This window comes from Impatiens glandulifera, chromosome 4, assembly GCF_907164915.1.
Source record: "Impatiens glandulifera chromosome 4, dImpGla2.1, whole genome shotgun sequence".
Lineage (NCBI taxonomy): Eukaryota > Viridiplantae > Streptophyta > Magnoliopsida > Ericales > Balsaminaceae > Impatiens > Impatiens glandulifera.
The window spans coordinates 28,361,386-28,433,474 of NC_061865.1; the positions used below are offsets into that span (position 1 = coordinate 28,361,386).

Consider the following 72,089-nt stretch of genomic DNA (forward strand, 5'->3'; position numbering starts at 1 on the left):
GCCTTTCACACTTTATGCCTCTAATCTGAATAGACGTCTATTAGACGCATGAGTCTATTAGACGTAGGCATCTAATTACGATTGTCTTATAGATGGCCAAATGTCTATTAGACTTCGGACGTCTAATTACGCATAAACACCACGTGCTAGACGTGTGTCTGGTTAGACGTGAGCGTCCAATTGCTCTTGTCTTTTAGACGTTTAAACGTCTAATAGACTTGAACGTCTAATCACACAGGTTATCAACCAAGACATTTATCCAAACGGAAGTATAGACTGCTTGAGCAAGCATGCATCTATATAGATATGCTTCTTACACTTTTGATCCATTGGACATATTGAGACCTATGTCTGCTCGTCTGTCCAGTTATATTTGAACAACATGTTCCCCTCAATATGTGCATACTCAATTTAGATGAAAAATCAATCAAGATCAAAAAGCCCTAAAATATTTCTAAAGTAAGAAAACTTAATCTCGGGTAGTGGCTTCGTGAGGATGTCTTCCGTTTGTTGATCTGTTGGAACATATTCAAGGCGAATATGCTTCTAACTAACATGCTCTCGGATGAAATGATGTCTGATTTCGATGTGCTTTGTCCAAGAATACAGATCTGGATTATAGGTGATGGTAATTATACTTGTGTTGTCGTAGAAAATAGGAGATTCTTCTGCTTCTAGCCCATAGTCCCTCAGTTGTTGTTGGATCCATAAGAGTTGAGAGCAAGAACTTCCTTCTGCAAGATATTCGACTTCAGTTGTAGACGTGGCGACTGACGTCTACTTCTTGCTGAACCAAGAGATCAAACGATCACCAAGAAACTGGAAAGTTCCACTGGTGTTTTTTCGATCAATCTTGCAACCTGTATAATCTGCATCTAAGTAACTCGTTAGATTGAAACTGGAATCCTTTGGATACCACAGTCCCACATTTTGAGTTCCCTTAAGATATTTCAAGATACGCTTAACAGCAGTGAGATGAGAGAGTTTAAGATTAACCTGAAATCTTCCACAGAATCCGACAACAAACTGAATGTTAGGTCGGCTAGCAGTAAGATAGAGTAGAGAGCCGATGAGCCCTCTATAGGCAGTGATGTCAACGCTTTTTCCACCTTCATCTTTATTTAGCTTGCTAGAGGAACTCATTGGAGTGGCAGCAGCCGAGTAACTCTCCACTCCAAACTTCTTTATCAGTTCCTTGGTATATTTAGCTTGGTTGATGAGGGTCTCTGTTTCAAGTTGACAAACTTGAAGACCAAGGAAGAAGGTTAATTCTCCCATCATGCTCATCTCAAATTTGTCCTGCATCATCTTGGCAAAGTTCTCACACAATTTGGGGTTAGTTGATCCAAATATGATATCATCAACATATACTTGAACAAGCAGAATATGAGAATCTTTAATAAATCTAAACAATGTTTTGTCTACTGATCCAATAACAAAGTCATGATCAAATAAAAACTTAGTCAAAGTATCATACCAAGCTCTTGGAGTTGTTTCAAACCGTATAAAGCTTTGTCAAGTTTAAAAACATGATCTGGTAGAGTATGATCTAGAAAACCAGGAGGTTGTTCAACATAAACATCTTCATTTAGTTTACCATTTAAAAATGCACTTTTCACATCCATTAGAAAAACTTTGAAGTTCTTAAAAGATGCATAAGCTAGGAAGATTCTGATTGCTTCAAGTCTGGCTACAGGTGCAAATGACTCATCAAATTCAATGCCTTCCTCCTGTCTATACCATTGAGCAACCAACTAGACTTTGTTTCTTACAACTAGGCATTCTTCACTAAGCTTATTTCGAAAGACCCATCTAGTTCCAATAACCGATTGATCAGTCGATCTTGGAGTCAAATGCCACACTTTATTTCTCACAAATTGGTTTAACTCCTCTTGCATGGCATTGATCCAATCTGGATCAAGCACAACTTCACCAATTTTCTTAGGCTCAATTTGACAAATAAAGGAAGAATTAGCCATCCCATCCAGTAATTGACGTCTTGTCCTACGAAGAGAATTAGGATTACCAATTATCAATTCAGGTGGATGATTTTTGTTCCATATGTAGTTTGATCCAAAAGGATTAGACGTCAGATTAGTTGGCTTCACGACGTCCGAACTTTCAACAACCTGTTGAACAGAAGTTTGGACGTCTGGTTGATTCTCAACCGGATCAGCCACTTGATCAGACGGATAATCCCTTTGAACAAGAGTTTCATCCTTACTATCAGAATCAAGACATGCCTCTTCTAATCTCTTAGTAGGGTCGATGGGATCAACAGAATTTTTTTCAACAGATTCATCACAAACAACATCAAAGGATTCCTCAACAGTTTGTGTACGTTTGTTGTATACTCTGAAAGCTTTACTAACTAATGAGTAACCAAACATGATTCCAGCATCTACTTTAGTAACAAAAGCGGTCAAATATTCTTTCTCATTGTTATGAATAATACACTTACATCCAAATACTTTAAAGTAATACACTGTAGGAATTCTTTCAAAAAATAGTTCAAAAGGTGTCTTGTCAAAGCGTTTGTTAATTATTGACCGATTTTGTGTATATCATGCTGTGTTTATGCCTTCTCCCCAAAACTTTTGAGGAACACCTGAGTCGGCAAGTATCGATCTCACTGCTTCCTTCAGTGTCCTAACTCTTCTCTCAGTAATACCATTTTGCTGTGGAGTTCTAGCACTATACAACTCGTGCCTAATACCAGATTCCTCGAAGTAAGAAGTTAGGCGTTTGTTGGTGAATTCGGTTCCCCGATCACTTCTAATCTGAACAATGCTTAAAGATTTTTGGTTTTGAATTTTTCTTAGGAGTTTAATCATATTCTCAACAGTCTAATCCTTAGAAGGAAAAAATACAATCCATGTAAAGTGTGAAAAATCATCAATTACGATTAGGGTAAATCTCATTCCTCCCAATCTCTTTACAGGAATTGGACCAAACAGATCCATATGTAAAAGTTCTAAGCACCGATTGGATTGAGATTTCTCTTTTCTTTTGAACGATGATTTGTTTAGAACAGACCTTGTACTTTACAAACTTCAAATTTGGTAAGCCAAGAACTAAGTTCTGCGAACAAATGTTGTTAATAGTTTTAAAATTGAGATGATTCAATCTCTTATGCCACATCCAATTTTGATCAGTTTTAGAGATCATGCATATGGGGTTTGATATTTCAGTTTTCCAGTTCATTTTGTAAGAGTTTCCTACCCTACTTCCAGTTAACAAAACATTGTCTTTCTGTCCTTAACTATGCATGCATGAGTTTGAAAATCGACAGAAAATTCATTATCACATAACTGACTGATACTTATCAGATTATAACACAAGTTTTCAACAAGTAGCACGTTGTTGATGGTTAGATTATTATGGATAATCATACCCTTACCCATGGTCTTACCCTTGCGGTTATATCCGAAAGTGATCTTAGGACCTGAACATTCTGTTGTATCAGTTAGAAGCCGTCTTTCTCCACTCATGTGTCTAGAACATCCACTGTCCAGATACCAAACTGAATCCTCTAGGCAGTCAACCAACACGAAAACATATTTACAAAATTTTGGTACCCACATTCACTTGGGTCCTCGATCAATTAGTCTCTTAGGAATCCATATTTGAGTTATTCTGATGGACTTCCCTTTTTGTGTAGTAATAAGTGCGTATGATTTTGGCTTAGCAGACGTCTTCCTACTAGCAGTTGTTCCCTTAACTTTAGAGGATGGTTTTTGTTTAAAAACCCTTGACTTCTTGTTAGGTTTTAATTTTCCAGATTTATTAGTTGCCTTCTTCTTAGGTTTTAGTCAGATAACAGTTGGTGGAATATGAATAATTTCATCTTTTAAAATTATCTCATCACAGCTTGGATAAGTTCTAGTATCAGTTAAACTCCCTCTGACAAAGTTTATAGGCTTAAACTTGTATGTTGTTGAGTTTAGCTTTTTACAGAACTTGTCTAAGTCATTACTGTCATATCCTAAACCGGATTTGCATCCGACAGGCCTCAACATAATGATTTTCTATTTGACAGCCTCTCCAGACTTAGTCCAGAAACTTACCACATACATCAAACGTTGGTTTTCAAAAGAAAGAGTTTGAATTTTTTCTTTGAGCATCTCATTTTCATATGAGAGCTCTTCTACCTTGTTTTCAAAAAGTTTTGGTTCAAAAACTTGAGATGAAGAGAAGTTATTAGATTCATATTTCAATTTCATTTCGTTAAATGAGTCTGATAACTTCTTGTACACACTGACCATGTCATTAAGTGCAGTAGTTAATTCATCTCTTGTAAAACCTTCTGAGGAAGAGTTTAGTACTTTTGATTTGTCGTCTGCCATCAAGCATGTGACATCTTCATTATCGTTTTCACCAGATGAATCCTCTGAATCGTTATCAGCCCATTTGGACTTATTTTCAGTACTTATAAGAACCTTCTTCTCAGTTAGATTATTCTTTGTTTGAACACCACATCCATAAAGTTGGATTAGCTTCTCCTAGATTTCGTTATCAGAGGAGCATGACTTAATCTTGCTGAAAACATCCATGTTGAACGACTTGTATAAGATGTCTTTGGCAATATAATCTAAGTTGTTCATCTTTTTTTCTTCAGTCGTCCATTCACATCATGTCTTTTCAATCTTTATAGGACCATCAAAGATGACATACAACATGTCATAATCGTTAGCAGGCAAATGCGGTTGCATCCTTATCTTCCAGCATTCAAAGTTTTCTTTTGAGAACATGGGAATTTGTTTACCTCCATACATGATTCGGGTTCTTGATTGCTTGAGAATAGAAAACAAAGCTCTGATACCAATAATAGGATCAGTGTAATCAATAGAGACCGGGGTTTGACTATTGATAACAACTTTGGAAAAACGGTTTGATAGAAATCTTGTTAGGGATTAATATCTCTTTCTATTCTTCACAAACATTCACAAACACTTGAAACGATTCAAGTGCGGAATTGTTTGTTTGGGTTTGAGGCCTTGAACCAATGAATAATGAAAGACAGAAGGAAAGAACACATCAATATGTTTATGGATGTTCGGAGCTAACTCTTTTACAATATGAATCAAATATAGTTCACTGAATAACTATCACCATTTTGATCAGAACATACTCTGTTCAACTTACAATATGATTAAGAATATCTCTTAGCTAAAATAGTGTTTTTGATTCTCTCTCATGAACTTGAGTATGATGTACAATCAGTAAGTGCAAGAGTGATTCGGTAATTCGTGAGTAATGTGAGCAGAGTAACTTGTAATTCTTCTGGAGTATTTGTCCGTTGTCCTTGAGCAGCTAAATATAGTGGAAGGACACCAACGGTCAAATCTTCTATATGGACACGTGGCACCGCCCATAGGATGGTCGCCTAAAGGACAAAGTACAGCAGGCTCCGTGCTTCTGGAATGTGGTCGTACTAAACAGTAGTGCACGGGATATCATTCTACAACTGTCATGTACTCAACAAGTAGTGGGAGGAATATTTGCGTACGTGGAATTCATTCATTTGATGCAAGTAGTTGACGTACTAAACTGTAGGCGAAAGTGGAGTAGGAGTAGCATACAACTAGTTGATCGTGGGTAGACGTATGTTAACTTCAGACTGCTATTGAAGCAAGGCATTAGAAGAGCTCCATTAGAACACCAAGTCTAATATAGTTAGATGCCAACGTCTATCAGAGAGATCCATTAGACTGCCACGTCTAATGGAGTTAGACTACAACGTCTAACCTTACATCACTTCAGACTAATCTAAAGGATTTAGACTTACACGTCTAACTACGTATCTATTAGACTTGCACGTCTAACTACGTATTTGTTAGACTAGCACATCTAACTGCGTATCTGTTAGACTAGCACGTCTACCTACGTATCTGTTAGACTGACACGTCTAACTACGTATCTGTTAGACTAGCACGTTTAACTACGTATCTGTTAAACTAGTACGTCTAACTACGTAACTATTAGACTGACACATCTAACTACGCATTTGTTAGACTGGCACGTCTAACTACGTATCTGTTAGATTGGCACGTCTAACTACGTATATTTTAGACTATCACGTATAACTATGTATCTATTAGACTAGCACGTCTAACTACGTATTTGTTAGACTAGCACGTCTAACTACGTATCTGTTAGACTGTCACCTCTAACCACGTATCTGATAGACTAGCACGTCTAACTACGTATTTGTTAGACTAACACGTCTAACTACGTATCTGTTAGACTAGCACGTCTAACTACGTGTCTGTTAGACTAGCACGTCTAACTACGTGTCTATTAGACTAGCACGTCTAACTACGTATCTGTTATACTAGCACGTCTAACTACGTATCTATTAGACTGACATGTCTAACTACGTATTTGTTAGACTAGCACGTCTAACTACGTATTTGTTAGACTGACACGTCTAACTATGTATCTGTTAGACTGTCACCTCTAACTACGTATTGGTTAGACTAGTACGTCTAACTACGTATCTCTAATACTGACATGTCTAACTACGTATCTGTTAGACTAGCACGTCTAACTACGTGTCTATTAAACTAGCACGTCTAACTACGTATCTGTTAGACTAACATGTCTAACTACATATCTATTAGACTGGCACGTCTAACTATGTATCTGTTAGACTAGCACATCTAACTACGTATCACGTATAATTAGCCATCTTAGACAACGTCTAACTTAGCCAAATCTGACGCACCTGCATAGAAACAATTAGACGGCTTTGCTTCATTGATTCATAATTAAGTTTTACTCATACATCATCAAAATAACAATGATCAAGATAAATTTGACCCAACAACCTTGTTAACAGATAGTAGAATAGGAAATTCATATAGGTGAGGCGTCTGCCCTAGCCGCTAGTCATACGAATGCTCTAACCACTAATCAGATGGATGCCTCTCCTAGTGTTCAGGCGTCTAAAAAATTAAATTCCGACCCTATTTTGGTCGAAGAGCCCATTGCTATTATCGTGGTGGAATCTATTGTTGAGCCAACTACTAAGTTAATCGGCATTCTTGTTGAGAAGAGATAGGGGGAGAAAATGTTATCTCCCTTGTCGAACTAGTGGCCTTTGAAGCCGCTGGTCAAGATAAAATTATTACTCCTGTAGCAGAGCAGGAGGCTGTGCTTGCATTTGCTGCAGTGAATATTGAAGAAACAGTTGGTCCGACTACTTGACAAACCAACAAATTAGTACCCGTTTAGACGGATGCGGGCCCTACTATAGCTTTTCTGGAAAATGTGTTCTAGAAAAATGTTTCTCCTTTTGCCTTGCTTAGGGAAGCCCGAGGGACTCCGGGCATCACATTTAGAGAGTCGGTTCCTAATTTCAAACATGCCGAAGTCGTAGGGAAGGGAAAAGACGTAGCATACTACATTCCTGAACTTTCGTAATCAGACACTCACCTCATCCTGGAGGACGTTGAGTCCACAACGTCTGTGAAGATCAATCTATTTGATAAGTAGATTTGCTTCAGGCTCCACACAAAATTCACTCAGGTTCTAAAGTAGCGAAAAGGTGGAAGGAACTGTTGCAAATGGAGAAATTAGTCATCTCCTAGGCCAAGACCCAAGATGTCAATGAGGCTCTCAAGAGAAGAGAGTTCATCGCAGCAAATGCAAGAGGGCGCACTTTCTTTCCCATCGTCCACCAAATGAGAGAAAACTTTAATCCTTCGAACAAAACCGCTCAAACAGATGGGAAGGTTCTTGAATGCCTCTAATTACTCATGGAATCCTACCGTTCCACGGTTCTCTAGTACGTCCATGGGACTAAATCGTCTTATTCCGATGCTCTTCGGAGTAAAGTGCCTCGAGTAGATCTGAACTGTTCAGAGGGTCTGAACAGATGCTCTTCATCGATGAGATTTCATTCGTTCAAGGTGAGCCAATTCCAATTTCTACTACTGAGCGAACGCCCCTCCCATCTGAAAAGCAGCAGATAATTCCTCAAGTTGAGAAGGAAATTGCTCTAACGTTTGAGCAATAACCCCCGTCTACTCAGAAGGAACCGTCTGAAGTTTCTCCTCTCACGTCCGAACAAAAGTAGACCCCATCTACTAAGGGGGAACTTTCCAAGATATCTGAACAGATGCAGACCACGTCTACTGAAGGGGAACACGTTTATCCTAAGAGGGCGTCTGAATCTGAAGATGAAGACATTAAATCCTCTTCTTCCTTGTCTAAGCAGACATCCAAAGGAGCCAAGCAAACTTCAAACCCTGTCTCCAAGAGGTCGTCTGAAGCAAATGTTGCGGAGATCTTATTAGACGGGGAGGCATCTAAAGAAAAGGCATCTGAAGAAAGACCGTCTACTCCCTATAAGTCTCATTTTGGTGTATCCCTCCACACCAATGAGATTTCGGGCCTTGTCAAGGAGTTATACGACGAAATCCAAGGGGTAAGAGATGAGTCTCGTGCATTGATCAATGTGCCTCGAGTCTCCTCTCGAGACAAGGAACCTGTGTGATCTATCCAAGTAATTCTTCATCCCAATCATATTCTCTCTATTCCACAGGCTCCCATATCGTCTCGTCTGCCCTCTCTTCTTAAAAGGAGGCCTCTCCAGGTGCTTCGAATTTTCTCAAGTTCATCTTGGACTCTCTGGCTCCGATGTAGTAGAGCATCAATTCCATTTCTTAGAGGCTGAAGAACCTTGAGAAGCAATCTGCAACGAACTCCAAAGCTAATGCCGACTTAGTCGCTGCTCAAGTAAGTACCAATAAAGAGTTGTTGAAGACTACGCATGACGTAACGATACTCCACACTCAGATGAGAATGATGCAACAATATCTGATTACACAGAGCAATGAGATTCATGACAAGACCAAGTATTTCAGTCTTGAGCTTCATAATGAGACAAAGTCTTCGATTGAATTCCTAACTCTCTAGATGGTCGAAATTGCCAAATCCCCCAAGACTGTTGAAGTTGAGCACATAGAGGATGCAGACGCGGTCGCTCGACGCTTCCATGATGAAGAAGACGCAGTTGCTGAAGCTACTAATGCTAGTGCCCTCGTTATTGCCGACCCTGATAATGTTAAAAGGAGGAAGGTAGCAATCAAGGGGGAACAAGTGTTTGTGGCACTCGTTCTCGTTTCAAAAAGAAGTCATTCCAAGGTAGCCGAGGTAGCTGTCAAGCAGATTGCGGTGGATATCGAGGAGGTGGTCATGGAGGTGGCCGCGGTGGAGGTGGTCGAAGAGGAGGTCGACTACTAGATCTTGTACTCGACGATAGAGATCCCCAAGAATGATTATTCAAGAATTAAAAGGGAGGGATCTTAAACTTCGTTCATCTTATGTATTTTATTTTTATTTTTATAAATATAATGGTAAATCTTTTAAATCTCCTATTATTAACTTGATTTTTACCTTAGTTTTAACATCATCAAAAAGGAGGGAATTGTTAGATTAAATTAAATAAGGGAAAAGTAATTAAAAGAGAAACAATTAGTTAAGGAAAAACATCTTAATAAACTTAGATAAATAATTTTAATTCATTATGACATAGTTTTAATGATGTGGTCTGAATAAAACTAAGTTGTAGTATGAACAAAACTTAGTTATGGTATGAACAAGAACTAAGTTATGTAATTTACCTTTGTACAAGTACAATCTGAACTTCATTAGACGGGTTGTCTAAAGAAGTGCGCGAGCAGACGGAGACTGAACTTTATTAGACGAGTTGTCTAAAGAATTGTGCGAGCAAATGGAGTCTGAACTTCATTATACGGGTTCTCTAAAGAAATGCGCGAGCAGACGGAGTCTAAACTTCATTAGATGGGTTGTCTAAAGAAGTGCACGAGCAGACAGAGTCTGAACTTTATTAGACAGATGTCTAAAGAAGTGCGCAAGCAGATGGAGTCTGAACTTCATTAGACGGATTGTCTAAAGAAGTGTGCAAGGAAACGGAGTCTGAACTTTATTAGACGATTTGTCTAAAGAAGTGCGTGAGCAGACGTAGTCTAAAGCAAGCGCGAGCAGACATAGTTTGAAACAAGCGCAATTAGACGTAATCTAAAGCAAGCACGAGCAGACGTAGTCTGAAGTAGAGCGCGAGCAGATAGAATCTAAACTTCATCAGACGGGTTGTCTGATATGAAGAAGCGCTAGCAGATGTGTAGGCTTTAATAGAAGACTGTAGCAGCGCCCGTTCATTTTCCTTACTCACCGTCCGATAAGCAGAAGACTTCCACATCAGTACGCACAATAATCAACGGAATAATGCCACATGTCAATATTCAGATTCGACTGTTGTATTAACTGTTGTGTATCACTTTACAAATCTTCTAAGAAGCTCAATTGTCACATGCCATTCAAGAAGGGCTACGATACTCAAGTGTGGCTACAACACTTAAGTAGAGCTACGCTACATCAGCACGCGAAGCTCTACAACACGCCATCATTGAATGCAAAGCGGTTGTGACTCATATATATAAGTGGATCTTAATATAGAAGAATATTGTCGTTATTACTACTTTCACGGGAATATTACTCTCTCACTATCCAAGTTGTAATTCATATACTCTGTATTATTTATTAGGATAAGCTGATAGAGAAGTGATTGTAATATATATGTTAAAGATATTAAGCATTATAAGTTGAACAAAGGGTGTATGTTCAACAGAGTGAGAGCTAAGAGTTCAGAACAGGCATTGTTAAGCCATGGGTTTCTGAACGAACTTTTGTAGAGGCTATACAAGTTAAAGTCTTCTAGTATATCCTTTTGGTAACAGAAGAAAGGGTGATGTATGAGTTTTTATCTCCGAACATCTATAAACAACTCTGTATCCATTTCTTACTGTCTTATTCAAACTACATAAATACGCTACAAATCTAGCGAGTCATTCCGCACTTGAATTTAATTCAAGAGCTCGCGAAAATTTATCACAAGAATAAAAACAGGTCTTAACCTCGAACAGGGTTAAAACCGAATTGGAAGTCGGTAGTCGTTCAACAATATTCAAACCCCACCGGTGTTGTTGACGTCGATCCCAACAGAAACCTTAAGGAGGGAGTTTTATGTATGAACCCCCTTAATTTTGATCATTATGATTATCCTAACTATGTGTGTAAATTTCACAAAGCTCTATTTGGTCTCAAATACGACCTCTTTGAATGTCATACAACTTTAAAAACTACTTTCTCTCCCTTTATTTTCATTAATCCAAAAATGATACATCTTTATTCATTTATCACTACTCCCATATGACATAATATTTTCTTGTTTATGTGGATGATATCATCTTTACTAATAACTCTTCATCTCACATCTCCTCCATCATCTCTCAACTCAACCACCTTTTTCTCATCAAAGATTTGGGATCACTACACTAATTTCTTGGTTTGTAAGTTCATCGTGCTACCTCAAATATTTTTTTCTCTCGACCTACGAATATCAAGGACATTTGTCTTCGAGCCAACATTAGTGACTCAAAACATCTCCATACCCTAGTCTCCTTTTGTTCATTCTTATCTCGACATGATTGTGACATTCTCCCCGAGTCATTCTTCTATCGTAACATTGTTGGAGTTTTACAATATTTAACTAATAATCAACTAGACATTTCATTTGTTGTAAATCGTTTGTTGTACATACTTATTTTTCACTCCCCAATTTTATAGTATATCTTTTTAATAAATCCTGAGCCTATATTGTCATTCTAAATTTATATATGAGGTCATTGCACGGATTATTAAACGAGCAATTATTTTTTTTGGAGAAATTGAGATTTCAGAATGATTGTTTTTGAATTTTTAATATATTAAATTGATAATAGGCTAAATTAAAATAGTTTGGGCTATTATTTTATTTAGTATATTTAAGATATTTTTAATTATTATTAATTATAAATTATCTTAAGCATAATAATAAGAAAAAAAATGTTTTGTTATTCTTTATTTTTAATTAGTTTTAACAAATTAGATTAAATAATTAATTAAGATTCTTTAAAAAAACATTATTAATTATTAAGGGATATATGCATCGGTCTTTTATCTTTAGTTTAATAATTTATTTTATATGTTAGTTAGTTAATTAGTTGGTTTAGAAAGTTAGTTAGTTTAGAAATTAATTAATTAGTTTAATTAACTTTGCAAATTAATGTTAGTTTGTTAGTTAGGATTGATTTAATATTAATTAATTTATTAATTAACAAATTCAATTTTTTAGGTTTGAAGAGTGGTTAGAGGATCGACCGAGGATGACCGAAAGTCCAACCGAGGATGACCGAGGGTCCAACCGAGGATGACCGAGGGTCCAACCGAGCAGCCGACCAGGTCCGATTGAGGATCGAATCGTGAATTAAAGAAGGGCTCTCTAATTCAAGTGCAAATCAGTTCCAAATCAATTCTAATTCAGGGTCAAAGGCAAACGGATCCAACCAATGATCCAACTGAAGGACCCGACCGAGCAATCGGCCGAGTTTGACTGAGGGTTCGACCGGGAGATGCAATGAAGCCTCCAATTCAAGTTCAACTACAATCCAAAGGGTCAAGTATATCCAAAACCGTGACTCATGTGAAGGAAGGAGAGAAAGACTTAGACATTTTGAATTCAAAACTCAAATTGCCTAAGTTTTTTTTTAGAAAACGACTTATTGTTATTTTATTAAAAATCCCAAAAAGAGAAAAAACGGACAAGGTTTCGTCTATCTTTCTAACAAATCTTAAAAATAGAATCAAAGTTCAAAGAAAACAAACAAACCAAACAATCCAAACAACAAGTCTTATGTCTTTTACACTTGAATTACAAACAATAATGCATAAACTTTTATCTCGCTTTAAAATATTCCAAAGAAGTGACTTCCTCGTATGATATTTTCCAATCTCGGCATAGAATCCATTCACGCTCACCTTTGGGAATCCTTCTCCACATCCTCGTAAGAGCTTTGTAATCAAAGACGGCATTGCTCCATACTTGATCAATGCTTTAGCGAATTCTTCCAAACACCCTAACATTTCTTTCAGCCCAAACGAGATAAACAATAGCCGCAAATCTGCATTTGAAGACGTTGGATGGAAAATTATTATCTTTGGCATTGATTTGGGAAGCGACTTTGACGTCTTCCCATGATCCCGGTAAGTGCACAATTCTCATGGCTGACTTGAACTTACTCCAAAGAGACTTAACAAACAGACAGCCCCGAGTAAGTGTTCAATAAGTAAGTGTTCAATAGACTCTGCATTTCTATCACAAAGTACACAATTGGCATCTGAAATTTCCATATGAGCTTGAATTCGATCACGGGTGCTAAGTCTTCCACGAAAGATCAACCAAAGGATGAAACGATGCCTCAGAATTACCTTTGATGACCAAACAAGAGCAGCCCAATTAATGACTTGACCTCTCTATCTCTAATAGCATTCCAAATCTTGCTCGACTTTAATTTTCGTCTTCCTCGACACTCCTCAAATGAACATCATCCCTATCGCTAAGATGGATTCCACTCAAATGATCTAACACTCTTTTTCCCTCCGAAGCCCGTCTAATAATGGAATTCCAAAGCCCACCATGTATATCATAAATCGTGGCAACCGCGCAATCTCTTCTTATTCTCATGCTTCGGAACTTCTCTCTATTAATCAATGGACGGTTGTCAAACCACGGGTCATGCCAGAAAAGAGTGTCATGTTCGTCCCCAAGCAGAATGTCAAATATCGAAGCAAGGCTGTCTTTTAATTTCAAAATCTACTTGAGGGACCACGTCATATCATACTTCACTTTACTTGACCAAACACTTAGTTCTCGCTTCATGAATCTCGAGTGAACCCACTTGACCCACAACGAATCATGTTTTCCTTGTATCGCCCAAAGATGTTGGTAAGTGACTGAAAAGGGTCTTCTTCACATCTAGGTCATTTGATTTATATTTGATTCAATCTTGTTATTTTCTTGCACACCTTATAAATATTTATTTTATTTAACTTTGAGCCCAATAATATTGGGTTTATGAGCCTTCCTGGCTACCTCTTTCATTAAAAATAGGATTCTCGGTCGTTCGACTGAGAAATATAGCCAAAGTGATCGAAAATATAGTAGTAGTGACGCTTCCAACCAAGAAAATCTACAACCGGCCTAGGAAAAGACCCTAGTATGGTGTTGCTAACGTATCTAATCGAGAAATTTAGTACAGCAACCGAGATTTTCCATCAATAGATGATCGAGAGGATCCCCAACAATTTTCCTAACGTTTGTTCTACTTCCCCTAGTCACACATGCGACTGACTAAGATAACGAACCGAACAACCGACAAAAAGTATGCGAGTGACCTAGGAATATGATGCAATGACCGATTTTTTCCACTGTAGTGCACGCGAGAGTTAGTCGACCCCTTTCCAAAGCTTGTTTCGCTTCCTTGTTGCTTCTCACCACCCGACCAAGGGCTGCTTCACATCCGATTGTAATTTCTAGCAGCGACCGACAACATGACCGTGTTTTCCAGCCTCTTTAGTCAGCAACCGATGTTTCCTCATATTCTCGACGATTCGATCGAACTTGCTACTGCTATTCACCATCTGAAGGAGAAATTCTTCACATGCGACCACGCTTTCTAGTTAGCGACGGAGAGTTGTGAACATGCGGCCGAATTTTCTCGGTCGCGACACTATTTTTCTAGATTTTATTTTTTTCTCGGTCATGTCTAGGTCATTTAGGGTTTATTTTCTGTTTTCTTGGTTTGTGTTAGTTTGATTGTTGTAATTTTAGGTTTTATTTTATCCTTGGTTAGCCTCTAAATTAAAACACAACATAAAACTCTAAATAAAAAAAATATAAATCTAAAAAAATAGAAAACTAAAAAGTAAAAGACTATGTTTTAAAAGGCCAAAATTGAATTAGTAGAGACCTAAGGAGAGTTGTGGGATATAGCGCGTAAGCTCTTTCTCACATGTAACTAAGCGACGAAATTGTGGCGTGCATACGCCTAAATTATTTCCTAGTCTTTAAAAATTAAGTGGTGACTTTGTAGTCGTGAGGTTGTAAATCAAAAAACTCTAAATAGACCTATGCTAACTTTCCATTAAGATTTCAATCTCTCCCAGATTCGAAGGAAAGGTAAGTTATAGAATTGCCTATAAAATCTCGCTTTTAACGCTTAAATTTTCGATAACACTTAAATTTAATTTCCTCACAAAATATAAACAAGAAGCATATATAAATGGTAGAAGCTTCTAGAACCCCACACTAGGCAGTTTTTATCGCATACATTTGCCAATTTATGCAGTCACCTATTAGCACTCATTAGACTACTGTAAAAAGAATGTTTCGTTATTTTCGTCACATGTCTCACCATACACTTCTCATTCGTCCATCCTCATCCATCATACTTTCTTCCTTTCCGACTAGAAACTCTAATTGGGTTGTTTTTTTTTTACTATTGTCATTCTACAACGGGCTATTGCATAAATTTTGGTGATAACATTATCTTGTGGAATTCTAAGAAACAATGGTTGGTTCACAATCTAGCACGGAATATAGATCATGCCACTATTGAACTCATTTAGCTTCAATCTCTACAACGTGGACTTCGCGTCTCTCTCCCTCAATTTCCCACTCTCTAGTGTGACAACATTGGCGTTGTCTTTCAAACCGTGAATCATGTCTTTCATGCTCATACAAACATATAGAGATTGATTTCCACTTCGTTCCTGAACGTGTTGCTCAAAAATATATCACCATCCGATACATACCTACTAATGATCAAATTGTCAACATATTCACCAATAGAATTGCGTCAAATTATTTTTCTCTACTACGTGACAAACTCATGATGTGTCCCACTCTGTTTCATTTGCGGGATGATATTAAACAAAAACAATTAAAATATACAAGTGGATAAATTTTCATTTTATATTTTATGTCTTTTTATATTCTTAATTTTTTCATATTTAGAAGACTTTTCATATTCTTAAAATTTTATTATTTCATATATATATATATATATATATATATATATATATATATATATATATATATATATATATATATATATATATATATATATATATATATGCTTATTGTCTATCAATGAAAACACACCAATATTTTTATTCTAATATTCTCTTTTATCTATTTCCTCTCTAACATAAAACATGTGTTTAATCAAAGTTGTGCTTAAGAAATCAATTGCGAATTCTATTATGAAATGAATATTTTATAAGAGATCAAAACTTTTAAGTTTGATTTTTATTAAAATTAGTTTTGTTAATCTAAAAAAATATTATAACTTTAAGAATTAGGATTCATGCTAACTACCTCTAAAATTTCAAAATAAAATAAAAAACAATTTAAATATAACTATATGTATAGGATAATTTTATTTCAATTATCTTAAGTATTTTTGAAAGGATAAAAGTCATTTTATTGATTCATTTAAATCGAAAAAATTACAATTTAACGATAAATGTATTTATAAAACATTTAAGTTTAAATTATTATATGATTGATAACAAATTAGTTAAACATTATATAATTATTTAAATGATCACTATTTGTGATTATGAAATAAAAAATAATCTAGTCATCTCAACTGTTATATATATATATTTTTTCAGCTAGAGTCATCTTATAAGATCTTTATAATTGAAAAACTCATTTTCAAATGGTGTAAATGTCAAATCAAATATCAAACAATAATTTTTTTCAACCAAAAAACTCATTCTAAACCAAAAAGAATATTTTTTATAATATTCTTTCTTATATCAACTTTTATAACTTTTTAATACCATCATATATATTTTACAATGTTATAAATTATCACACAATATTTTAATATCACCCAATTATTTTAAATTTGATGGTAAATTAATTATAAAATTTTATTAAAAAATCAAAAATTAGAATACATAAACTAAAATTATACATCTGTGATTAAAATAAAAAATTCTTCGTCCAAATATAAAGGATGTAAATACAAAATTAAATATATAAAAAATTATGTATATATATATATATATAATTAATGCATAATAACAATTTTTTATTCATTATACTTCATATTAAAAAACAATACAAACTAACCCCCAAAAAATATATAAATTACTAATATGTCAATACTAAAAGGACTCATTTATAATTTGATAAGAGAGAAAATAGTGAGATTCATTTTGAATATGAGTTTGAGTTTCGGTTGGAATGAGAAATTCATTTTGTATTTGCATTTGAGTGTCCATTCGAGATGTTCTAAGTTGATTATATTTTTGAAAGTGTTTTTTATTAAAATAAAAAATATTTATTTTAACGCAAAATAATCGGGAATTATTTAGTGAAGAAAAGTGTTGGATAATAGGTATTATATCTAACTATTGTCAATCATTATTTATTTAAAATTCAATAAAAAAAAAACTATAAATTGACTTTATCATATGATTAGGAATGACCTAGTTTAATATTTTAGGAAGGATACAATTTTAGACCAGAAAAAAAAAATCAAATTATGTCATATATAAAATGTTAAGAATATATACCAGTGTTTAGCTAGATTTTCTTCTTGCATGGTTGATTGTTTAAATTTAACTAGTATTTAAGTAATTTTTTATATTAATTTAAAATTTATTGAAATAATGGTAATTTATCACTTTGCTTAAGCTTTTTGACATTTTATTTTGTTTATTTAATTTATTTTGATTTATTTTAAGTTTAGTTTTCAATGTGACCCTTTTCTAATAAAAGGAAATTGAGAAGAAAAAGAAAAGCTTTTAGAGAAGGCTATATGAAATGGGTGATCTTTGATGGACTTGGGAAAATGTATACTGGAAATTTTGTTAACAAGTGGCAAAAGAAAAGTTGAAGTTTTCGCCGGCTACATTTGACCTACAAAACAATACAATATTCAATTATGGGATTTATTAAATCACTATCTCAATTATGTTTTGTTGAAACAATATTCAATTGACTAAAATCTAATATAACTCAAATAAATAAATATATATATATATATATAATATATAATATATAATATATAATATATAATATGCCTTGTGGTCAATTTAAATAAGTATACACAAGAAATTGAATATTTGAATCGAATTATGGTTTGACCGCAAAACTATAAATTTATAAAATTAAAAATATGTTACTCTTTGAACTTACAATCTCATCACCTAAGTTTAACATTTAAACAAAATAAACTAATAATTCTTTATATTTTATATTTAACTTCAAAATCCATAAACTTATGACATTTTTAATCATATAAATTTAACATTTTAAACAACTAAACTAATAATATTTTAAATTCATTTATATAATTTAATTTATATATATATATATATATTCCTATGTTATATATTTATATATAACATTCTTTATATATAATTATTAGTCATATCAATTATATATTTATACACAAAATTATAAAAATAAAAATTAAAATTAACAATCTTAAATTGTGTAATGGTTAAGTGTTCATTATGTATAACAAAGATCTAGGGTTCGAATAAATAATATGTTGGTTAACCGAAGTGAGTTGATAAAAGTCGGTAAAAAGTAGATTGTTAGGTAATAAGGATATGTTGGTTTACGAAAGTGAGTTAATATGAGTAGTATTATCAGGGACAGAGCCACACATGGGCTAGGGTGGGCTCCAGCCCTACCTAAATTAAAATAATGCTTGATTAGGGTGGGCTCCAGCCCCAATTAAATTTAAAAAAAAAATAGGGCAAATTAAGTGAATAAACAAATAATGCTTGGATTAGGATGGGCTCTAGCCCCAATTAAATTAAAAAAAAATAGGGCAAATTAAGTGAACAAATAGGGCAAATTTTATCAATTGAAAATTGAAAAGGGGGAAAGGCCGAAAGCTCACAAAACCTCAATTTTTTGCTCGTGCAGTGCGATTGACGCTACCATAACCCTCCATCTTGTTGGTTCGATTCCAGATTTCCAGTGGTCTTCTTCGCTCCGGCCTCCGGTCATCTTCTTCCATCAACTTGCTCTCGGTTTGGTTTGTTCTTCACCCCTTTCTCTGCATTTTATTTTTTAACCAGTTTATCGTATGAATCAAGAACATTTTATGTGCAAGTTGTGACAGTGTGAGTGTGAGTGTGTGACTATGTCTGAAATTCATTAACATTCCTCAAAGAACAATAAAATAACCATTATATTATGTGTGTTTTATTTAAATTTTGTTAGGGTTATAATGGAACTATCAACTATGGAAGATAAAAGAAAAACTATTAATTCATTTTTTAAACCAAAAGATCAGTCATGTCCAAGTTAAGGGGATAATCAATCAACTATCGATATCTCAAATATCCCTGCTCAAGAACCTAACAAATCTCCTAGAATTGATGTTGATGTAAGTTCTCTTGAACCTGATCCAGCATTACGTATTCCGATGTGGAAATATCCTTTTAATCAAAGGGATGAAATTAGACGAGATTATGTCAAGATGGGGCCATATCAACCTATTAAGTATGAGTACCCGCCGACCAAATTTGGAAATCAAAATCGGTGGTGCTTTGGAACCTAAAGACAATTTTAAACTTCTTAATGTTGATCACATCTATCAACTTGCTGAGAAATTCTATCATCTAGATTTTGATGCACAAGATTTGCACCACTTGAGAACACAATTGGCTCACTATGAGCTTGACATGCCCGTCAACGAAAAATTTCAGAATTTAACAACTATTTCTGAATTATGTCGAAGATTAGTTGAGACAAATAAGTCAAAAACCTACAATTTGATTGATAGGTAATTTTATCATTTGTTATAATTTATGAAATATAACTATATTATTTACTTATACTAATATATTTATTTAACTGGTAGGTTGATTCGTCTTGTTTTAACTCTTCTCGTTTTTACAGCAACAACGGAACGGGCATTTTCATCTATGAAGCTTGTGAAAACAACTCTTCGTAACAAGATGGAAGAAGAGTTTTTAACAGATTCTATGATCGTCTATATTGAACGAGAGCTGTCTGAAAACATTGATAATTATACAATAATTAAAGAATTTTATTCTAAGAAGAATTAAAAGGCACAATTTCAATAATGTGTATGCTAAATGTTTTGAATGTACTGTTTTGTTTTATAATTTCATAAAATAAATGTTCATACATATTATATTTTATATGTTTGAATTAATTAATTTATTATATCAATTACAGGGAAAAAAAAGCGGAGCATAAAAAGTTAAATCTGAGGTGCAAGTTGGAGTCAGCCTCAAGTAATTTTTCATCCTGGCTCCGCCCCTGAGTATTATATAGTTGATTGCATATGATTATTTTATTTTTAACCGTATGAAAATCTCGCTAATATCTCTTAATATTTATAGACCATATCTTTGATAATATAATCTTTTCTTAGTGTCAACTATTACTCCAAAAATCATTTGGTATACAATATAAGTGATTGAAACTTTATCAAGAGTTTTATTTGAAGTTAATGTTTATATAAACCTCAAATGTGATTTGAAAAATATAAATAAAAGTAACCGAATAAAAATAAAAGAAGTAATCGTTACAAAACTTTAAAGCTAACACCAAATATGTACATATAATGTCCATCGTAAAAATAATACTAAAAACATACATGTAGCATCTTTACCCACAATATTGAATAACTCATTCTTTCTCTTTAATAGACATCAAAATTTTGAAAATTTCTTTCAAATACAAATGATCAATAATACTCCATAAAACGTTACATTTTCCAAACATATAAACAAAGCCAACTTACAGTTTCAATTGTAAGTTAAAACTTCGTTTGTAACTTTCTAATGGGTATTAGGGTTGCAAATGAGTTAAGTCATTTATGAGTCTGCGAGCAACTCGGTCAATCGAACTCCTATAATACTTGTTTAATGACTTGTCGAGTTTTTTCAATTATGATAATATATAATATATTTTATTTATTTATTTTAATATTAAATCTAAAATAAATTATATTTTCACAAATATTTGAATAATTAATTTTAGTACAAGTTTTTCAAGTTGGGCCGAACTTGTAGATAAATAATTGATTCGAATTCGTGCTCAAATTTATAAACTCGTTCGAACTCAAGTTCGAGCCGAACTAATAAATACTAAATTGAGTCGAGTTCGAGTTCAAAGCTAAGCTCGATTTGAGTTGTTTGTGGACCTAATATATATCATCAAAGACATTTTCTTACCAATGAGTGGCATGAACTCAAATTTCAAATATTTGAAAATCAAAGTTTGAAGAGATGTTAATAAATATTTTAAAAGTAAGATATTTGAAAGAATATAAAGATCGCGCACCTCAAAATTCAAATTATGAAAGAAAATTCAAGCATTCGTACTCTGTTCTAATGGCAGCTTGGACTCTCCTCGTGACCCATCATCCCCTTCCTCTCTCTAGAAAACCTCTCTCCTTCTTCACACTTTTTCTGCAACGTCACAACCGGCCAAAAGACCTAAACCTGCTCAATTTGTTTGCGTACTGAATAATTCTCATCAACTTGTCGCTTTCTGGTTGAGCAAACTATGCTTTTTCTGCATTCTCGATAGCGAAGTTCCATTGATTCCATCTTCTCTCTCTCTCTCTCTCTCTCTGATGTCCCTTTGGAGCTTGGAGTTAGTTATCGTTTCAGTGGTGGGGAGAATATGAAGTGTTTCCACTTTACTAACGGCGAGAAGAAAGAGGATGGCGGCGAAGACGGTCTTGTGTCCAGATCCTCGAAAGTCTCTTGGGCCCGATCCTTCAGCGTCGCCTCCAGCAGTCTAGACACAAGACGTTCTGAATTCGATTCAGAGTCTAGGGATTTCTCCGACTCGGTCAATTTCTACGAGTTTCTGAGTCAGCGAAGAGCCAACGATCTGCGTGTTTTCTCGTTCGCCGAATTGAAATTGGCGACTCGAGGGTTCAGCCGCGCACTCATGATTGGTGAGGGAGGGTTTGGCTGTGTTTATCAAGGCGTAATTAGGGTTTCTGAAGATGACATTTCTGAGTCGAATATAGATGTGGCTATTAAGCAGCTGAATCGCAATGGATTCCAGGCATGTTTATTATTATCTTCTTAATTTGATCTCCATTTCTCCATGCCTGATGTGTATGGTTTCATTTATGCATTGATCTAGTACTCAGGGGCATAAGGAATGGATTAATGAAGTGAACTTTCTTGGAGTAGTTAGCCATCCAAATTTGGTGAAGTTAGTTGGTTATTGTGCAGAAGATGATGAAAGAGGGACGCAAAGGCTTTTGGTTTATGAACTAATGCGTAATAAAAGCTTGGATGACCATTTATTGAGTCGGGTCCCAGCCACTTTGCCATGGATAACCAGACTTAAAATTGCTCAAGATGCAGCTCGTGGCTTGGCTTATCTTCATGAAGAAATGGATTTTCAGGTCATTTTGCTTTTGCTTCAAGTTAACAGCCATATTTGGTATATCTTTCATTGACAATCTCAACGAAATCATTTTTTCCATTTCAAGATTTAACTTCATTATTGATAAACAAGATTATTCTCCAAGACCTTGTTTGATCTCCATTTATTTGAATAATCATATGATTATTTTCAACTAACCCTTTTTGATGTGGGTTTTATGTAATCTGGGGTTACTTGGAGGGTGGGTATATGGTTTGAATCTATTAGAAGCACTTGAATTGTGGGTTACAAGGCTAGCCTCCTCTCAAATTCAAATGTGATATCTAAATGAGAGATCTAACATAATCGATTTGTCCAAATGACAACGACGATATAAGAAATTTTAGATATCATAATGGTTCATGCTCATGGAAAAATGAAACTTACAAATTCTTAATACATTTGTTTCCCAATCCATACAGCTTATATTTCGAGATTTCAAGACTTCAAATATTCTTTTGGATGACGAGTTCAATGCTAAACTCTCAGACTTTGGCCTTGCTAGACAAGGTCCAGCTGCTGGACTAAGTCATATTTTAACATCAGTAAGATTTCAAATCACTGTTTCTGTTTTTTTTTCGGTTCAAGTTTGTAAACATGTGTTCTCCCCTTCAGGTTGTTGGTACAGTTGGTTATGCAGCGCCAGAATACGTACAGACAGGTAGATTAACAGCTAAAAGCGATGTCTGGAGCTTCGGGGTGGTTCTGTACGAGCTAATAACAGGAAGAAGAGCAGTAGAAAGAAATTTACCTAGAAATGAGCAAAAGCTATTGGAGTGGGTGAGACCATTTGTATCGGACTCAAAGAAATTTTACCAAATAATAGATTCCAGACTTGAATCTATCAACAACAGCTGTCGGATTAAATCAGCAATGAGAGTTGCGTGTTTGGCCAACAAGTGTCTAATGAAACATCCTAAATCACGACCAAAGATGAGTGAGGTTGTTGAGATTTTGTCTGACATAATTAATAATCAGATGGCAGAAGAAGAAGGGATCGGGACTGAAACTGCTGATTCGATCGCAGTGATCGAAGAGGAAAGGGCGAAACGGGAGAGGAGTGTAAGAAAGAAGATGGTTTTTGATTTTAGAGAGATCATTAGTTTGAGGAATAAACCTATAGGGAAATTTGATTGGAGAAACTGGGCAGCAGGGTCTGTGAGAATATGATTGTCTAGATTCTATAATACAGTTGTATATATTAGCTGTTTTTCTTCTTAATTTTGGAAATTGGTATTTTTTATGGAAGTTTAATTATAATATGATCATAAGTTGGACCGAATTTGTTTGATAAAACTTGACATGCATATTTATCAGATCAAATGTGAGAAAAAGTTTGCTATTTTACTTTTATAGTAATATTATTATGAGTCAAGTTTTCTATATATTTCTGAATTAAGTAAGATTTCTTAGCTTTGATATTTATATTTGTAATAAACTTTCAAGGAATGCAATCAATCTTGTTTAATTAAAACAATAGCACATCAAATCATTCCTCCTCAATAAATAGATAGATTTTCTATGTTAAATTTTTTTATTTTTGTAAATTATGTATACAATTTGACATATAGATCATCAAACAAAAACAATTCATTCTTATCTAAAGCAAATTATACAAATGATTAAATAAAAACAATAAATTCTTCTCCAATAAATTCATTACATTAGTGGCAAACAAACAAACACACAATGGTATTTCACAACAACATTTGCATGTAATAGAAAAAACTGTACAACCAGCCGCTAATTTACCATACAACTTACTGGGAGGAGGGCTTCTTCACCATATAATTCAGTTAATCTAAACTCTCTCTTTCCTATAGAATTGAGAAGCAGATGGCCTCGGATAAGAAGAAGAAGAAGACATGTTTGATCTCTTCATAACTTCATCTACACTGTGCCTGCGAGGTCTAGTCACATTGCCCGTTTGGTTTTGTGGGCTTCTTACCATATTCTTCGATTCACAAAGCAGCTCTAGTTCTCGTACAACCTGTTCCATGTTTGGCCTGAACCTTGGCTCCATGGATATGCATCTAAGTGCAAGATTAGCCGCCCTCTGGGCTATATCCAGTTGGTATTGTCCTTCCAATCGGTTGTCTATCACTCTGTATACTCTTCGTTTGTTGCCAAGGTTTGGTTTTGCCCATTCCACCAGGTTGTGTTCTCCTGATGGCCTGTTCTTGTCCACTGCTCGTCTGCCTGACAACATTTCTAGAAGCACTACTCCAAAACTGTAAACATCGCTCTTTGTGGTCAAATGACCTGAAAATAAAGATAAAATACTGTCAATTATGAAAGAAACCAGAATAGAGAGTGAAAAATTACAAAAAGTTGGTGCATGAGGCAGGGAGGTCACAAAAAATTGATTGGTGGTTTCTCAATCAGATCCAGATCAGATACATAAGTATTTCCCAATTAATCTAGGGAGGTCACAAAGCAAGCTTACATTTCCTAATACATGATCATTTAAGTCCACTAGACGATATGATTGGTGATACCTTTAAAGGTCCGAATTTAAGATCTTCTATACATCAATAACCAATGAATGAAATAATGAAACAATGAAATGGACCCGAATGGAGAAACTTGAAGAAACGTACATTGAATGAAGTTTTGTTAAGTCATACCAGTGGCAAGGTATTCGGGGGCTGCATATCCATGAGTACCCATGACTCTCGTAGAGACATGGCTTTTGTCGCCAGTTGGCCCATCCTTTGCCAGTCCAAAATCGGACAGCTTTGCATTGTAATTCTGTATCATTATATCAAACACAAACACATTAACATTCAAAATTTGTCAAATTCTAAACAAAAAACAAGAGCTATTTGAAGACCTTATTGGTATCATTATTATTTTTTTGTCCAACTATATGTTGATATTCATGGTTATTATATTTCGCCATCAATTTTCTCATTTGGAAACACCTTAACTGTCAAATTTCTTATTTGGAAGTAAGAAACCACATTTGGAAACCGAACTTATTGTCATCTAGATCAAGTGATTTCAAATAGGCCATGCAAACTAACCCTTTTAATCCCATCATCAATCAAATCATTCCATTCCATTCAACAACTAAAATACCCTGATGAAACATAGAACTACCCTTCTTGTCTCTTCACCTACAATTCAAATGGCACATTGGACAATACACACAAAAAACCCCAATTATCTCGTAACCCTTATCAAAGGGTGTTTTTAGAAATAAAAAAATTACTTTTCAAACAAATTTTGTTGAACTACTGAAACCAATACAGTTTTCCCATTTCTCGATGTACACAAAAGGAATGTTTTTGTTAGACTTAACAAGAGCAAACAACAGAATCAAGCTTAGCAGATTACTTACAGAATCTAATAATATGTTGGATGTTTTGAAGTCACGATATATCACCATTGTTTCTGCACTATGAAGAAACGCAAGACCCTTACCCGCACCAAGGGCTACCTTCATTCGAAGGTTCCAAGAAAGTGGTTGGAAGTAGGATCCTCCTGTTCTACAGCAATTCGACATTTGTTGATTAAAAAAAATCTAATGAATTGAGTAAAAAAAATTGAAAGAATGCACTTACTCCTAAACAAATGATTTTCCAAGCTTCCGCGTGGCATGAACTCGTAAATGAGCATCCTATGTTCGTCTTCCAAGCAATAACCAATCAATTTCACAAGATGAGGATGATAAAGCTGACCTAAGTAATTCACCTCTGCCTGTTTTGGATCAAATATTCGAAAAATGTTTACACAAGCTGACTTAAAAATTGAAATTGAAGATCCAAACAAACTTACCAACCACTCCCTATGTCCTTGATAACCGTCGTGATTGAGTCTTTTAACAGCAATTACCATTCCAGTGCCCGGTTTTGAAGCTGCAAGTGATTGCGCGTCGATCCACCCTTTAAATACTGAACCAAACCCGCCTTCACCCAATACACTATCGGGCCGAAAGTTTCTTGTGGCCAATTTGACATCAGAAAAGGAAAAGTTCTTCAAATTAGATGACTGCAAGATCTCACCCTCACTCCTATGACTCTTACCACTAGAACTACTCAGACTGCTACCTGTACTAACATGTTTCGAACTCGTCCCTGAAAAAAAAAGGTCCAATTCAGTAAATCTAAACAGAAACTTAAACCCGGAAGATTCTAGAAACAAGGGATAAGCATGTGATGAAGATAATCAAATGTCAGTAAGTTGTTATACCCACCAGTGTGGTAAGGGCTCTCAGCTTTAATTCGAGAACTAATGCAAATCCCCATTGAAAAAGTGTCAATTCGTATCTTCCTTCAACCAGATTGACCTATTATTAATATTACACCAAATGGGTATTGAAAAGTAAAAGAAAGGACGCAGATCCAGTTATCAAATAGCATACCGTCAATAAGAAGATCTCAAGGCGAGGAAATGAAACAAGGAAACATCAGGATCCCAGCTCCAAGGCTTCTTCAGGACTGAGAGCGAAAGAGAGAAGATAGAGAAGATGACTTTTCTTAGCTCCTTGAAACAGCTGGAGGATTTGACCTTTTCAGTAATTTATGTGATTCATTAACACCACAGACTTTAAGGAGAACAAGTTGTGTACACTCAGAGGGGATTATGGTTGGGAAGGTGAGCATTAATGGCGGATTGGCTCTTGCCGCCCAATAAAACAAATATTATTACAATACAAAAAAGGCCAAGTCTTTCTCTTTCGCGAATGAGTATAGTTAGTTGGCTACTCAAATGGGTGAATGAAGATAATCCTTCACCGACAGCCGTCATCTTCAGCCGTCGGATGAAAATTGTCCGTACCTTTAGCGAATAGTACATGTTGTGCAAAAAGCACCGAATTGGCCATTTAGTCCGAAATATTTGTCTCTTTCGTTCTAAATTCTACAAAGAAGTTGTACGATCCTTTTTCAAATAATCCGTCTAGAATTTATTTTTGAAATCAATAGAGTTTATTTATAAAATATTTATTATTATATATATATAATTAAGTATTTTTATACTTTATCATTTTCAAAAATTTATATAATTAAATAACACCATCAAAAATATTTATAAAATTAATTACATTAATTAATAATTTAAATAAATAATAAAAAAAAATCAATTTATAAATTTAAATTATTATTTTTTTCATGTAAAAAATCATATAAAATCAAAACACGTGAAATTTTATTTTATAAATTTAAAATAGTAAAACATTGTTTAATTTAATAATTTACTTAAATCAGATCATTTAACTTTCTCTATAATTATAAAATAGTAAAAATTTTACTCAAATTTTGCCTCAATTTAATATTGTCTGAATAGATATGATCATTGATAATAATATATTTAATTTGGATGAGTTCTTCTACTATTATAATTAGATATTTTTTAAAATATTTAAAAAGTATTTATGTATAATAATTTATAATAATATAAAATATATGTAATTTTAGTATTTGATGTGATAACGAGGGAGAGTGAACCAATATTTTATTAAGTTCGGCTATAATAAATATTTAAATTATTAAATTATTTTTATATAAAATTGATTTTAATATTAGAAAATATTATTTCTAATCTAAAAAATAATAGAGATTCTTAACTATAATTATAATGATTATTCTCATGATGTAATTACGATCATAATAATAGTATTGTCACTTTAACTATGATAATAATAATAATATTAATATTCTATGATGTCAATTTAAGTTAATTGTATTATTAAATCAACAAAATTTATGTTACTTATTTAAAATTTGATTTACATGATTAGAAGTTAATGGTGTCTATTTAGTATGCATTTTAATATTTAAAAAGAAATAATAATATATTATAATAAATTAATGATACAATTTAATTTAATTAATTAACTTTATTGAAAAACTTGAATTAACGGTGTTTAAATTATTTGTTTTTTTTATTTGGATAAAAGAGATAGTTAATTAAGGATGTAAATTCATTTGCTTTTATTGAAGAGAGTCTTCATTTGATTGCATTTAAAGTTAAGTTATGGTTCGTGCAAATGTTACAAAATCAAACTAGACCTTAAATAAATGGGTATTGATCCGCCAATAATAGACGAGATCGCTCATAAATTTCATAACTAAAGTGTTTGTTTAGCTTTAAAATCTAGAAGGAAAAAAAATATCAACCACAATTGCAAGTTAATTGTCAGGATAGTTGATTTCATCAAAGCATTAAGAATCTGTTTGAGATAAATTAAATTAAAACAAATTATTCGATAATGATCCAACTTCTATAATGTGAGTAAATTCAAGGTTTTGGTTGTGATTATTGAATAACTAGAACCGTAACAAAAAATTATATTATATAATTCTCATTTCTTTCGTCATATCACTCAATTTATTAACTAAAATATTTTTTATTTTATTATCATATTTTTAATTTTTAAACATTTTCACTAAAAAAAATATATATATATAACTCAAAATCATTATTAATCATTCGAATAACTAATTATTTAAATACTCAATTTGAATAAAGCCCAAATCAGAGTTTTGCTAGATACTCTTTTGACCATGTTTGTTCGGGATGGATCTATATAAGAAAAGGTAGTTTAAAATTATTTTGCATGTTCCAATTTTAAAAAATAATAATAATATCCATGTAGTTAGTTTATTAAATAATATATAATATATATATAATTTATTGGATATTTATTTTTCTAATTTTTAATTCATTAGTTGCGTGGATTATAAAATTCATGAAATTTCCTCTTTTAGATACTTTTACTATGTTGATAATCTTGAAATAACAAACATTGAATATTTTATTACGTTTTATAAAAGAAACATCTCACTAGTAAAAATAATTGAAAATTATCTCCACCGATTGGTATTAGAATCAATCGGTATTGCTTATGACAAGAAAAAATCTTTCGTTAATAAAATTATTTACTGAGATATGTATAAATCTTTTGTTATTAGAATTATTTACCGAGAGTTTTTTTATATATCTTTCGGTATTACCCTCATCCCTCAAACACGAAAATAATTATAAATGTTGGGAAGAGACAATACCAAAAGATGTTTGGAAATCTTTCGGTACTTGAGTAGAATACCGAAAGATTTTCAAACATCTTTCAATATTGACTCCTCCCAAAAAAACAGAAAATAATTCTAAGTGTTGAAATGGGGAATTAGCGAAAGATATACCCAAATCTTTCGGTATTGACTATTCCCCAAAAAACATAAAAATAATTCTAAGATGAGAATTAGCGAAAGATATACCCAAATCTTTTAGTATTGACTTTTCCCAAAAAAACAGAAAATAATTCTAAGTGTTGAAATGGGGAATTAGCGAAAGATATACCCAAATCTTTCGGTATTGACTATTCCCCAAAAAACATAAAAATAATTCTAAGATGAGAATTAGCGAAAGATATACCCAAATCTTTTAGTATTGACTTTTCCCAAAAAAACAGAAAATATTTTTAAGTGTTGGAATGGAGAATTAGCGAAAGATATACTAAAATCTTTCAATATTGACTCTTCCCCAAAAAACATGAAAATAATTCTAAGATGAGAATTAGCGAAAGATATACCCAAATATTTTAGTATTGACTCTTCCCAAAAAAACAGAAAATAATTCTAATTGTTGGAATGGAGAATTAGCAAAAGATATACCCAAATCTTTTGGTATATACTTAATAAATACTAAAAGATGTGTACAAATCTTTCGGTATTGGACTTCTTTGGTTTTTCAACTTCTAAATGAATTTTCACTTTATTAGCTTGTCTAAACAACTAAGCACATCAAGTGTGTGTTATTTTCAGTATAAAGATTTTGTGTCGTACTCCCGAAGCGTGAAAATGAGTTTATCAAGCGATGGGTTTCAACCCTTTGTAAATGGGAAAAAGTCATATAGTGTATGGCTAGTTATTCTCGTTTCTTATAATGTATCACCCACTACTTGTATGGATTCTAGCAATTTCATTTTATCTATGTTAATTCTAGGCCAAAGAGTCTGGAGATGCAATTGACATATTTCTCCAACCATTGATTGAAGAGTTGACTAAACTGTGGCATAGTGGTGTGAGAGCATTCGATGCACACACCTCGCAATACTTTAACATGCAAGCGGTATTGCTATGGACCATTAACAACTTTCCAACATACGCGAATTTGTTAGGGTGAAATACAAAAGGGAAATTTGCTTGTCCTTATTGTAACAACGAAACTATATCTCTTTGATTAATTTACCAAGTATACATTAAAAACCATCATTTAGCCGTCCTAGGTCAACTAGAAAACATGCTTACCGAAATCATAGTGTAAATTATCGGTTGGTTTTCCATGATTGGTTTATCGAGACAGATTACTCCGATTTGAATAAGTGTTTTAATCAACATTTATTCAAGTTAACGGAATAGACTATCTGTTAATTCGAGTCACTTGAACCGCGCAATGTATGTATAGATGATTTGGTAAGGAACTTTCATTAGTGTTAATCGGAGACAACAGTCAGGTTGAGTATACTTGACTTGTTTCACTTTGAATTTTATGCATATGTATAGAGAATTCTGATCGGTTTTTCAAATGTAAGAATGCATTTTCGAAAGGTGATATCGATCAGGTTTTCAAAAATTCCAGACTGTGAGCTTCTCCCTAAGAGCATGGCCCGTTTTTTCATGAGAAAAGTATTTTTGAAAAAAAAATGCACATTTGTTTAAGGTAAAATTTGCTTGCTATCGGCAAGACCTAAGATATTTCGAAAGTAAGAGAACTTAGCTTCCTGTAGCGGCTTGGTGAAGATATCAGTTACTTGCTGATCGGTTGACACATACTCCAGCCGAATGTGCTTCTACTGCACATGCTCCCGGATAAAGTGGTGTCTGATATCAATATGCTTCGTTCTCGAGTGTAACACCAGATTGTATGTGATCTATATTACACTGGTGTTGTCACAAAAGATTGGAGACTCTTCAGCAGTTACACCAAAGTCCCTTAGTTATTGTTGGATCCAGAGGAGTTGTGCACAGCAGCTTCCAGCTGCTAGGTAGTCCGCCTCTGTGGTTGAAGTTGCAACTGAGGTCTGTTTCTTGCTGTACCAAGAGACGAGTCGATCTCCCAGAAATAGGCATGTCCCGTTGGTACTTTTTCGGTCGATTTTGCAGCCTACATAGTCTGCATCAGAGTAGCTTATTTTGTTAAAACTTGAGTCTTTTGGGTACCATAGTCCCATGTCTTGAGTTTCTTTCAAATATTTTAATATCCTCTTAGCCGCGGTATAGTGTGACTGTTTTGGATTAGCTTGAAATCTTCTGCATACTCCGACCACGAACAGTATGTCCGGTCAGCTGGATGTTAAGTAGAGGAGTGAGCCGATGATTCCTCGGTAGGCTGTTATATCTACCCCTTGACCGTCCTCGTCTTTATCTAGTTTGACTGATGAGCTCATTGGGGTAGCCGCCTCAGCACAAGTGTCCATTCCGAATTTCTTAAGCAGTTCAACTGTGTATTTAGGCTGGCTGATGAACGTTCTAGTGTCGATCTGCCGAACCTGGAGACCTAGGAAGAAACTTAATTCCCCTATCATACTCATCTCAAATTTGTCAGTCATTAACTTTGAAAATTTGTCACATAATTTTGGATCGGTTGAACCGAAAATAATATCATCCACATATATTTGAACAAGTAAAATATGTTCCTTTTTCTCAAATTTGAAAAGTGTTTTGTCAACCGAACCTATTGTGAAGTTGTGATCAAATAAGAATTTTGTTAAAGTATCGTACCATGCTCTTGGAGCCTGTTTTAAACCATAAAGGGCTTTATCCAGCCGGTATACATGACTTATTAGTTCCAGATTTTTAAAACCTGGAGGTTGTTCAACATACACTTCTTAACTTAGTTTACCGTTTAGAAAAACACTTTTGACATCCATTTAGAAAACTTTAAAGTTTTTGAAAGCCGTAAATGCCAAAAATATTCTAATGGCTTCAAGTCTAACCATATGAGCAAATGATTCTTCAAAATCAATGCCTTCTTCCTGTTTGTATCCTTGAGCCACTAGCCTGACTTTGTTCCTCGTAACCAAACCGTCTTCATTGAGTTTATTTATGAACACTCATCTTGTTCCTATGACCAATTGTTGTTTCAGTCTTGAAACTAGGTGTCAGACTTTATTTCTCTCAAACTGGTTTAACTCCTCTTGCATCGCTAATATCCAATCGGAATCTAGCAATGCTTCATCCACCTTTTTCGGCTCAATTTGTGATATAAAAGCTGAGTTTTTATATTCTTCCAAATTTTGTTGCCTAATTCGGACGGGTGATGAGAGGTTACCTATTACAAGTTCAAGAGGATAATTTCTATTCCTTCTGAGGTTTATTCTAGTAGTGTCTTCCAAGCGTCCGGTTAACTGATCAAGGTTAGACTGATCGGTAGGCTGATCAGAGTCAGACCGACCGATTTCCTCAGTGGACACTGAGGCGTCAACTTTCTGCGGTAAAGCAGTTTGATCAGGCTGAGTTTTAGTATTAACCGCTTGATTATTGATAAACCGTCTATAGACCGGAACCTCATCTTCATCATCAAAATAGATATTGAAATTTCCCATTCTGTTGTGAAGGTCAAAGGGTGTTGCAGTGTTACATTCAATCGATTCATCAAAAACAACATGATAAGATTCTTCTATCGTTAAGGTTATAGTATTATAAACTCTATATGCCTTACTAACGGCTGAATAACCCAACATTATTCCTTCATCGGATTTAGCATCAAACGCAGTCAAATAATTTTTACCGTTGATGTGAACATAACACTTATAGCCAAAGATCCTAAGATACCGGATGTTAGGAACTCTGTCATGGTATATTTCAAATGGCGTTTTAGTTAGCCGTTTAGTAATTAAAGACCGGTTTTGAGTGTAACAAGCAGTGTTGATAGCTTCAGCCCAAATTTTTTGAGTAATACTCGAATCGGCTATCAAAGCTCAGCCATGCCATTTTGTTGAGGTGTCCTGGAACTAGACAACTCGTGCATAATACTAGAATCATCAAGAAAAGTAGTTAAAGTACTGTTTGTGAATACGGTTCCTTTATCACTTATAATTCTGTTAATTCAAATAGATTTCTCATTTTGTATTCTTAAAAGTAATTTGATCAGGTTTGGTGTAGCTTGATCTTTAGAAGCTAAGAATGTTACCCAAGTAAATCTAGAATAATCATCCACAACTACCATGGTATAATGCATGCCTCCTAGGCTTGCCACCCTAACTGGTCCAAACAAATCCATATGTAGTAGTTCTAAGCATCGTTCGGATTGGAAATTTCCTTTGCTTTTAAAGGATAATTTTATTTGTTTTCCCATTTGATATGCAACACATACTTTATCTTTGGAAAATTTGATGTTTGGTAATCCATGAACTAATTCTTTAGAGCATATGAAATTTAAGGTTTTGAAATTTAGATGGTTTAGCCGCTTGTGCCAGAGCCAGTTCGGACCGTTCCTAGCTATCATGCAGAGCGGGTTCTCAGTTTTAGTTTTCCAGTCCACTTTGTAAATGTTTCCTATCCTATTTCCGGTCAGAAGTGTATCACCCTGATGATTTTTAACTAAGCATGCATGCTTATGAAATTCAACCGTGTACCCTATATCACACATTTGACTAATGCTTAATAGGTTGAAATGCAAGTTTTCTACTAAGAGCACGTTATTTATAGACAGGTTTCCATGGACAATTTTACCCTTGCCCACGGCTCTACCTTTTGAATTGTCGCCGAAAGTTATCATTAATCCGGCTTCATAAATAATATCGGCTAGTAGTCTGCTGTTTTCGTTCATGTGTCTTGAACACCCGCTGTCCAAGTACCATTCTGAGTTTCCTAGCCACTTGCTTCTCCTATCCTGCAAAAAATAAATATTTATGCCTTTCTAGTACCCACATTTACTTGGGTCCATGATTGATTAGTCCCTTAGGGATCCAGACTTTAATAAGTCGAATAACTTTTCCAGTGATAGTTCTTATTCATTTACCGGTACTTGGCTTGACATCTTTCTGTCTGCCTAAGAGTGCCTTATTTTGTCGTGGTGGTGACTGTTAATTAGTTCTATGTGAGCGTGTATCGGATTGTTTACCTGCTGGCCGGTTGACTTTCTTTCTCTCAGGATGAAGCCATTTTTCCGAGTCAGTTGGACTTACATATTTTATTCCTTTTTCCGGTTTTAAGTCACGTTCTGCCTCATTGTCGGTTGAAGAGGTCTTGACAAATCTTACAAAGGGAAGATTGTCTTTTGTGAGTTTCATCCCGTTAGAATAGTTTCGGTTGGCAGATTTGTTATTTTTAATATCCAAGACCAAATTTGTATTTGGGATGTCTTTGATAATTAGACATTTGGCTCACCGCTTCACTAGATCTTTTCCAGGCAGCCGTGACATATTTGGTTCTCTCATTTTCTTCGGTTAACGATTGAACTGTCTCTTTGAACTTCTCATTCTCTAGGGATAGTTCAACCGATTCATATACCGTGGTTCCGCTTGGCTCACCAGTGATACCACTTGACTCTCCGGTTTCGTAGTTTAACTGGGTCGGTATACGAGCAGACAAGTTTTTGAACTCAGTGACCATGTCGTTGAGTGCAATAACTAAGTCTTCTTTAGTAAATTTTTCAGAGAAAAAGTCGAATACCTCTTCTTCATTTTCCATGAAGCAGGTGACTCTTTCTTCGTCATTTTCCGTGTCGGAGTAGGCCCAGTCGTTTCCACCGTCAGATGCTATGAGTGCCTTCTAGATTTCTTTTTCGTCACCGGTTTGCTGCCTTTTACTCCTTTCACCTCTCTAGTAGTTGTCAGCCGGTTTCCAGTCATCCCGTCTCGGTCTCCTGCATTCTGACCTGTAATGACCCAAAGCATTGCAGTTAAAGTATCTTACATTGGATTTGTCGACATAGTTATAATTAAAGTTGTTAGATGGCTGAGTCTTCTTCATGAATCTTCCGAATTTCTATGCTAGCATGGCCATCACGTCTTCACTGATCTGATTAACGCCTTTGACAAGAACTGGAGCGGCTGATACAGAAACGCTGGTTCCACCGACGTCACTAGAGCTCTAGTTGAGGTTAATGTTGTGTTTCGTCTTCAATCCGAGATCTCATCTCGAATTCGTAAGCTTTCATGTCCTCAAACACGTCGTACAGCTTCATCTGCCCGAGATTGCTTGATTCCCTCATCACCATGGTCTTTATGTCCCATGCACTTGGTAGAGATCTCAATGCTTTTACAATGGTCTCCCGGTTTTCATATCTTTTTCCAAGTGTGTACAGCTCGTTGACCACGCTGGTGAACCGATCACTGAACTCCTTCATGTTCTCTCCCAGCTTCATCTTGATGTTCTCATACTTTTGAGTTGCCACCAAGATTTTATTCTCCTTAGTTCTTTCGTTTCCCTCATGGATCTGAATGATAGTTTCCCAGGCTTCTTTTGCACTTTGACAATCTCTGATTTTTTTGAACGTATTGTCGTCCAGTACTTTGAAGATGTGTCTCAGGCAATGGTTGTCCAGGTTACTTCTTCTCCTATCTTCAGCCGTCCATACTTCTTTCTCCTTCTCAATCTTTATCGGTCCTTCCTTTAAGATGATGCTCATTTCATCATCCAAAGTGATCATATGTAAATACATCTGAACCTTCCAGCCGCTAAACGCTTCACTGTTTAGCATGGGTGGCCTATCGTTGTGGGTCATGCTTCCCATCTCTTTTGGTTGCTTGAGTGTTAAGATTCCTGCTCTGATAACACTTATTAGGATCGGGATCACCGATAGGGGACCGGGGTCCGGCTAAAGGTAGATCGCTTACACACACACACAACACACTAGTACTAATCCGATTAAAGATTAGAACTGCTCTTAACACTACACAGATTGTCACAGACTCTTGAACCGAGTTCAAGGGCGGAAATGTATGTTTCAATCTGAAGCAACTCACACAATTCGGTTTGGAAGGTATTAGGAGAAGTCGATTTGAATGAGGAGAAATCCGGTTCGGCTAAGGGGAGTATAAGTTATTTCGGTTGAGATAATGGATATTTCAGTTCGATTGGTTAGAGTAAATAAGCCAGAAAATAAAATGAAGAACACAAGATAGGTTTTTATGGATGTTCGGAGTTGAATCTCCTACATCACCCCTCTTCTCAAACAGTGAGAAGGATATTCACTAACTAGAATATTCCACAAATACACTATGACCGAGTCTTATTTACTACTCGTCGGTTACACCACTCACAAATGATGTAATACTTTTACACAAGGTAAAATACACAAAGTTCTCGCAATTATATTTCAAACAATTTCAAGGATTTCAATCGATATTTAGGGTCGCGCGTAAATTTTGTATCGTTGTAGAATTTGAATAATCTGTTGAATGTCACGCGTATGTAGAAAAAACACTCTCTTTCAGCACATTTGAGCTTCTATTTATAAAAAAAAAATAACAACGGTCATATTTTTCACTCTCCATTGGATTGGTCATCTGAAGCCGTGCCAGTCAGAGTCAAGCAGCGTGCACGCCTTGCCATTTTGGACACGAGGTAGATATGCATTAGCCGACCGCCTGTGTCAGAAGTTGCTTGTAATCTTGGATAATTAGTAATCATTCTTTTTGCCACATGATTCTGATTCAGATCCTTCTTTTGTGTATTTCTAATAAATATCTTCATCATTTTATTACGTCATCTTCACAGATTTCATCACTTTGAATAATTTCCCGTTGACCTTAAGATCTTCGATAAATTGAGCCAGCCGGAAATGATACTTCATACGTACATCTTAGCCGATCCAGTGAGAGGAGTCAAATCGATTTACTTGATTATATCCGGATCCTTGAGACAGAATGCCTCAACCGGTCCGGTGCGGCTTGAGCTGTACCTGCACAAGAAAGTTTGAGACTAATTAAGTTCTTTGGCCGGTTTAAAATTAACTTACTTAATTTTTCTAACAATAATGATATATCAAGCGGCCTTAAGATCTCAGGAGAAAGTCCAACTATGTACTCATGTATGTATGTTTGATGTAAAATAAACGAATCCAAATTACATACAGAAAAACACGACCAAGGTTTGACCACTCAAAACAATGAAGTGGTTGTTGAAGGGTACAACGTGTCAGATATTATGTCATACTATCGAGTTTTAACGGATATAATCCAACTGCAATACTTTTCTCACAAACGAGTTGTCTTATTCAAGTGTAAGTGGTTTGATACATATTCTGGGGAACCAAAGCCAAGAACCGTATATATTGGAGAGTCAAGCAAAACAAGTATTATATGCCCCTGATATGACACCACGATCCAATTGAAAGATTGTGACAAAAATTAATCCACGATTTATAAATATCTAGTTAAGATTAATTAAATATATTAATGTTTTATTTTAATGTTCTTACTTTAATTATTCTTTAATTTACTAATGATATGTGTTTGCAGGAGGAATGGTGGTCACAAGCAAAATGTTTGGGAGAGTATACGGAAAACACCGAAAAAAACGAAACAAGTCAATCCAGAACCTGCTTATAAAGGCAGATCACCTTAAGATCCGAGGAGACTCTTCTAAAGACACAATGTATGATGTGGACCCATTAACTATTGGTGGCCCAACAAGTGGTACATATGCGGATGAGGCTGAAGAGTTTGTTGAGAGTACGTTTGCTGATCAGGAGTGATAAGAGGATGATCAGGAGAATCAGGAGGAGGATCACAAGCACCAGTCCACTTAGGACAATAATGCATCAATATAGATTTACACCTAATATTGAATTTTCTACTTTTGTAGAATTATTCGCCAGAAAGAGACGAGGGAAGAACAAGAATATCGCTTTATCGAGGAGGCCACCAGAGTAGAAGATTGCTCTGAGTTTCAGAAATGTAGATGGGAGGCCAATCAGCGAAGGTAGACGCATGAGGTCTAGACATTTAGGGTCGGTGGTACAAGCCTCCTCAACCATCTCGCACCGTCTGCGCAAGTGGAATGCATTATGTGTTGACCAATTAGATTCACTTTGATGCTATGACGGTGATAATTAATTATACATTTTACATACAAGTAAAATTTTATAACATTTGAATATTTTATTTGTCAAGATCCGTTCGAGAGTACAGATGGTCCTATTGATCAAATAACTTTCGGTATTTCCCTTGAGTGAAAACTGAGAGATGGTCCTATTATCAAATAACTTGGCTTTGATAATGGTATTTCACTCGTTTGATAAAATACTGATCTCAATATAAAATCGGAAGCTCACAAACTACCGGACGCGTCTTTGTAAAATACCGACTTTGTAAACTACCGGACGCATTCCAATATAAAACCGAACTTTAAAATATCAGACTCCAATATAAAACCGAACTATAAAATACCGGACACGCTCCATAAAATACCGAAGTATAAAATACCGGACGCGCTTATTTATAAAAATGAACTTGCAAAATACTAATTTCATATAATACCGGATACGTCTTAATATAAAACTGAACTTGCAAAATACCGATTTCATATTATACTGGATACGTCTTAATATAAAACTGAACTTGGAGATAAAATCGGAAATGCCTCTTTGCAGAAACTGAAGTTTGATCAAATGCCAGATTTGATTTACTACCGGATAACTTTTCCTTTCCAGTTTTTTTTAATCTACACAAGATTAACACAATTTAGTTCTTATTTATAAACTTATAATTAATATTTTGATTTAATAATTTCTCTCTTTTTGATTATTTAAACTAAATATTCAAAACCTGGTAATTTTATAGTCATTGGCTAATTATCCTAAGTTAATTAGCTATTTTAATATAACAATTTCTCCCTCTTTGATTGTTTAGAATAAATTATCAAAGCCAGTACTGTATATATTTTTAACAATTTCTCTCTTTTTGATTGTTTTAACTTAAAACTATCAAAATCGAACTAGATGTGTGTGGATTCTTTAGCCAAAAGGGATTTAGCAACGATGTCGTTGAGAAGTGAGAATTCGATTTTCAAAGAGGACTTAACCCCATGGGTTTCAACATGAACGGAGGTGTCTGGGTTTCAACATGAACGGAGGTGTCTGAGAAGAGTAGTGAGATCTCCTGGATAATGTCACTTGGGGATGGAGGAAAATCGAAGAATCCCTCTATTGGAAGTTCGAAGCATCGGGCAAAGACTTCTTTAGAGAAGAAGAATTATTCTCCTCTTACTTCTGACAGGATAATTGTATCATCAATTACCCTTGCATTCTCAAAGAATTCGAAGACGACGTTTTCGTAGATTATAGATGATCCCTCGAGAAATTTCTTCAAGCCTTAATTCTCGAGAGATTTGAACATTGAGACAAATCCATGATGGAAGAGATAGATTCGAAGTCAATGATCAATGTGTTACCAACAAAGACCTCCATTTCTTGATTTCGAGGGGGAAGGATGACTTTTATTTATGAAAGGAAGTTCTAGCTCGATAGAAAATAGAAATTAGAAGTATTTAAAGGAATTTTGGGACGCTTCAGATGTGTAGGTTACTCTCAATAAAGACATCATTAAATAGGGGGTAGTCATTTAAAGTTCATCCTAAAGTCCATTGGGGAAGGAAAAATAACCATTACTCATGTTAGTCATTCTTTTGAACATTGAGAGACACGTGTCTTCAAGTTATTTGAGATATGACTGTTTAGTTTCTGAAAGGGAATATTCATTGACAGATATTGACAAAATAAGACAGCTGTCCCATTATGATCCGAGGATGAGACTACCGAAACTTTCATGGAAATAGAAAAAAATAGTTGTTTGCAAATCTTGTATTTAAGGGATCAGTTATTTTATTTGAAGAAAAACCGCTTCCACTTAGAGAGGAAACTTAATTGATAGGTATTTGTTCAAATTGTAAATAACCGACCGACTTAAAGTCCAAGTTGCTTAGGCTGTTTGGTTTGATATACATCGGTTTCGGTTGAATGATCTTGTCGGTTTCAAAAGTAGAAAAATCTTCCGGTTTTATCCCTATGGCTAATTTACCAAGTCATCTTCCCTCTAAATTTATACAAACAAATGTTTTATGAGATCATGCAATAAAATGTTTTTGAGAAGCGAAGGCTTCTCCCTATGTTCATGCATGGTATTTTATGAACACAAATGCAATGACAGTATTATTGAAAAACGAAAGCTTCTCCCTAAGTGCATGCCCGATGTTTTTATGAAAACAAATGCAATGAAAACAGCTTCTCCCTAAATCCATTCCATGGTTTTAGAAAATTTAGTCAAGGTCTAGAAGACCCAAAATATTTCTAAAGTAAGAAAACTTAGTCTCTTGGAGTGGCTTGGTAAAAATATCAGCCACTTGTTGATCGATTGAGACATATTCCAGCCGGAAATGCTTCTGCGTCACATGATCTCGGATGAAGTGGTGTCTGATATCTATGTGCTTGGTCCTCGAGTGCAACACCGGATTGTAGGTTATAGCTATGGCACTGGTATTGTCACATAAGATTGAGGATTCCTTAGCCTGGATACCGAAATCTTTTAGTTGTTGTTGGATCCATAGTAGCTGAGCACAACAACTTTCAGCGGCAAGATACTCTACTTCAGCCGTTGTTGTTGCTATGGAGGTCTGTTTCTTGCTATACTAGGAAACAAGACGATCACTAAAGAATTGACATGTTCCACTGATGCTCTTCCTGTCCACCTTACAACCTGCATAGTCTACATCAGAGTAGCTAATCAAATTAAAACTAGAATCATTCGGATACCACAATCCCACATTTTGAGTGCCCTTAAGATATTTCAAAATTAATTTAGCAATTACATAATGAGATTGTTTAGGATTAGCCTAAAATCTCCTACAAACACCAACATCGAAGAGAATATCTAGCCTGCTTGCTGTTAGATAGAACAGAGAACCGATGATCCCACGATAAGCAGTGATGTCAACACTTTGACCATCTTCATCATTATCAAGCTTGATTGATGAGCTCATAGGTGTTGAGGCATCAGAGAAACTCTCCATGCCGAACTTCTTTAGTAATTCCTTTGTGTATTTCTCCTAGTTGATGAAGGTGTCTCCTTTAAGATGACGAACTTGAAGGCCTAAGAAGAAGCTTAACTCCCCCATCATGCTCATCTCAAATTTATTTGTCATCATCTTAGAAACTTCTTACATAATTTGGGGTTAGTTGACCCAAATATAATATCATCAACATATATTTGAACAAGTAAGATGTGAGAATCTTTTTTAAACTTAAACAATGTCTTATCAACAAATCCTATAGTAAAATCATGATCAAATAGGAATTTAGTAAGAGTATCATACCAGGCTCTAGAAACCTACTTAAGACCATATTGTGCTTTATCTAGTTGAAAAACATGACTTATCAAGGCATGCTTTTTTTAAACTGAGAGGCTGCTCAACGTAAACCTCCTCATTAATTATCCCGTTAAGAAAGGAACTTTTAACGTCCATTTGAAAAACATTGAAGTTTGTAAAAGTAGAAAATGTTGGAAAAATTCTAATGGCCTCAAGTCTGGCAACATGAGCAAATGACTCCTCGAAGTCAATACCTTCCTCTTGTCTATAGCCTTGGGACACTAGTCTAGCCTTGTTCCTTGTGACCAAACCATCTTCATTAAGTTTGTTGCGAAAGACTCATCTAGTTCCAATGACAGATTGATTAGATGGTCTTGGAACCAAATGCCATACTTTGTTTCTTTCGAACTGGTTTAGCTCCTCTTGCATTGCAAGGATCTAATCTGGATCAAGCAATACTTCATCAACATTCTTAGGTTCAATCTGTGAGATGAAAGAAAAGTTCGCATACTCATCTAACAATTGATGTATGGTCTTAAGAGGTGTACAGGGGTAACATATTATTAGCTTAGGAGGATGATTTCTGTTCCATTTGAAGCTTGGTCCCAAAACATTTTCTGACCGCCCGGTTAATTGGTCAAGATTTGACTAACTGATTGGTTAATAAAGATTTGACTGATCAGTTTACTCAGAGTTATCTAGACTGTTATCCGTTTGTTGAGGTACGGTCTGGTCTTGTTGAACTTCAACATTCTTAGCCGTCTGGTCAGAAGCAATGTTTCGGTTTACCTGGACTTCTTCATCTTCGTTATCAGATTGGAGATTGATGCCCTCCATTCTTTTAGACAAATCAATGGATATAGAGGTGTTACTTTCGACGGACTCATCAAACACAATATGAGACGATTCTTCAACAGTTAGAGTTTGTTTACTATACACTCTATAAGATTCACTGATTGAAGAATATCCTAACATAATACGAACATCAGATTTAGCATCAAAAGCGGTCAAATAATTCTTGCTGTTGTTATGAATGTAACACTTACAGCCAAAAATCCTAAATTATTTAACATTATGAGCTTTTCCATGGTAAATCTTATAAGACGTTTTGTTAAATCTTTTATTAATCATTGACCGGTTTTAAGTATGACATGTTGTATTAATGGCCTCTACCCAAAGCTTTTGAGCCACTCCGGAGCCGACTATCATTGATCTAACCGCTTATTTAAGAGTTCTATTTCTCCTTTCAGCCAAACCGTTTTGTTGTGGAGTTCTGGCACTAGACAACTCATGTCTAATATCAGACTCCTCAAGGTAAGAAGACAGAGTCCTGTTAGTGAACTCAGTACTCCTATCACTTCTAATTTTATTAACACTTACTGATTTTTCATTTTGCAATCTTTTAAGTAATTTGATTAGATTATGAGTAGCTTGATCTTTAGAAGCTAAGAAAATAACCCAAGTAAACCTAGAGTAGTCATCCATAATTACTAAGGTATATCTCATGCCTCCAAAGCTGGTTACCTTAACTAGACCGAAAAGATCCATATGCAAGAGTTCTAAGCATCTTTCACATTGAATGTTACCTTTACTTTTAAAAGTTGACTTTATCTGTTTGCCCATCTAGCAAGCAGAATAAACTTTATCTTTAGAAAACTTCAATTTAGGAATACCTTCAACTAGCTCTTTAGAACATATAGAGTTAATAGTCTTAAAATTTAGATGAATAAGTCTCTTATGTCAAAGCTAGTTTTGATTGTTCTTAGCTATCATGCACATGGGATTAGGCGATTTTTTTTCCAATTAACTTTATAAACATTTCCTATCCTATTCCCTATCAATAGAGTACTTCCCCTGTTGATCATTGACTATGCATTATTGCTTATGAAATTCAACAATATATCATATATCACACATTTGACTTATACTAAGAAAAGTATAGCACATATTTTCAACAAGTAGCACATTGTTTATGGTTAGGTTATGCCCACGGTCTTACCTTTGGAGTTATCACCAAATGTAATTTTTTATCCATATTCCTTCACAACGTTGGTTAGAAGTTTTCTATTTCCGATCATGTGCCTTGAGCATCCATTGTCCAAGTACCATTCTGAGTCCTCCAGGAATCTGACCTGTTTAACCTACAAATAAAACTATTTACACATTTTGGTACCCACATTTAATTGGGTCCATGGTTAACCTGTCCTTTGGGAATCCATACTTGTGTTATTTTGATGAATCTCCCAGTGCTAGTCTTAATAATTCTACATGCATTAGGCTTGACATCTCTCTGTCTGCCTTTCGATGACTCATAGTATTTTGAGGATGAGTTTTGATGATACCTCCTTGACCATTTGTGATGTTAATGTCCAGCCGACCGACTGACTTTCCTTCTCTCAGGACTAAGCCACCGTGACTTGTCAGTTGACTCCACATATTTTAGTTCCTTTTTAGTTACGGACTCATCTGCATCGTGACTTGCTTGAGTGTTAGTTGATGTATCCTTAACAAAACTTATGGAAGGAAGTTTGCCTTTCTTGGGTTTTAACTCTTTGCATGACTTGTCTAGGCTATTGTTGTCATAGCCTAGTTCAAATTTGCAGTTGACCAGCCTTTGATGACTCGTTATCTGATTGATCGCATCCCCAAACTTAGTCATTCAACAATCACATAGTTGGTTCTCTCCTTTTTCTTAGTCAACGTTTGAACTGTCTCCTTGAGTTTTTCATTCTTAGAGGATAGTTCATATGTTTCCCCGATTGTGTTGTTTAGTTGAGTTGAAACGAGGACAGACAATTTCTTGTACTCAATGACCATGTTATTGAGTGCAGTAATCAGGTCGTCTCAAGTGAACTCTTCAGAGGCAAAGTCAAATACCTCTTCATCGTTGGCCATAAAGCACCTGACTTCTTCATCATCACTGGAGAGAGAGTCACTTTGAGCCCACTTGCTTTTGCTCTCCTCTACCACCATTTCTTTTTTATACTTATTGTGGTTGGATGATTTATGATCCTCCTTATGTTTTTGATCAGCTGGCTTCTTTTCGTCTCTCCTTGGCTTCCAACATTCCGACTTGTAGTGAACTAAAGTATCATAGTTAAAACAACGAATGTTAGCCTGATAATCATTAGAGTTGTTGTTGTTCTGGAAAGATGAGTTAGATTGATTCATCCTCATGAATTTCCCAAAATTCTTGATAAGAAATGCCATCACATCTTCGCTGAACTACTCAACTGACTTTATGGGTTCAAGGGTTGCTGGATCCACAGAGGACACCGACGCCCTAGTTACGTTCGAGGATGAGGGCTCATCTTCATTCCTTGAATTCATTTCGAACTCATAGCCTTTCAGATCGTTGAACATGTCATGCAATTGCATCTTGTGAATGTTTTTGGACTCCCTCATTATAGTTGTCTTAACTTCCCTGGCACTGGGAAGATCCTTCAACACTTTGACTATGATTTCCTTGTTGCCATAAACCTTTAACAAAATGGCAAGTTCGTTGACAATGATGGTGAAACATTCGTCAAATTCGTTCATCGTTTCTCCGGGACGCATCTTGATGTTATCGAACTTTTGAGTGGCAACCATGATTTTGTTCTCTCTGTTTTGTTCGTTGTCCTCATTGAGTTGAATGATCTTCTCCCATACTTCCTTGATAGTTGTATATGCTCTGATTTTTGCAAACGTGTTTTTATCCAAAGTACTTTATATGGCGTTCTTGGTTAAGTTGTCAAGGTTATTCTTCCTTTTGTGTTCATTGGTCCACTCGCATCTTTCCTTTTCAATCTTGATCGGGCCGTCAATGATGACGTATCACATGTCATCATCTTGCGAGGACAAATACACCAGCATGCATAACTACCAATCAATGAAATCTTCACTTCGGAACATGGGGGGCTTGTTGAAGGCAAACATGATGATATTTGAATGCTTGAGAATAGAAACAGACTGCTTTGATACCACTTGTTAGGATTGGGTACAACGATAGAGACAGGGGTCCGACTACGTTGAATGCTTACACACTTCATTTGATATTAACTCTGTTAAAAGTTAATATCCGTTTATATTCTTCGCAAGTCGTCACAAACTCTTGAACTAAGTTCAAGTGTGGAAATGTTTGTTTAGACTTGAAGCAGCCAGTGAATGAGATTAATAGAAAGGAACACACGAGACCAGATATTTTATGGATGTTCAGAGTAAAAGTTTATACGTCACCCCTTCTTCTCAATGTTGAGAAGGATATTCACTAGAAGATTTGGTTTGAATATAACACTTGTACAAACCCAGTCGGACAACCAGGACTTAGACACTACCTGTTTCCAAACTCCTAGCACACTCTATTGATTAGAAACAAATTCTTTCAACTTACAATACTGAAAATTCACACAGAATAAATAATATGTAATACAACTTTAATACTCTAGCACACTTGTAAGATTTTAGGACCTCGAGAGCTTGAGAGAATGATGAGAAAACTGGTATTTTTCTTGTAAAGCAATTTTTCAGTGTGCAAAGATTGTTCGAAAGGTTGTTGAAGCAAATTCTTCTCTTTCTTCTTAAGTAGGCAAGATGCAACGGACATATAACAGACAAATTTGCTTTAGAGGACACATGTCCTAATTTGATTGGCTGCGTTCCAGAAAGGTACATCAGAGAGGATCCTCTTTGATCTTGTCTGTACTTGGATGATAGTAAGCTAAATTTTTATTAATAGGATTATTATGTACGTGGAGCGTACAACTCAGAAGGTTTGACTTGTCTTGGTTCATAGTAGTCTTTTATAGGTCTAATTCTGCTGCCGTGTCAAACTGCCCATAACGAATGCTTATTCGGGAACTAAGGTTGATAAGGTACAAGAAAGCGCTTATCTAAAGTGCCGAACTTGGGAAATACCGGAGGTGCCTTGCGTAGAGCTTAAGTGATAAAATACTGGGGATGCTTAATATAAAACCGAGTTGATAAATTACTGGAGACGTTTATCCAAAGACCGATTTGGATAAACTACCGTGTGCGCCTCTTGATAAAATACTGATCTTAATATAAATCGGAAGCTCACAAACTACCGGACGCGTTCCAATATAAAACCGAACTATAAAATACCGAACGCGCTCCAATATAAAATCGAACTATAAATACCGGACACGCTCCATAAAATATCGAAGTATAAAATACCGGACATGCTTCTTTATAAAACTGAACTTGCAAAATACCGATTTCATATAATACCGGATACGTCTTAATATAAAACCGAACTTGGAGATAAAACTAGAAACGCTTCTTTGTAGAAACCGAAGTTTAATTTAATGCAAGATTTGATTAACCACCGGACAATTTTTCCTTTCCTTTTTTTAATCCGCACAAGATTAACACAATTTAGTTCTTATTTATAAACTTATAATTAATACTTTGATTTAACAAAATTTATCGAAATTATTACTTTTGCTATTCAGCCCGAGGTGGGACTGTAATAATTTATTACTTTATCGAAGTTATAATTTTATCGAATATTATTTTATCGAGAGTTTATAGTAGTATTTTCTTTTTTGAGATACATATAGTACAATATTTTAACCTTCGGATGCAACTCTAGCACAAATTTCTTAATTTACATTTGTCGGTCTCATTTGTAGTCAAAAAGTAACATTTAAGGGCGGTTTTTACCGTCGTTATTGTATAATTTACCGCTGCTAAAAGACAATTACGGCGGTAAAATTACCGTAGTCAATCGCCGTTAATAGTTCCCACCGTTTAAAAAGATTTTGACAATTAAGGGCGGTAAATTTACCGCAGATACTAACGTTTAACTGCGGTTTATAAAACCGCAGTTAATAGTCTCTAACTGCGGTTCCTAAAACCGTAGTAAATTATTTACTTATAAAGGCGGGATTTTCACCGCAAGTAATAGTTTCTAACTGCGGTTTAAAAACCGCAGTTAATAGTGGCTATAAAGGCGGTACAAAAACCGTAGTTAATAGTTAGTTGGCTATATATAAATGCAATATTTTTAGCGTACGATTTAGTTGACTATATATAAAAACAATATTTTTACCACAAATAATTGTCTCTAATTAAGCTGATAGTTATAAGTGTAGTTAATAGTCAATTGGCAACAATAAAAATCATTCAAAATAATATTATATAATTAACACTCCATTTTTATATTATAATATTACCTAAAAATATAATTATATCCAAATATAATTACATCAAAATATAATTATATAGTATTTAAAGTCATACAAAATAAACATTATTATCTCAATAAAAACAATCAAATTCCAAAATTTGAAACAACTTCTCTTCCTTTTCTTCCTTCTCCCTCTTCCTTTTATTCATCAGACCTATAAAAGATTCAAATACAAATTTATCAATTAGTAACAAATTACACTTTTTTACTCTCTTTTAACAAGCAAGAACTAAGTAAAATATTTCCTATATTAAATGAATTAATATAAATTACATTTGATAAATTAATTAGAAGAGATAATTCATACTAACATGCTAATGTGGCGCTGCAAATTTCCCTCAAAGAAATTTTATTGTTCCATTTATTTGTCCTTGTCTTAAATTGGACGTCTTGGACGTCCTTGTTCCAAAAGATATCATTATCACTTAAATAAAATCATGGAGAAAAATGAGGAAATGAATTTAGAACATTCATTAGTTTTTTCAAATTTATATATCAATGACAACCACATTTTGATAACCTAAAATTCATAAATAAAGTTAATTATATTCAATGACCAAATTTCTTTCATGCTACTATTAATACACCATAACACAACTTAATAAATGCATCTTTACGAACTTACAAATAATCATTATCTATAAGATGGAGGACCTAGCCGATTAAACAAAAGTACTATACTTACAATGTATAAATCTTCTTCAAATATACCGGGGAGTATTATACTTACAATGCATAAATCTTCTTCAAATGTACCAGGGAGCCCGATGAAGCAATGCAAAAATCTTCTTCAAATGTACCCGAGTAAGGTGAAGCGCAAGAAAAATAATAGGGAATGTAGATAATGCTCAAAAGAGATAAACTAGAGTAGGTTGAAGCTCCACAAAAAGAGGAAGGTGAAACGGTGGAGAAGAAAATGGAGGACTGGGTGAAGTGGAATAAATAACCCTTAATTCCTTAATATTTTTATTATTTTATATAATTAAAAATAACATAATATTAAATACAATAATTCTCAATTATATTTATAAATTAACATATTATATAATTCAAAATATTATATTCATTTCATTTTTTAATTAAATTGTTATATTTTTTTATATTTAAAAATTACAAAATTTATTTTATTTTATAAAGTACAAATATTATAAAAAATAAACACTAATATTAATTAAAACTGATATATAATTATAAATTTTATAAACAATAATTTTTATATAAAATATTTATATTCTCGTACTAAAAAGTTTATATTTTTTAGCTTTTATTATTACTTATGATTACCAGATTATTAATCATCCTAAATATTTATCTAAACATAAATTAGAAATAAAATAAAAAAATAATTCACACACTTTCTTAATTAGTTTTTTTTTTAATTTTCATTAATTAAAAACCAAAAATATTTTATTGTATTTTATAATTTATAAATTAAAATACAAAAAATATTATTAATAATTAAACAAATTACAATTTCAAATACCTTTGACTTTAAACTAAATTTAAAAACAAATATAACAAAAATGCTAAATAAATAATTGATGACAATTTATCTCCATTAATCAATAAGAAAATAGTCATTGAAATGATCAAATCTTTATTAAAATATTTAGGAATGTAAATGAGATAAAAATGACTAGTCTTCCATATTTTTATATTTTTAGAATTTATTTAATAAAGAGTTTATCAAAATATATATATCAAATTATAAAAGTTTACACAAAAATGATAAAGAATTTATTTTAATATATATATATATATAATTTTATAAAAGTAATTTAGATATAAATTTTGACTAAAATGATAGAGAGTTTATCTTCAATTAAAATATATGAATATTATATATATATATATATATATATATATATATTATTTAAAATTTAGATATATTATTTGTAAATATGATTAAATTATTTAATATAAAATTAATCTTAAATAAAAAAAAATTAAAAATATTTATGTAATTGTAATGAACTGTACAAATTATTTAGTTTTTATGACGTTTGTTATCTATATAAATATAAAGTTATAAATTAGACTTTTGTTATTAATTAAAATTTAATTTTATGAATTAATTTGAGATGAATTAGTCTATTATTTAATTAGTGATTAAATATTAATAAGATTTAATATTATTTTTAGCATTATTTATAAACTAAATATATATAAAATTATGAAACTAATTTTTTTTTATCAATATAATAGTTTAATATTTAAATTTATAATAATATATAATTATTGAATCAATCACTATATATATTTTATAATAATAAATATATTAGTGGTTATAACTAATTCCATTACGGTTTAAAGTCATAATAATGTTAATTAGTATATATATATATATTTATTATATTATTTCAAGAATTTAATTAAAATATAAGTTAAAAAAATAATACAACAAAATGCTAAGTAAATAATTGACAATTTATCTCCATTAATCAATAAAAAAAATTAATCTTGACAATATCAAATCTCCATTAAACATAATTTAAGAATCTAAATGAAATAAAAATGACTAATTATTCATATTTTTAGAATTTATTTCACTTATAAAGATAATAGTGAATACCAAATTATATAAAGGTTTATACAAAAATGATAAATAATTTATTTTAATATATATTTATATATTATTTTATAAAAGACATAATTTAAATATAAATTTTGATTAAAATGATAAAATGTTTATCTTCAATTAAAATAAATACAATATATATATATATATTATTTGAAATTTAGATATAATATTTGTAAATATGATTAAATTATTTACCATTAATTGTGATAATTACATTAACTAATCTTAAATAAAAAAATATTTAAAATTTTTATATAATTGTGATTCACATAGTATAAGACATTTGTTATATATAAATATAAACTTATAAACTAGATTTTTTTATTATTTTAAATTTTATTTTATAAAATAATTAGTGATGAATTAGTCAATTAAATTAGTGAAAGAAAAAAATATTAATAAAATTTAATATTATTTTTAGTATTATTTATAAACTAAATGTATATAAAATTATAAAACTAAATTTAATTTAAATTTAATCTAGATTATAGGTTAATATTTTAATTTATAATTATATATAACTATTGACAAAGTAACTTCTTTAAACTTATATTTAAATTAATTTCTAAGATAATGCATAGAAATAATCTTATTTAGATTTTTAAAATTAAATTAATATTTATTTTTAACTTGCTTTTATAAAAAAGAAAATTATATATACATATAAGAGAGTAAAGGAAACTTAGGGGAGGGAATGACGTATTAATTGGTTGAAAAAACTAAATAACTTTCTCTCTTCTATTTTCTATTTTCCTCACACTCTTTTATTTTTTCAACTTCTTATATAATATATAATATATATATATATATAAATATAATATATATATATATATAATATATATTTTTAATATTTTATTTTAATTAATAAATATACTAGCATATACATTACGTTTTAAAACTCTAAATATTTGTTAATATATATATATATATATATATATATATATATATATATTACATTATTTTATGATTTAATTAGAATATAAGTTTAAAAAATAATACAACAAAAATTTAAATAAATATTTAATAACAATATATCTTCATTAATTAATAAAAAAATAGTCTTGACAATATCAAATCTTCATTAAACCTATTTTAATAATATAATAATAAAAACTAGTTTTCTATATTTTTAAAATTTACTTGGCTCAAAAAATATAATAATACATACTAAATTATAAGGTATAAAAAAAATATATATTTAATCTTAATATATATATATATATATATATATATATATATATATATTATTTTATAAAAGTATTAGTAATAAATTAGTCTATTATTTAATTAGTCATTAATTATGAGAGAGAAAAATATTAATAAGATTTAATATTATTTTTAGAATTATTTATAAACTAAATCAAGTGGGTAAGATATAAAATTATATATAAATATGAAGTCTAATATAATATTTTATTATTTTTTTTTCATGGTTAATTAATGTAAGGTATGTTTATTGAACTGATAAAATAATATTTTACAAGTATATATATTTTAATTAACTTATCTAATATTCTCTTTTTAAAACTTATCTCAATTAATTTTTAAAATAATAAAAATTAAAATCGATTAATAATTTTTTTTTTATAATTTATAATAATATAAGACTTTTAAATGTGGATCTATATAATGCGATTTTAATTGAGGTATAAAAAACAAAAAACCACAGTTAGAGATAAGACTTTAACTACGGTATAAAAAACCGCAGTTAAAGATAAAACTTTTAACTACGATTTTTATATAACACAGTTAAATATAAGACTTTTTAAGGCGGTTTTATATACCGTAGTTAAATGTAAAACTTTTAAAGGTGGTTTTATATACCACAGTTAAAAACAAGGTATTAACTACGGTTTTAAATACCGCCGTAAAATTTCGCCGTTAAAAACACATTTTTTACTAATATATTGTATTTGTTAACATGGAAAAATTTTAGAATCTAAAATTGTAAAATATCTCATTTGAACTTGCTTAACTTCAAAACTAGATTTCCAAAGATTTTACCATCATATTCCTTTTGCATATTATTTTATAATCTCTATATGTACATAAATTTCATTAATTTGGATATAATAATAGCCTTTCAGAAATTCCCCATGGTGCCTCAATTTTTAAATTATCTTTTTTAAATTATAGAAATGAATGATTTTTATAAATACTTACTTAAATTAAATAGTGGATAAAAATATATTTAATTTTTTTATTGGTTCAACTTAAAAAAGAAGACTATGAAAAAGAATAATAGAGAGGTGAAATATTTGAGTGTCTTAAAATTAATCATGATTCTTTTTGTGTTAAAGATGTTTCAAATTACTTCTTTAACCGATTGATTTAGTTAGTTTAAGTTATTGAATTTTCACTGTTATAAATTTATAATACAAATATATTTATTAATATAATAATATAATATCGGGCAAATTACATAGATAACCCTTTAATTACTTTGATCGCTTACTTTTAGTTCTCAAATTATTTTTTTAAAACAAATCGTCTCTCAAACTTTAAGAAATGATCACTAATGATCATTCTGTCAACTTTTCCGTTAAATATATTAGCCAAGGGCGAATTCATGATTTTTCTAGGCTATTAAGATTATAAGTATTACACTATTGTAGGTAATAAATGAATATATTAGGAATATTAATCAAGTTGATTCACGAATACTTCTTCTAAAATAAAATAAATATACGAAATCTAAATAACGATAAGAATAACCTTATTTGAAAGAAAATATGAAAGTCTACTTTGGATTTTAACCTTGTTTGATAAAAATATAGGGAAAAAGAAAAAATAACATAAAATTAAGAAAAATAACACAAAATCGTCTACAAAAATAAATTATCAAGTGAGTAAACACAAAAATAAAATAAATATACGAAATCTAAATAATGATAATAATAACCTTATTTGAAAAAAAATATGAAAAAATCTAGTTTAATGGATTTTAACCTTATTTGGTGAAAATATAGGGAAAAAGACAAAAATAAAAAATTAAGAAAAATAACATAAAATCGTCTTTAAAAATAAATTATCAAGTGAGTAAACACTTGAAAAGACGATTATAGAATATTAATGTCTATAAACTGTTTTGAAATAATAAATTATACATCAATTTTCAAATGAATGACTTGCTATATCCGATGATCAATTTGTTGTAGGATCGAATATTTATTTTGTAATCTATTTAATTTTTGTTTTTGAAAATTTATTTGTTTAAATAAATCGAACGAAATCAATTTAACTATTTTAACTTGTTTTTAAATATTATTTTATAAACTTTGGAAATAGTTTAAAACTAATTTATAACTAACTGTATAGTTTTATACTCGATATTTCTCAATTTATAACTGATTGAATATAATTCTTAAGTTTAATTTACTAATCATTGATTTATTACTCGGTATTAACATAACTATTTAGGTATTGTTATTATTTGTCTATTATTATATAAAATTTAATTTTTTTTTGTTAACTTAATTAATATTATTACATACTTTGTTTTTTCTTTTGAAAATTATGACAATAAGATTGATCATTTCCACCATTATATTTGAGTTGTTATATTGGACTCTTAACTTATACAACTCTGAAATAATATATTAGAAAACTGAGAATATAATTTTATTTTTCAAATATATTTTCTTAAGTTAATACAATCAATAAGTTAATGCTTTAAAACTAATGTTTTATATTTAAATTTTAATTTTATAAGAAACTATGAAAAATGGTTATTGTAGTATTATTCTTACAATGTTCTCAAATATATCTTTTTAAATTAATACAATCCATAATTTGATAATTTAAAACGAATGTTTCTTAGTTTTTTTTTTTTAAAAAAAAATCCTATAAAGAAATATTACGAAATCATAAAAAACTGAAAAACTAAATTAAAAAAATGGTTATCTGTGAGTGAGGAAGAGTTAATCACCTAACCTCTCTTATTTCATTTCCTTGTTCAAACATTAATATATATAAAGTTTTACATATTTATTCTGGGTTACAACACACCTCCACTCCACCTTCTTTGATAATGACTCTAACTAAAAGACTAAACCGATCTTTTGCTGCACCCGTCGTGGATTCGTCTAAGAACCCATAAACATTTTTACTGTAATGTTCTGTTCAGGTTTTGCTCTTTTTGTTTCCTTTGCTCCTAAACTGCGCTTTCATTTCTCGACTGAGATGATTACAATGCATGTTTACTTAGAAACTTTATCTAGCTAGATACCATACACTTTACTAGAAGGACCAATCAACGTTTAGATTAGAGGAGAAAATAAATGGATTGCCAAAATCTCCTTCAGCCATTCCGTACCGTTCGATCATCAACTCAAAGTCTATCTTCTTTAAATGATATAACACATGAGTTACAAGAAGAAGACATAGAAGAGCAGAAGCCCAATGGAAAAACCTGTTCAGCCCCAAATTGTTCTTATTCGAAACGTTTTCTACTAATTCTTTATATCATGATCGCTGTCTCATGGTCTATCTATGTCATCTTTATTTCTTTCGTGACTTTTAAGACGGAATACCTACCTCTGAAAACATTCTCCTCGTTTTGATTTTCATTGCAATCTTGCTCTATCTTGTCGGACGAAACAAAGATATCGTTCTGTCGTAGTTTCTGGGTTCTCAGATGAATCCACGACGGTGCAGCAAAAAAGTCAAAGGACTTTTACTTAGAAAATTAACAGAAAGACGGTTGACATTTCAAAAATTTTGAGGAACATTTAAAAAAATAATAATAATTTTAGTTAAAAAATAAAATATTTTTTTCCACACTTTTTTTTTTAATGATGCAAAATATATATATATATATATAATCAAAAAACTCAACGAAAAAATCAGCGAAAGTAAGTCCACAAATCAACGTGACAATTCATTAGTTAAGAGAGAAAATTTTCAAAATGTTCCGAAACGCTTATTTCGGGTCCCGAAACGACTTCAAAATATTTAGAAACGGTTATTTCAGAACAAAAAAAAAAGTATTTTTTTTCCGAAATTACCGTTTCGGGACCCGAAATGAGCATTTTTGGGATATGGGGACAATCTCGCAGACCACGTTGGATTCGTGGAATTGTTTTCGTTGTGTTGTGCGGAATGCAAGAAAATGATGAACAATGAAGTATAAAAAAACAGATGAAGAGAGATTTCTTATTGTCAAAGATGAAGATTAAAAGATTACAACAAAATGAAAAAGACAACTACAATAAAAAATGTTGAAAACAAAAAAACGTAAATCCTAACTTAATTAAGCATAACTGTAGAATAAAAAGGATGGTTAATATTATTTCTTATACTAAAGGCAGATCGTTACAAATCTCTACATTGCCTTAGTATCACCCAACAAGTAGAGTCTGATCAAACTACTTCCAACTGTCAACATTTAGCAGGTCCAACAATGGATGAATTTGTTAAGTGGGACCGGCTTCGTGAACATGTCAGCAGGATTATTATGTATGCCGATCTTCTTCAACTTGCACTAGTAAAAAAATCATTAATAGTAACCAAAAATAGTAACCGTTTGTTCAGCGGTTGATATTAAAGGGGTAATACCAACCGTTTAAAAACCGTAATATAAAGGGGTCAATATCAACCGCTCTTAAAACGGTTGATATTAACTCATCTATATTAACGGGATTTTAAATAGTTGATATTGACCCACTATATATTAACAGTTTTAAAAACCGTTGATATTAACCACATCTATATCAACCACTTTAAAAAACCGTTGATATTGACCAAATCTATATCAACCATTTTAAAAACCCTTGATATAAAGGGGAAGGTATTATAAGAGTTATTCTGATATATATTTTGTTATATTATATTTTATTATTGCACAAAATGTTTGAATAAATTTTATTCTTACTAAAAAAGAAATTATTCAATATTTTTATTAAAAGTTGTTATGAAAATTTATTTGTAATTTTGAGTTATTTTTATTTATTTAATATGAGGAATAAAAGTGAGATAAGATAAAAAAAAAATATACACTAAAGAATATTTTTTTCAAGGAAAGTAAAAATAAAAATATTAACAAAATTTAGTGTTTATGAAAAATATATATAAATATTAATAAATTTTAATATTTAATAAGAATAAAAAAATACTATTAAAAAGGAGAAATTAAAATTTAAGATTTAAAGAAAAAAATTAATAAGTGGAGAGAGATTAGAGAGAAACTAGGAAAGATATATAATCATATCTTTTTATTAAATTTAAAATATAATTAATAATTATTTATATAAATATATATGAATTTATTAATAATTAATTATATGAATTATATATATATATATATATAATATAAACATTAAATAATAATAATAATAAGTAAAAAAACTAAAATTTTATGATAATATATTTTAAATTTGAAAACATAATATAATTTTATTTTTTATGTAATAAAATAAATATATATATATATAATTAAATTTGAAATATTTATATTTATTTAATAAAATATACATATAAAATATTTAAAATTTAAAATTTTTATATAAATTAATTTGATTTGTTATTTGATAGAGTAAATATATATAATATTATCATTTTAAAAATAGTTGATATTAAATATTTTTTAATATTTTGAATTTAATAATTTATATTTATATATAATATTTAATAGTTAATATATATATATATATATATATATATATATATATATATAAATATAATATTAATAGTTAATATTTATATATAATATAATATTAAGTAATTAAATTTGTTACATATAATATATATAAATTAAAATAAACTAAATAAAATATCATTAAAATCGTGGTGGGTTGTTATACAAAATAATTAATTAATTCTCCTCTGATAACTTCTTCTTAACCTCGATACTTCTTCTCTCCTCAATCACCTGTCTTCCCACACCTTTATTTTTATGACCTCCATTACTTATTCTCTCCTCAATCTCTCTCTCATCCCTCAACTCCTCAATCTCTCTTATCCCTCAACACTAGGTAAAATTATCATTGTATAATCAGGTTTTTGAGATACACTAAGAAGTTGTTAAGTAGATTAAACAGATTCTTCCAATAATGTTTATATTATTAACTTTAATTTTAATTATTTATGTTGTAAATGTCTTTATATATAGGTATACTAAATTTGGATGAAATTAATTATAAAAAAGAGGAGGTAGTTAATTATAAAGAAAATGAGGTTTATGCTGAAGGAAGAAGAAATAAATGATAGAAGATGAAGATCAAGGAAGAAGAGATAGAAGAGGAAGAAGAAATAAATGATAGAAGATGAAGATCAAGGAAGAAGAAATAGATGATAGAAGATGAAGATCAAGGAAGAAGAAATAGATGATAGAAGATGAAGATCGAATTATTATTTTTTATTTTTTGTATTATGATTTTTTTTTATTTAAATGTAGTATTTGTATGTAATGGAATTAAATTATTTTAATGTTAATTTTGGAATTATATTTAAAAATTATCTTGTCATTTGAAATTTTGTATAAAATAATTAAATTTATTTTAAAGTGATTTTTAATTAAATAATTGAAATATTTTTTTTATAAATTCCGAATAAAAAATGTCAACAAACATTATAATTTAGAAATTACAACCACTTTTATAGTTCTTAATAACAAACGCCTACAAAACGGTTGTTATTGAGTAATAACAACCGCCCCAAAATGGTTGATATTTCATGTTTGAGCAATGCCTACGGAGGCTCTAGTAATGGATGTCAACCGCTTTTTGAGCTGTTGTTATTACTCAATACTAACCATTTTTTGTTTAATAACAACAGTAAAAACCATTGATATTGACCTTTTTTTTACTAGTGTTGATTCTCCTCTCAGTACGAAGAAAATGATAGCGAACATCAATATATTTGGTTTTATCATGATGCACTTGATCTTTGGCCAAACATATAACACTTAAGCTATCAAAAAACAATTTCCTAATTATGATGGATACCAAGGTCACTTATTAATCCTTTCAACCATATACCCTCTTTGGCTGCTTCATTTAGCGCCATATACTCAGCCTCGGTAGTGGACGACGCCACAGTCGACTGTAATGTTGCCTTCCAACTAACCACTTAGTCACCAAGGGTGTAAACATAACCAGTCATTGATCTTCCACCATTGATATCTGTAGTATAGTCTGAGTCCGAATAACAAGTTACGAGACACTGATTATTACTCCCATAAATGAGATCAACATTGGATGTGCCTCTCTGATAGAGAAATATTCGCTTTACCGCTTGCCAATGTTCCTTACCAGGTTAAGACATAAACCTGCTAACAACACTAACTAAATACGCAATATCAGGTCTAGTGCATACCATGACATACATTAAACTACCCACCGCACTATCATACCGTACATTATACATGTATAATTTTTTATCTTCAGACTGGGGTGCGAATGCAGACAAATGATCAGTAACAACTACAGGAGTATTGAGAGCCTTTGCTGTACTCATCCCAAAACGAGACAAAATTTTCAAAATATAACTCTTCTATGAAAGAATTAGCTTCTTTTGAACTCCATATCTTACTATTTCCATACCTAGATTTTTTCGTGCTCCACCTAGATCTTTCATATCAAACTTGGAACTGAGAAGGTATTTTAGCTTTTGAATCTCCGACATCTTATTGGTTGTGATTAACATGTCGTCTACATACATGAGTAATTAAATCGATGAACCAACACCGATTTTTTTGTGATAGACACAACAATCATATGCACTCCTATTGTAACCATGTTAAATCATGAAATTGTCGAACCACTTATACCACTATCGAGGAGACTGTTTAAGTCCATACAAAGACTTCTTCAGACTACAAACATGTGTTTCCTTACCAGGAACAAGAAATCATTCAGGCTGACTCACCAATATATCCTCCTCAATCTCACCATGTAAAAAAGCTGTCTTCACATCTAATTGCTCGAGTTCCAGACCCTGTTGTGCTACTATAGCTAGTAGTACCCTGATAGAAGTGTGTCGTACTACATGTGAGAATATCTCATTGTAGTCTATGCCTTCCTTTTGACTGAATCCCTTTGTAACTCATCCTGCTTTATATCTGGTCCCTTCAACACTAGAGGTTCCATCTTTCCTTTTGAAAATCCATTTGCACGCAATGATTCTTCTCCCCTTAGGTAAAGTAACCCGCTCCCGTGTATTATTTTTGTGAAGTGATTCCATTTCCTCACACACGGAAGCAATCCATTGTGCAGAATCACCACCATTAACAACTTCACTATAAGAAGATGACTCATTATGTATGACATCTTCAGTTACCTGAAGTGCATAACTTACCATTTCTTCAGTATCATTCATAGAGGGACTACTTGTCCTACTTCCAGAACTAGTTGAGATATTTCTTCTCTCGATTAAATGAATTAACCTATCAGGAGCTTTAATTTGCCTTTTAGATCATGTTGTAATGTCAGATTGACTTTCAAGTAATCCAAATTGATAAACTTCCTCATATGATTTATCAGTATAGTGTGTAATGTCAGTTGTCCCTAAAACTAGAGCCACCTCAAGCTCCACCTATTTCTCGGTACTATCATTTTCTCTAGAAAGTGATGGCTTGATATAAGAGTTAAGTATAAACATCTTATTAAATGTGACATCCTTACTGAGGATTACTCTACCTTTAGAAGATGACCAAATTCTATATCCCTTGACTCCATCTCCATAGTCCATGAAAATAATCTATTTTGCCCTTGGTTCTAACTTCCCTTCATTAACATGATAGTAAAATGTGCACCCAAAGATCTTCAAGTGAGAATAATCAACGACGTTACTAGACCATACCTCATAAGAGATTCTGCAATCAATCCCAGTATGCGGTGCACGATTTATCAGATAGCAAGCCGTTAAGACAGTCTCGCTCTAGTACTTTCTAGTTAATCTAGTATTAGAGAGAATTCTTCTAACTCTCTCTAATAGTGTTTGATTCACCCTTTTTGCTACACCATTCTGTTGCGGTGTACCTCAAACATTTTAATGTCTTGCAATCCCCATATCCCTGCAGAACTCATTAAACTAATATGAACAGAATTCAAGTCCATTATCTATTCGCAGTCTCTTAACCTTCTTTCCAGTTTGATTCTCCACTATTGCCTTCCTATGTTTGAAGGTCTTAAATACCTCACTCTTATGTCTCAGAAGATACAACCAGGTCATCCTTGAGTGATCATATATGAATGTTACAAAATAGCTATAACCTTCTATAACTTCAACTTGAGCATGACCCCAGTAATCAGAGTGGATATAATCCAATGTGCCCTTAGTTTTGTGAACTCCCTTATTGAACTTACTGCCATGCTTTTTCCCGAAAATGCAGGGTTCACATAACTCAAGGTTGGTAACCTTGTGTCCAGATAGAAGATCCCGTTTGGACAAAATTTGTATCCCCCTCTCTCCCATATGTCCAAGTCGCATATGCCATAACTTGGTTATATCAGGGTGCCGATTCAAATATTTGAATGCGACCGCAGTTGAACTTGTCAGCGTCTTACCTTGTAGTATACACAATGTATTCTATTTGATACCTTTTAATATTACTTTTGAACCTTTACTGATGCACAATGTTCCTTCTTCACCGCTAAATTTGAAACCTTTAGCATCTAAAATGCCTATAGATATTAACTTCTTCTTCAGTTGAGGAACATGCCGAACGCCAATTAGGGTCCGTATCTTACCATCATCAGTCAGAATCTTGATAGTCCCAATACCCACCGTTCTACATATGGAATCATTTCCCATGACAACGTGTCCACCATCATAATTTTCATAGGTATCGAACCATTTTTTGTTCGGACTCATATGATATGAACACCCTGAATCCAACACCCACGTATCAATAGGGGAGAAGCGCTAGCTATAAGGGAAATGTCCTCCTCTAAGTCGGTGTCTCTGTCTTTATGTGCTATAGTAGCCGTAGAATATTTGTCCCTTTTCTTAGGACAATTATTCTTCTAATGACCAGGTTCTTTACAGTAATTGTAGATGTCTTTAGCATTAGGGCCCTTAGCTTTGTATTTTTTATCCTTCTTCTTTCCAGACCCTTTGTAGTTGGTTGTGCTGACAATCAACCTAGATGCTTGACTGTCTACAATTTCACCGCTCGCCTTATGGTGCAATTCTCTAGTATGAAGTGCTGACCGAACTTCCTTTAGAGTTACGGAGTCTTTACCAACAACGAACGATTGAACAAAATTTTCAAATGAGTTGGGTAAAGATACCAACAGAATTAATGGAACATCTTCATCTTCGATCTTCACATCTATATTTCTCAATTCAAGTAATATAGTGTTTAACTTATCAAGATGTTCACGAAGAGACTTACCTTCAAGTATACGAAGACTGAACAGACGTTGCTTTAATAACAACTTGTTAGTTAGTGACTTTGTCATGTACAAAGCCACTAACTTTGACCACAGACCGATTGCAGTATCTTCATTTGATACCTTAGTAATCACTTCATCAGCCAGACAAAGTAAAATCGTTGAGTATACCTTCTCTTCCAAGACCTCAACCTCAGTAGTGATTTTACCAATGGTAGACTCCTTTGCAGGACCTGCAACTATCTTCGACTTTTCCTTCGACAATATCTTTTATTTTTTATTTTTTTTTATTATTAAATTTTTATGAAGAGGCGGCAAGGAGGGCCAGGAGGTCCTAAATAAATATTTTTTTAATTAACTTTAGCATTTAATATATAATATTTTGCCCTAAAAATTAATAAAATTATTTGACTTAAGATTGACCTTACCCATCTTTTTGTGTTAATTTGATAAAATTTTAATTGGTTTCCTTCTTCTCATCATAATTAACATCATTTCACTATGTAATTGGTAAGTCTCACTTTTTTGTCTTGATTTTAAAATATTGGTTTTTGTTGCACTTGACCATTTCAAGTCAGGTCTAATTAATTATATGTAGTTGACTCTATTACCCAAGAAATAGAGCATTTCAAATAATAAATGAATTAACTAATATTTTCCAAACAAAACAACAACTGGCTAATACAACTTGTGAAATAATAATATTTCAGTATTACTTGAAGCCCACGCATGCATTGATTATGAACTGCCCATTCATATCATCTAATTAATATATAAGAGTATTGGAGTCTTTGGAGATCATATTATTATTATTATTAACTTATCATCATCTTCTTCCAAAGTCACACACTTTTTTAATTCCAAAACAATGTCAAACATAAGATCAAAAACTAATGAAAAAGGGGTCATTACGAGGGTAGAATCTCTCGGTAATGACCTTATATCTGTCAGTATAGACATAATACCAAGAGTTTGAGTAACTCTCGACATTCGTCGGTATTGCCACTTTCGGTAAATCTAATTGGGTGTTTACCGAGAAATTTCTTAAATATCTCGGTTTAGATACTAGAGAGAAAAACTCGAGAATTTTTCAAATAACTCTCGGTTTTTCTTGAAAGGGAAAAACCGAGAGTTTTCCAAATAACTTTCGTATTTTCTTACAAGAGAAAATCCGAGAGTTTTTCAAATAACTCTCAGGTTTTCTTAAAAGGGAAAAACCGAGAATTTTCCAAATAACTCTCGGTTTTTCTTACAAGGGAAAATCCAAGAGTTTTTCAAATAACTCTCGGGTTTACTTAAAAGGGAAAAACCGAGAGTTTTCCATATAACTCTCGGCATTGCCCCTATAAATGTCTCAAATTGGCCGATCGTTTTTTAGCAACCAAAACCTATTCAACCAAACCAATACATACATTCATAAACCAAAAGATCATTATAATTCCAAAATTCTAAACCAAACCCAATCATCCAAACGACCTATTATCAGTCGAATCAAAGCGTTTATAATTGTTCAAAAACTAGAATGTACTAACTAGCTAGGGGAGGAAGGGGGTTGATACTGGCTCATTAAGAATTCAATTTGTTGTTCATATTTCTCCATTCTTTGCGTGATTTGCATCCTTTCCGTTGCGATATCACTCTCCCTTTGCAATCTTTCCCTATCTCTCCTTTCCAATATTTCACGCACCCTCTCCACCTCCATTTAACTCTCCCTTTTCGCTCATTCTCTATCCCTCATTTCCATTTCACTAATCATTTTCTCCCTTTTCATATCTCACCTTTGAATTTCCTCAATTGACAACGCCATGTTTCTCACATCTGTCTTTAGTTGTTCATTCTCCTCCAACAACTGATCAGTGGATCGTTGAGAATTTTTGTCACTTTGACGATCCTCTCAAAAGTGTGTGGACCGGACGCTAGAACCCATACAGATCACTATACCATGCATTTGGCGTTAGAACACTTTTTCCGTCAAGTCGAAGTTTTTTTTTTAATTTTGGAAAAACGACTTAGCGTCATTTCATTAAAAAGTCCCCAAAAAAGGAAATAAACCACGAGTTTAAGAGATCATTATAGACAGGCCTAGAATGATTTTGAAGTCGTAACATTCTAAATAAAAGCTAAAAAGCTAAAAATATAAATGAATTATCTGATTACAATGTTTTCAATTCTAGTGAGTTCAAAAAACGGTAAATTCCAGTTCCTACGAATATTCTAGTTTTGCTCTGTGCTTGGAATTCTTCTCCACGTTTCCGCGAGGGCACTACAATCTGATACAATATCTTTCCATAACTCTTCAACGCTCCTGCGGGTTTTGCTATATACCCTTGCATTCCGTTCTTGCCAAATGTACACCACTACTCCAAAGCCGCACTTGAACACGCTTGTTGCAAATCTATTTCCCTTGGCTTTGAGTAGTGCTGCTTCTTTGATTTCATTTCATTCACTCGGGGAACTGATCAGCTCCAGGCTTTTATAGAATATGTCCCAAAGCTCCAAAGCAATAAAGAAGCTCCCGAATAGGTGATATATGGTTTCTTCATTTCCTCTACATAAAAAAAACTTACGTCTGGGATGCTCATATACTTGCTGATATAATCACAAGTGCCGAGTCTTTCCCAGAAAGCGAGCCATAGAATGAACTGGTGTCGAATGATAATCTTCGTTTACCAAGAGGAGCCCATTTTACTTTCTACGATTTTGTACGGGTTACCTCCCATATTTTCTTTGATACCAGCTTCTCATTGTCCTTAACTTTCCATTCATGAATATCCGATCTGTCGTGTAGTTGTATGTTACTTATATGATCAAGTATCCTCTATCCTTCCAGATTTCTTCTTAGGAGTGAGTCACAATTCCAGTCTTTAATGTCTCTGATTTCCGCTTCTGCGCAGTCCCTTCTAATACAGGTATTTTGAAACTACTCCTTGTGAATGATATACTGGTTTTCAAACCAGGGGTCGTGCCAGAATAGAGTGCCTTTCCCGTGCAATATAACTTCTTAGTTTAAAAATGTTTTTAAGAGACCAGCTCATACATTCATAAATTTTGCAGGTTTAGATGCTGGTTTCATATTTCATAAACCTAGTATGCACCCATTTGATTCATAATGACTCCTGATTATGCTCCAAAGCCCACAGATGCTTGAAGGTGAGAGCTTTATTCCACTCGATACAATTCTTCAAGTCGATGCCTCCCTTGTCCTTCGGTTTGTAGAGAGCGGTAAGTCGAAATGAGAGATATCTAATTCACTTCTTACTTCCTCCATCTCCGCCTTCACATTTCAAATTAATTTTCATTTATATAAATAAGATATATATAATTTTATTAAAGTTAATTAACTTACAATCTTCTCTTGCACTCGTTAGTCTAGGATCGGGTTGGGGTTTTCTTTTGTAGCTTTTAGGGTATGGATCCTCTTGAAAATTTCAACGACAGAGGGGGTTCATCCTATTTCACCCGCTTGTTAAAATAAATGATTTATAAAATTAGAACATTTTTTATATTAAGTTATTTGAAATAATGTACATACCAACTCTTCATCCACTTGTGAAAATGGCCTACTTCCAATATGATGCGAGAATTTTAGTTTATTCCTGTTAACAACATTGATACTACGTTTTCTCTGCATTTGAAATAAAAATGAAGTTAGAACAAGTGATATCATATTTTATTTCAATTATGAAACTATACCTTAAATTTATCCGTGATGTATTGGTTCCGACACACGAACTCCTAATAAACTGGATCGTAGTCTCATGGGGATTGGGAAGTACCGCCACCTCGTCTCCGTGATGAATCCGAATATAATCCCTATTCAAATCAGAGCGCCACTTATCCCATATCTGTCTGGCGTGTGCCAATCTGGTCGCTCGATATTGATCAATAGAATAATTTGTTCTCTCGAACGGATCCTGAAAAATAAAACATTCAAATGTTATAAAAAAATTTGAATGATTAATTTATAACTATTTAATCACCATCATAGCAAGCCAATGTGAATCCAATTGGTCAGCACTTAATGCCTTCCACTTCAGCAGACGATGTGAGATGGCTAAGGGGGCCCACACCACCAACCCCAAATATCTAGACCATATGCGTCGACCATTACCGCCGCTAGGCCTCCCATCTACCTCTCCGAAAGTTAGAGCAATATTCGTCCCCGATGGCCTCTTAGATAGAGAGATATTCTTGATCTTCTCCGTCTCTTCTGGGCAGAAGATTTTTTAAAATTAGCAAATTCAATATTAGGTGTAAATCAATACAAACAATAAATAAGTGTAAACGTATTACATGTCCATGATAGGTCAAGAGTGGAATGGTGCTCAAGATCCTCCTAATCCTCCTCCTGATCCTCCACCTCAGCAAACCTACTCTTAATAAACTCTTCAGACTCATCCTCCTCATGTGTACCACCTGTTGGGTCAGCAATAACTAACGGGTCCAAGACATACACCATGTCTCTAGAAGACTCTCCTCGGATCCTAAGGTGATCTTCCTATACAAGTAGGTTCTGGAATGTCATGTCTAGTTTCTTCGGTGTTTTTCGCACACCCCCAACCAGCTTGCTTGCGACCATTAGCCATCCTTCATGCATATCATTAATAAATTGGAGAATAATTAAAGTAATAAGAATATTAAAGTAAAAACATAAATATAGCTAATTAATCTTAACTATATATTTGTAAACCGTTGATTTATTTTTATCACATATCAGGAGCGTAAATTTTTTGTTTTGTTTGACTCGCCAATATATACGGTCCCGACTTTGTGTTTTCAAAATCCGATTTACATTGATAATTACGAATTCATATTTATCCACTTTCACTCCTAGTTTCCCGTAATGTATATCAAACCACTTACACTAGAATAAGACAACTCGTTTGTAAGAAAAGTATTGTACTTGGATTATATCCGTTAAAACTTTGTAGTATGACATAGTATCTGACCCTTTGTACCCTTCAACAACCACTCCTCTATTTTGAGTGGTCAAACCTTTGACGTGTTTTTCTGTACAAAATTTATATCAGTTTATTTTCACCAAACATACATACATGAGTACATAGTTGGACCTTCGCCTAAGATCTTAAGGTCTCTTGATATGTCGTTATCTTCTGCTAATTGAGCGACCTATACATACATTCTCGAAATTCATTTTTTAATTGTAAAATAAAAATAAAGTTATAAGATATGTTTCTGAATCTATGCTTAAAATCGATGGCATACGTTTCTACAAGGGACTCATTGTTATTGAAATACTTCATATACTTCCTGTAACTAGATCGAATATTAAATAGAATACTCTTAAATTCTAATTAATAAGACGTAATATAACAAAAAAATATTGAATCTTACATGTAAAAAGGTTCTATTTCGGGACAATTTTTCAAAATGTATGAATGAGCTGTCACTCGATCGCTATAATCCAAGTTATATATTTTTCCGTTAGATAGGTCTTCTAACGATGAAAATATTGAAAAGCCCGAGATTATAGTTTGTGCATGTTCTGGGTCTTCCTCCTCCATATACCTGACACATAAGCCAATACTCTCATTTATAAGATAGCTCTCGCTTATTGAGGTTTCAGAGTTATTTTTATTCCCAAATATCTTTTCATTGTACCCATTGTACATCCATCAACACTGAATAGGCCCCCCAAACAAATCCTCAAATGACAAGTGAACCGGGAGATGCATCATGATGTCGAAGATTGATGGTGGGAAAATAATTTCAAATTTGGAAAGTGTTGTTATAATATCTAAGTACAATTCTTTGAGGTCCACTTCAATCAACTTTTTGGAGCACAACAAACGAAAGAATTGGGATAAATTTAAATAGCATCATACACATGATTTGGAAGTAATCCACATGCTGCTAAAGGAATAAGATATTCTAATAAAATGTGACAATCATGACTCTTTAATCCCATAATCTTGTTCTCTTCCAAATTTACACAACCTTTAATATTTGAGCAAAAACCATCAGGCAACTTAAGATCTTTCAAGAAATTACAAACACGTTTTTTATGATCAGAGGACAAAGTGAAAGGCGCTTCTGAATAATGAACCACTCCTCTATCATTTATAGGATGTAACCATTGTTTTATGCCTAAGAGTTTTAAATCTTTACAGACTTTAGGATCATCCTTATTCTTCTCTTTCACATTCATTATTGTTCCCAACACGCTATCACAAATATTTTTCTCAATATGCATCGCATCCAAATTATGTCTCAATAATAATGATCTACAATAAAGAAAACGGAAGAAAATGCTAAATTTGTTCCAATTGTCTCCCCGTGTTTCATGATATATCTTGGTTTTCTTACTCTGTTCCGTAGTAAGAACTGTTCCTTCTAGGTCTCATACTTGCTCGTAAGTTTCTTGCCCCGTTAACAATTTAGAGGGCTCTCTATAATCTGTTCGACCATCAAAGGACTCTTTATCCCTTCTGTATTTGTGCTTTGGTGTAAGGAAGAATTTGTGACCCATTTAAAATTATTCTGACCATTAATTAATCGAAGAGATTTACTATCGCTGTTACAACAAGGACAATCAAATTTCCCTTTTTACTCCATCTTAACAAATTCTTGTACGCTGGAAAGTCGTTAATGGTCCATAACAGCACTGCTCGCATGTTAAAGTATTGTGAGGTGTGTGCATCAAACGTTCTCACACCACTTTTCCACAGTTCAATCAACTCGTCAATCAATGTCTAGAGAAATATGTCAATTTCATCTCCTAGACTCTTTGGACCTGGAATTAACATAAATAGAATGAAATTCTTAGAATCCATGCAAGTAGTGGGTGACACATTATAAGGAACGAGAATAAGCGACCATACATTGTATGAAATTTTACCATTTGCAAAGGGTTGAAACCCATTGCTTGATAAACCCAGTCTCACGCTTCAAGAGTCCGACGAGAAATCTTTATAATTTTAATCAAACATTTTCCAAGTTAATGAATCAACCGAATGTCTCAACGTATCACTATCAACTCTTCCTTCCTTATGACATCTCATCATTGAAGCAATTTTTGAGGATATGTATAGTCTTTGTAGTCTTGGTATTAGAGGGACATATCTTAACACCTTAATGGACATGAATTTCCTATTTTGCTTCTTTCGATCTTCCCCACTTGTTTGGTCGACTTTCCATCTAGAAAGGACACAAACTCTACAAGACTCTAAATTTTTTTCTGTCCTTCCAAAATAGCATACAATTGTTCTTACATGCATCTATCTTCTCATACTTAAGCCCGATATCTGTAACGAATTTTTTACATTCGTAGTATGAGTTTGGCAATTGAGAGTCCATCGGTAATATGTCATCATTAAGTAGACACAACAACATATTGAACAAATCGTTTTTCCAATGACCAACATTCTTTATGTGAAGGAGTTTCAGTAGTGATGATGATTTCGTTATTCGAGCATCTTCATACAATGACCGTTTAGAATCATCAAGGAATTTATAGAATCTCTGTATATCTTCGACTAGTTCATAGTTGTTCGGGCCATCATTAATGTTGGTGAACATATCGTTTATAATATCTTGCATATAACGTTCTCCATTGACCTCTTCATTGACTATATTATTCAACTCCGTTTTAGGATTGTTGAATTCCGGCACGGAATCCTCCGATTGACCATCATCCTTATCATTAACCACGTTAGTAGTAAGTCTCTTTTTTCCATTAAAATACCAGAATTCATAATGAAGATTTATTACATAAATGATGAGGTGAGTCTTCACATCGACTATTTCTATAGAAGTAATGTTCAAGCATTTCACGCAAGGACATTTCACTGTTTATCATCTTGTACTACTCACTATAAACTCGAGGAAGTTGTCAACCCCTTCCTCGTAATCTGGATGGTCTCAACGTAAGGTCATCAACGTTTCATCGGGTACTTTCACATTTCTAATAAGACGGCAAACAACCCACATTAATTAATATTTACTTAGTTTGATCTAAATATAAATTATGCTTACATTATCTAATACTATATCACTAATTTGCTTACATTCTCTAAATATAAATTTGTCTTAACTATACAACTGATACTCAACAAGTCAACACATTAATCAAATTAGTATTCAACATATTTTCATCAAATATGATTTAAGACACTATAACAAATAAACTAAAGTGAGAAACCACATTTTCAAGCATATTTCAACAATTTTGATAAAATCTAATTACTAATCTAACATGCATATATATCTAATTACAAAGTCAGTTCAATCATTCACAAAATCAATACATAAAACACCTAAGTCAATTCATTCACAAACTTAAATCAAACCTAAATCTAACATCAATAATAATCAAACCTAAAACTAAGATCAATAATAGTAAATTCATTCACAAACTTAAATCAAACCTAAATTTACAATCAATAATAATAAAACCTAAAATAAACATCAATAATAATCAATTCATTCACAAACTTAAATCAAACCTAAAACTAACAAAATCTAACATAAATCAAACCTAAAACTAACATCATTCAAACTTAAATCTAACAAAAATCATAAATCTATAAAAATCTAACATAAATTAAACTTAAATCTAACAAAATCTAACCTAAATTATACATAAAACTAACATCATTCAAACATAAATCTAACATAAATCAAACTTAAATCCAAGAATCTCTAACCTAAATCAAACCTATAACTAACCAACATCAAACATAAATCTAACCATATAATATTAAATACAACAATATAACAAAATAAAACCTAAAAATAACCAACATCAAACCGAAATCTAACCATATATATATATATAATAAATTACTAATCAAACTAACATGGAATCGAGACGCGACGGTAGTTGAAGGCAAGACGGAGGCGGCAGGGATGTTGAAGGCGCGCTATCGAGGGCGGCTTCCGTCGAGCACGACTTCCATTGAGTGAGGCTTCCGTGGGCGGCGTCCGTCTTTCATCTACAGCTGAGCAGCGGTGCGCCGATCGGGAGAGAGCTCAGTGAGGAGAGGGAAGAAAGAGGGCATAAGTGATCGGGAAAAGAAAAGGCTTTTTTAATTTAAAAGGGGGTTTACCGAGAGTTTTAGGTATAACTCTCAATTTTGACCCTTTTTTATATTTCCAAGAGTGTTAGGTATAACTCTCGGTTTTGGTTATTAATATTTCCAAGAGTTTTATGTATAAGTATGAGTTTTGGTTATTAATATTTCTGAGAGATATGCGTAAATATCTCGTTTTTGATGGATCTCACACAAATTTTAAAAAGGAAAAATCGAAAGAATTGTGTATATATATATCGGTTTTGATGGATCTCACACAAATTTAAAAAAGGGAAAAATAGAGAGAATTGTGTATATCTCACAGTTTTGATCTCTATTATCGAAATATATACTTAAAACTCACGATTTTAATCTTAGATTTATCTATTTAAAACATCAACAACACACATTCATCTATTTAAAACACAACATAATTATCATCAAAACACATCATTTTTATAATCAAACTCTACACATATTTTTATTATCATCAAACACAAACATATATACTTTTTTTATATAATCAAACACAATCATATACATTTATAGAATTAATCACAATCTCTATATTACAAAAATAACAAACACTTGATTAACTTAGTTAGGAGTTTAGACAAACTAATTAAACACCAAGTAAATTAAAAAAACTGAAGAAATAAAAAAATGAAGAAGTCAAATACCGAGAGATACACCTATATCTCTCGATATTACCATTCAAAACCGAAACATATTTGGATATCTTTTGGTATTTCACTTATTCATTTTTTTTAAATTTAATTGGTATTTAAATTTCTAATTAGCTTGAACAACATTAATTTAACACATTTCACATCCTTAAAACATTACACAATCCCCATACATCTAATAATCAAACTCTACACACATCCTTAATATAATCAAACAAAAAACATACATTTTTTTTTATATAATCATACACAATCATATACATTTATATAATTAATCACAATCCCTATACATCAAAAACAACATACTTTTATTAGCTTAGTTAGGAGTTTATACAAGGTAATTAGAAAGTAAAACACCAATTAAATTAACAAATGAAGAAGTGAAATACCGAAAGATTTTTAAATATCTTTTAGTTTGAGATGTCAAATAACGAGTGATATGCCTATATCTCTCGGTATTGCCAATCAAAACCAAAAGTATTAGAATAAGTTAACTAGAAAAATAAGAATAAATAAATTAATTAAAGAAATAATTAAATAAGGAAAACGTGTAAATTGATTAAAATGAACTTAGGTGAATAAGAACTAGTTTAATCAATACAACATGATTTTAATGATGTGTTCACATAAAGCTTTAAGGATGAA

At 32.7% G+C, this 72,089-nt stretch overlaps 2 protein-coding genes across 3 annotated transcripts; one reads left to right on the plus strand and one right to left on the minus strand.

Annotated features, from left to right (window-relative positions):
- Window positions 1-21,299: 21,299 nt before the first annotated feature.
- LOC124933505 (serine/threonine-protein kinase PCRK1-like) lies at window positions 21,300-23,719 on the plus strand. The gene is made up of 4 exons (XM_047473919.1): window positions 21,300-21,997; window positions 22,086-22,346; window positions 22,789-22,911; window positions 22,982-23,719. The coding sequence occupies exons 1-4, from the start codon at window positions 21,605-21,607 to the stop codon at window positions 23,534-23,536; spliced, it is 1,332 nt and encodes a 443-aa protein (XP_047329875.1). The 5' UTR covers window positions 21,300-21,604; the 3' UTR covers window positions 23,537-23,719.
- A 269-nt stretch (window positions 23,720-23,988) lies between these two features.
- LOC124933506 (probable serine/threonine-protein kinase PBL9) lies at window positions 23,989-27,030 on the minus strand. 2 transcript variants are annotated; one of them, XM_047473921.1, is made up of 7 exons: window positions 26,733-27,030; window positions 26,565-26,641; window positions 26,147-26,445; window positions 25,933-26,068; window positions 25,710-25,852; window positions 24,994-25,117; window positions 23,989-24,628 (listed from the first exon to the last, which is right to left on the minus strand). In XM_047473921.1, exons 2-7 carry the CDS (start codon window positions 26,614-26,616, stop codon window positions 24,168-24,170), a joined length of 1,215 nt encoding a protein of 404 aa, XP_047329877.1. In that variant the 5' UTR covers window positions 26,617-26,641; window positions 26,733-27,030; the 3' UTR covers window positions 23,989-24,167. The 2 variants fall into 2 exon arrangements, with proteins under 2 accessions (XP_047329877.1, XP_047329876.1); XM_047473920.1 differs by having other exon boundaries at window positions 26,565-26,657; window positions 26,733-27,029.
- Window positions 27,031-72,089: the final 45,059 nt, after the last annotated feature.

What these genes read in the sequence shown, in the direction of transcription:
- LOC124933505 (XM_047473919.1), top strand. Translation starts at nt 21,605, where the DNA reads ATGAAGTGTTTCCACTTTACTAACGGCGAGAAGAAAGAGGATGGCGGC. An exon ending in ATGAAGAAATGGATTTTCAG is followed by an intron (nt 22,347 to 22,788) that starts GTCATTTTGCTT and finishes CAATCCATACAG; the next exon opens with CTTATATTTCGAGATTTCAA. An exon ending in TAAGTCATATTTTAACATCA is followed by an intron (nt 22,912 to 22,981) that starts GTAAGATTTCAA and finishes TCTCCCCTTCAG; the next exon opens with GTTGTTGGTACAGTTGGTTA.
- LOC124933506 (XM_047473921.1), bottom strand. Translation starts at nt 26,616, where the DNA reads ATGGGGATTTGCATTAGTTCTCGAATTAAAGCTGAGAGCCCTTACCAC. An exon ending in CCAACATATTATTAGATTCT is followed by an intron (nt 25,118 to 25,709) that starts GTAAGTAATCTG and finishes ATAATGATACAG; the next exon opens with AATTACAATGCAAAGCTGTC. An exon ending in CCCCGAATACCTTGCCACTG is followed by an intron (nt 24,629 to 24,993) that starts GTATGACTTAAC and finishes CTTTATTTTCAG; the next exon opens with GTCATTTGACCACAAAGAGC.